The sequence below is a fragment of the Staurois parvus genome, unplaced genomic scaffold (assembly GCF_062004578.1).
Source record: "Staurois parvus isolate SC_StPar_1 unplaced genomic scaffold, SC_StPar_1.0 ptg000136l, whole genome shotgun sequence".
In the NCBI taxonomy this organism is placed as follows: Eukaryota; Metazoa; Chordata; class Amphibia; order Anura; family Ranidae; genus Staurois; species Staurois parvus.
The window spans coordinates 13394417-13466505 of record NW_028317932.1 but is presented as its reverse complement, the minus strand read 5'-3'; the positions used below and the strand labels follow the sequence as shown (position 1 = coordinate 13466505).

General features: G+C 43.6%; 1 protein-coding gene and 2 long non-coding RNA genes across 6 annotated transcripts in view; 1 reads left to right on the top strand and 2 right to left on the bottom strand.

Annotated features, from left to right (window-relative positions):
• The window catches only part of TRA2A (transformer 2 alpha homolog), a 21908-nt gene extending 9672 nt beyond the window's left edge, over positions 1 to 12236 (top strand). The window contains exons 3-8 of one of the 4 annotated variants that reach the window (XM_089673202.1): positions 45 to 210; positions 311 to 499; positions 7835 to 7950; positions 8069 to 8194; positions 9893 to 9960; positions 11879 to 12236. In XM_089673202.1, the coding sequence (XP_089529328.1) occupies positions 45 to 210; positions 311 to 499; positions 7835 to 7950; positions 8069 to 8194; positions 9893 to 9960; positions 11879 to 11889 (676 nt within the window). In that variant the 3' untranslated portion in view covers positions 11890 to 12236. Of the gene's footprint in view, positions 1 to 44; positions 211 to 310; positions 500 to 7834; positions 7951 to 8068; positions 8201 to 9889; positions 9961 to 11878 lie in introns of all 4 variants that reach the window. The other 3 variants (XM_089673201.1, XM_089673200.1, XM_089673199.1) reach the window with 3 other exon arrangements.
• A 21695-nt stretch (positions 12237 to 33931) lies between these two features.
• LOC149465966 (uncharacterized) lies at positions 33932 to 34862 on the bottom strand. The gene is made up of 2 exons (XR_016312197.1): positions 34317 to 34862; positions 33932 to 34203 (listed from the first exon to the last, which is right to left on the bottom strand). It is a non-coding gene; the product is annotated as an uncharacterized LOC149465966 (long non-coding RNA).
• Positions 34863 to 39294: 4432 nt separating this feature from the next.
• LOC149465965 (uncharacterized) lies at positions 39295 to 40053 on the bottom strand. The gene is made up of 2 exons (XR_016312196.1): positions 39680 to 40053; positions 39295 to 39566 (listed from the first exon to the last, which is right to left on the bottom strand). It is a non-coding gene; the product is annotated as an uncharacterized LOC149465965 (long non-coding RNA).
• Positions 40054 to 72089: the final 32036 nt, after the last annotated feature.

The window sequence follows — 72089 nt, the reverse complement described above, 5'->3', positions numbered from 1 at the left end:
GTGGGAAGATGTCTGTAGAGACCTGCATGTTTCTTTATTTTCAGATCACGGTCCAGAAGACGTTCACATAGAAGATATTCCCGCTCCAGGTCTCGCTCCCGTTCACACAGAAGGCGCTCAAAAAGCCGATCATATACTCCAGAATATAGGAGGAGGAGGAGCCGCAGTCACTCGCCAATGTCTAATAGGAGGCGGCATAATGGTAGTCGGGTATGGTTATGTTAAATTTCTGACTGTTAAATCTGTGTGGGGTTTTATTTATTTTTGGTAAACCTTCATTTTCCTTGTACATTTTATTTGCTTTTCTTAGGCAAACCCAGATCCTAACACTTGCGTTGGAGTCTTTGGCTTGAGCTTGTACACAACTGAGAGAGATCTAAGAGAGGTGTTTTCACGTTATGGTCCCCTTGGTGGTGTAAATGTAGTATATGATCAACGAACTGGACGGTCAAGAGGATTTGCATTTGTTTATTTTGAGAGAATTGACGATTCCAGAGCAGTGAGTTTATGGGGTTTTTATTTATTTTTTTGTGCGTGGTTGTCTGTTTTTGTTTGTTTTGTTTGTTGATTCATATAGCACAAACCTATTACATCCATAGACCTATTATGTAGCTTGTCAAGGGTGACAAATACCATAAAATGGTCTCTTCTGTTAACTAGAGACTGTTGCTTATGTGTGTTGCAGATCTAGAGGTCAAACTTTGGTCATGTGGTATCATGACAAGCCTCGGTTCACACTGCACCCCATTCCTGTGCAAGTCACATGCGATTCAGTGCGATGCACTTAAATCCCATCCATTTTGAATGGGCCCAAACTGCTCCAAAGGCATGCATGCATCTTTTGGAGCTGCGCTGCAACCAGATCACATGGTTTTGTATCATGCGATCCACTGCAGGCAAACGCACTGCCTTTTACAACCTGCTTTTGGGGTGTCGCTAACTTTGTGTTTCACTACAGAGGATCGCAAGGGCAGTGCAATTGGAGTGCAGTGCAAGAAACGCACAGGGATTGTGGCTTTTCCTGCATCGCATTACTGTGAACCTAGGCTAAAGCAAGCCTCTCTTGAGAACATGTAGGCTGCCATGGCTGATATTTCCTTTTAACATTGCTATATGTTTATGTATCAACTTTGTTTCAATAATCTGAAGTGAAAATAGACCTAAGGAGTTTTGGTGAATGGCTGTACCATTACTTAATGCTTCTAAAGCCCTAATGTATAAAAAGCATTAAGGTGAAAAACCTGTGTGGCAGCTCGTCGGGCCCCCTTTTTTTTTTTCTTTTTCTTTTCTTTTTTTTTTTTTTGCTCTTTGGCGCTGTGCTATTTCAGCTGGTAATTGCGCGGTCATACAATTCTGTACCCAGACTAAGTTCATGTCCTTTTTTTCACACAAATAGAGCTTTCATGGTATTTGATTACCTGTGCGCTTTTATTTTTTGCGCTATAAACATACTAAAAATTTTGGGGGAAACCCCCGATATGTTCTAATGTCTGTCATAAATATCCAATAAATTCCATTTTCATCATAAATTTAGGCCAAAATGTATTTTGCTACATGTCTGGTTAAAAAAAAAAAATCCCAATAACTGCATATTTTGTGTGAAAGCTATAGAATCTACAAACTATGGTATAGTTTCTGTAACTTACACAGCTTTTACTTTGACTACCTATCACATTTGTTGGGTACCAGGACAGTACAAATAACCCCTCTATGAAAAGTAGACGCCCTAAGCTATCTGAGAGGCATGTTGAGCCTTTTAAATTTTTTGGGTTTGTTTGTTTAACTTTAACCAGATAGTAGGGTGTCTCAATATGCGATAGCCAGTTTCCGGACTACCCAACTTTTCGAGATCCTGTGCAAATATCTGCCCTGAAGTGTGCCATGCTGTACCCTATACAAATGCTCCACTAGTGTGTGGTAGCGACAAAAGCAGTCCTTGAGGCAGAGACCAGGTTGGCTAAGACAGGAGGGACACAAGCTAGTGTTCACACCTAATTCTGTGTCTACTACAGACACAACATCTTTATTTAGAATGTCCTTTTGGGTTGGGGTACTAAAAATGACATTGGGAACATGTCTCTCATGCAGCCAGCTAACTTCACCTGGGTTGGGGGATTTGGGCCATAGCACCTTCTGGATACGCAAGAGCTGTGATCTCTTCCTGGAATTTTAGGAAGGATCCACTATGTCCCAGTTGCTTTCTAAAGCATGAAAGCATTATATAAAGCCAATTGAAATAAACACACTTTTTGTACCAGTCTGGCTTTTCAGGAAACTAAGTATGGCTGCTTCATCTGGTCATTGGAAGTCCACCCCTCCTATGTTAAGAAGGTTATAGTCGTGGACACAGAGGGGTGGCTCAACACCAGCTGCCTTGGCAATTTGGATAGTCGTGTCCTGTGTGGAATGGAAGACCGGATGAAAACATCCCGTGGGGGGGTTTGTCCTTCCACTTCACTGTGAGCAATCTCATTTCTTAAGCAGACTTTCCCCCTTTCGAAGACTGATATTTACAAGCCATTGGGGAAGCACCAGCGATTCGGTCGCACGGTGCCACATATGCCAATTCCAGGATTGTACAAATATCTAGTGGCACGCTTGAATAAAAATTGTCCAAGTATAGGTGGTACCCCATATGGAAAAAGGATGATACGAAGTCCCGAACTATCTTGCCACTACTCCCCATGTAGTCTGGGCATCCAGGGGTCTCCACGTGACTCCTCTTTCCCTCGTAAATCCGAAACTTCTGTGTATAGCCTGTTGACCTCACAGGTCTTATACAACTTGACCCCCATATGTGGCACACTTGCTGGGGAGAAATTGAATGCAAGGTGGCCATAAAAACTGAGCAACTCAACACAGATGTGTTGCTGGGGAGTATAGATATCTGCAAAATTTTGGTTAAGGTGATTTACAAGGGGCTGAATTTTGCGGTGCCGATCAAATTCAGGGTCACCCCCCAAGGATGACGGTGATCTATGCCTGGACATGGCAACAGAGAACACAGGCATATGATGAGTTAGGTCTGTGGACCAATACAACCGCAATATTTTTTTTTTTTTTTTTTTTTTTTTTTTAGGCCCCCCCAAAAAAACTTCACGTTTGGAAACCGTAATGGATTTCCATGCAGATGGTCGGGCAAGGTTTGAATTTCAGTTGGCTATAAACTGTTTTACATATAAATTGCTTTGATCCACAATCCATGCATACAGATCTCCCATGAAAAACTGCTCCAAAAAATCAAGGAGTAGTTAAATTTGCTGATTTCGACCCAATTCCGGGTTGGGAAGTGCGGGTACTTCAGAATTTGTGGGCTGCCAATCGGGATTTGCAAGCACATCCAGAAGGACGCTAGGGGCTCTACAGGCTTGTGTGCAAGTTCTTGGTGGCTGCGGGACACTAATTGTGCTAACCACCGCACCATCTTGTACTGCACTTATGGGACTCCCCACGTCACCAAGTGATACTGCAGTGCTGGTATGAAAGACCAGGATGTACTAGGCTGCTGGTGCTCGCCAGCTCACCAAAAGGTAGAGCGGCACTAGCACTGGCACTGTGCAGCATATGAGTCATGCGGCTGTAACATCTCAAACCTGGGAATGTGGTCTGGTATGCTTGACCTTAGCAGGTACCTCTGCTTCATAGTCTGAGATATTGGTCAGGGTGCCGCTGCTGTCTACAGGATTCTGTCAGTGAGGCTTCCCCTTTCACTCTCATCTGACATGCTCAGAATCCTGTAGGCCTCTTCCCTAGAGTACCTTTTCATTGGACATTTTGGCCACTAAATTTATAAGTACCTAGTGCGACGCACGGGGAAAAAAGAGCACCCAGTTGTCAGGGACTGCTTGAACCGCTACAAAAAAAGTTTACCTGCAAGTGCTAACAGAGATCAGGCCTGATTCTGCAAACACCGGTTTTGTGTGCAATGTATCAAATGACCGTGATCTAATGACACTGCACTTGCTCTGGGGGGGTGTAAGCGTAGGGGCTAAACGCAGGTGCCGGGGCTGATCCCTCTAACGCTGCATTTTTGGGTACGCTAATGTGAACGCTGGTGTAGTGCTGATCTGATCAAAGATATTGATCTGTTCAGACACTATACTAGCAATGGAGGCTTGTGTTCCTGGCAATCAAGGGGTTAGATGTGATTTACTGGTGTAATGACTGGCAATCTGACGCTATCTGGGAGGGGTACTAATGCTATCTGAAGTCACCGGTGAGACGAATAGTGATCAGTGTTAAAAAAAAAAAAAATTAAATCTGTATACTGTACTGAAACTGGTGACAGGGCAGTGAAGGGGTTAACTGGGGGGGGGGGAAGAGAGTCAAGGGGTTAAATGTGTAACTTAAATTTGTAGTGGTTTCTTTTTTTTTGTTTTTTTGTTTTTTCTTTCTCACTCTGTCTTTTTCTTCTCTCTGGGATGGAATGTGCCCAGAGAGATTGCCTAATTTCCTGTACCTGTGTAAGTGTAAACATAGGTACAGGAAGATCCCTGATAAGGTAGGGATCGATCTGATTCAGGCCGAACATCACTGGCCTAAATTGGATGATTGATCCCTTGGGCACCGAATCACGGCACCTGCAGGTCGGTGTGCGTCCCCTGGCCCACGATCACCGCATGTATAAAGAGGTATGTGCTTAGTGCTATGCTGGAGTTAGGACTTGAAGTTAGCAGAGTGCTACACTTCTAAATGTAGACTTGAGGCTGGTCATGTGATCTGTCACATGAGCAGTTAGCAATTTGTGAGGCTCTGCGCTGTTGGGCAGAGAACTTTATTGGGCATTGCAGGCTCTACACCAAGTGGCTGCGATTTATGAATGGGGCATGGTGCCAGTATCATGATATCCACTTTCCATTATAAATCTACCCCTAAAAATTCAGATTGCGCTTTTCTCTGACTGCATGCTTCAAGTCAGTAATTGGACTAAACTGCAAGAATTTCAGATAAGCAGTTTGGGCCACTATTTTTCTTGTGGCTTGTGTTTTTGCAATGACCTGGCAAGCAAAATTTGTGGTGTAGCTTGAGCATTTGTAAGTAAAACACGTAATTAAGTGGGTCATAAAGTGTCCCCTTTGCCAAATAAAGGGGGGGGGGCAGGCAGAGCACTAATACTTGGCCTGTCCCCTGCTCATGCCCCACATGTTTGCTAAAGCCTTTGGTAGATCTTTCAGCTTTTAACACTCGTGAATAAGACTGCTTCACGGTACGCTGTATGAACAGTTGGTAGCTGTCGCTGTACAGTAAAGCATCAGGCAAGTATCTGAAGCATAGGTGACAGTACAGATGATCTAAAGTCAATGTTAAAGTGCATGTCCAGCCAAAACTTTGTTTTAGGTAGAGTTGGATGGATTGGATACTTGCCTGTCCTAAAAGCTATGGTCTCCTACATCCTGCTTTAGCAATGGGCAGTATACAGATGCTGTTTATTAGAACAGAAAACAGCCTCTCTTCTATATGGTGCTAGTTATAACCAATTCGATATGTCTAACTTAGAAGTAGCTGAGAGATCCTGTCACCAAAATGTACACCATGTTGATAAGGTGGTGCTTTATTTGTAACTAACATTGCCCCTTCTGGGTAACCACTTATTACTTCAATTTTAAAGGCGGGGGGGGGGGGGAAACCTGAGGGTCCGAAACATTGGGTGTGTCAGATTCTTTGACACAACGTCTTGGCTACTTGACACATCAAGTGCAGCAGTTCTCATTCAGAGTCTCAGAACGGACAATGAAGTCTCGCCAAACATAAAGGAGTGCTGAAGCTAACGTTAGGAGTAGGTCTTCCTCACACAACCTAATGGAATGCATTGGACAGCTGAGCAGTAAGAACTTCTGACAAAGGCAGCTTCAGCATATGTAAACAGCGTGAGGATGTGTGCAGGAGCGCTGCTCCTGATCACAACCCCAAAGCCATGTGTTAGCATATGCTGTAGCTGTGAATGAAGACTGTTCTTCCACAGGCTCAGCCATAAGCTACATCTAAAGTAACAGCTGTGGAAAGAGCAGCAAACGACAGCTGGAAAGAAGAATCTGGCACAACAGAAATATTGGGGTTCTTATTTCTGCCACTTGTACCTACAGAGAGGGCAGTGTTGCTAATTAAGTGCTGTTAATCTAGAATATTGAATATTTTATTGACAGGTTCAACAGCTATATTGAAAAAATGCACACTTGCGCCTGCACACACTTATGTTTAGTTAGCAGTATAATAGGCATATCCTGTAAAACTCACAAGCACACATTACATTTTACTTGGTAAAAACACATTGTCAGAGTGCAGAATTAATTAAAAATGGGAACAATTTATTGAAAGATCCACATTTAGGAAAGGATAATGCAGCTTGCACGTAGAGGGAGATAGTGTATCAGATGGGCGAGATGACAGGCAACGGCTGACACAGGCATACAAAGCCAGCAACCGTGGAGCTGGCCGCCGCTTGCGGTTGTTCTGGCGGTCTGGCTTCACTATTGCTGGCTTTGTATCCCTGTGTCAGCGGTTGCCTGTCATCTCGCCCATCTGATAACACCATCTCCCTCTCCCCTTTTCCAAGTACAAGTGTCAATATGTTTTTTCATTAAATGGATCTTGCTGCTTAATCCTGCACTCCTAGCAATGTGGGGTTTTTTCGTTTTGTTTTTTTTCTCCATGTGCTGCTACACATCCTCCCTGATCTGGGTGCCTGAAAGTTGTCCCACTTATTTAACCTCCAGCATCCTGATTTAAATAATTCTAAAGCACTTTGCCATCTTCACCTATAGGCCCTTCTGGAGACTGGCTCTATGCAGCTCAGCATCATAAGCTAGTTGGGCTTTTATTTATTGGTTTTCTTTTTTTCATCTTCCTTTTCTATCTCACCAACGAACACCCCCCCCCTCCCCCCTCCACTGACTGAGCGCTGAGATGTTTTTTTTTAAATTTACTTGACAGATCTAAATACAGCAAATTGTAGCTATTTTGACTAAATTTGCACTGCCTTTATCAAGCTTGCGTGTGTTGCTTGAAACCTGTTTTTAGGTACACTTGCTATCATCCCAGATCAGGGTGTCTAACTTTATATAAATTCTGGTTAACACTGTACATCACCCATGCTATGATTAACTGCAATCAATGACTTCTCAATTGGTGAAAGCAACATATCAAAGTTCTGTAGTTGTAATCGGCAGCCTCTAGGTGGCAGATGGTGAATATGCTTGAGGTGTGTGCTCACGGGTTGCTTCTCCCTATGTCATTGTTCCCAGCTGCAACAGTATGCATGCCGAAATGGCGCGCTGCCGGGAAGATTTAATGCTTTGACCAGAAAGCATTACGTCTTTACTTTGTCCCTTCTGGTTGTTAGATTCTTGGTCTCCTGCTGAGCAGTAGTGACTGGTGGGTAGTAAGGGGACAAACCTGAAAGTGTTGGATGCTAAAGTTTTTGTTTTTTTTTTGGCTTCAGGAACAAAGATCTAAGGTAAAGTTCTGTCTCCTTGAGGAGAAAACTGCTATTCTGACTGATTCGCCTCACTCTGGCATAGAAGCTGGGATGCGTTGTCTGTCGAGCACACCCCCATTATCAATAAACCATAATCCACACGTAATTGCTTTGCCAAGGAGCCGTTCACATTACTAGTTTCTTTAGCGGAGGTTAGCCATTAAAATCGAAACAAATTTGCTGGTGCCAAATGCAATGTTGCTGTAAAAGCTGATGAGTTGTTCAGAGCTCATTGCTGTAATGATAAAGGGTAATTGTTCTCTGAAAATTGGCTTGTATTTTAAATGGAGAATGCAAATGTTTTTTTAAATAGATGATGCAGAGTTTACATTTTTCATTTTGGTAACTATTTGTCCCTAGGCAATGGAACATGCTAATGGTATGGAACTGGATGGCCGTAGGATTCGTGTAGACTATTCGATAACAAAGCGAGCGCACACTCCCACCCCAGGCATTTACATGGGACGACCCACACAGTGAGTCTTCTTGCACCGCTAAACTGCTTCATAAGCAGAGGCAGTACACCCCCTGTACCAAGTAGGCTCACATTAATTCCATACAAATTTCGTTTTTTTTAATTCTTTTATTTTTTAGTGGTAGCAGTGGACGTCGTCGAGAGTATTATGACAGAGGAGACCGAGGTGACCGAGGTGACAGAGGAGACAGAGGAGAGAGAGGATATGAACGGGGCTATGAGAGATATGAAGAATATGACTACAGGTACAGGTATGCTTTCAATTAAAGTATGACGAAAGACAGAGGATTGAATTGTGGAGGGGATTCTGTGATCCTCATATCTACTGGCCCAGGTGGATGTTGAATGCTAACCTTATCTGACTTCTGTCAGATGCTCTGAGCTCTTGCAGATCTCCTGCCTCTTCTGTTCCTGGGACTAATTAATTTATCATGTTTCACAATTTTTCTGGTCTTAGCAATATGGCTGCTGAAGCCCAGATTTTGAGACGGTCTCTGGGGTTAATGGCAGTGATGTGGAAGGCTGCTTCTTGCAGGGTCCATATTTGTATGTGGAATCCATACATCAATTGGTGTCTTTTGGGACTTCCACATTAGGAGTTTTATTCCAGCAGTTGGGTCTGCCAATATTTTTGCGTTAACCTCTATCTGGTTCTAGTTTTTTTTTTCTGTTTCAGAGACCATTGGCCTTACTCGACGATTGACACCTTTTTGAGCAAGGGGTCTCCTATTTAGCTCCCACTTGCCATTCCCCTATGCCTTGGTGGTTTTGAGGTACAGAGAATCAGATTGCACAGTTTGATCCCATTAGACATTCACCTCTGTATTGTGACCCACAGGGGTGGTGGTTCTTACAGCCTTTTACCTCCTAAAAGGGAGAGGTTATCTGAACAGGCAAGTGGTGTTGAACCACAGGACTGACTTTCTGCTTGAGGTAGTTTCTGCCTTCCACCTCAACCAGGACCTTGTTCTTTTCCACTGTTTGGCTACAGTTCACTTAGAGCATTTCCCTTCATAGTCCTAGATGGGTTTTGGGCTGTGAGATTATTCTAGCCCCTGTTTTTCAAAACCAATTACCTTTTTTGGAATACAGTGTGGACCCCATAAGGATGCACTCAATCCACAATCTGTTGGTGGCTCAAGCAGACCAGATTTTGTGATTTTAAAGGCTGCCATCTGGTCATCTGTTCTCACTGATGGATGTTTTGGTCCTAGCTTCTAGTGTAAAATCCTTCAGGCAGCTCTTTACACCTCTTGGTCCTGTTGGTTTTTTTCCCACCCCCCAGTTGGACTGGTTTAGTTGTGTCCATTGAATTTTTTTGAGTACATTGGGAAACTTGGGCACCACCCTCTGTATGATCGGGCTTTCAGTACTACTTTGCTGCAAAGCTCAGGCATGCTGGTTGGGGTTAACTTGTATCAGGTTTTTCGCCATGGTCTTTCACCTGTAGGCAGCAAATTTAAAGGGTTAATACACCTTTGCATAGGTTTTTGGCAGAGAAGGGGCATCTGTAGATAAAAACAAGCTGTGCAGGTCTTACTAAAGTTGAATGAATGCCTTTTGCTTTAGGCTTAGTTCACCTTATGGAACCGGACTTGGTTCACCTTATGGAACCGGACTCGAGTACTCCAGGATGTTGCCAAGTGAGGTCTGCATAGGCAGGTTTTTATTGGCAATCCTGAACTAACCCTTTAATCTGTCCTGTGTTCCTCAATGGACTCCAAAAAGGTGTTTTTTTTTGGTGGTTTTTTTGGGGGGTTTTTTTGTGCCGTAACTTTGCATAATTTTAGACTTGGCTGTGGGAGAATTTAATTTTAGTATGTGTTTTCTGCATCAGAGAAGTAATTATCTTATCAGTTAATGTGAGAGACCCATTTGATCATGAACAAAGTTTAAGTTATAGAGAAAAATTGTTTCAAAATCCTCTTCTTTTTTTTTAGCAGGAGACGTTCACCATCTCCATACTACAGCCGATACAGATCTAGATCAAGGTCCCGCTCATACAGTCCAAGTGAGTAGTGTTTTAACAATGTGTTCATGGCTAAAGAATTAGACTACATGCGAGCACAAAAAACACAATTGAATTCATTTTTAATATTCAAAGCAAACTCTCCCATCCATGTCTTCATGCTTTATTTTCCTAAAAAATCACTTTGAAAAACACCCCCTAGGATTTCTGTCAGTGACCATCTTGAGTAAGGGCAGATGATTCATGTATCATTTACTTTCTGAAATCCAACTGCCCTTGGCTCAGGCAGGAGGGTGTGCTTGGCTGAGAGCCCCTCCTGAAGAATCTTGGGATGTATAAGATTTGCCTAGGCCTGGAAATTGGGAGTTAACTGAATTGGGTGCCAGCACATATCAGATGTTTGTTCTAGAGAAGCCAGTCTTACAACTGCCTCAGGTTGAACATGCTGGAAAACAGACAGCTGTAAATCAGACCAAAAGCTGTCTGGTTCCTGCCAAGCTAACTGCTTTCGTGTGGATTTCGGCCAGTGTGTGTACCCATCTTTAGCAGGGTTTCCCATTCTTATGAAAGGCCTGTCTGCAAATGTTGACAGGGTTGCCATGTACAAAGTGGTGGGGTGCTCTGGCCAGGTAAGTAGATTTGAGAGTACCAGTAAAGATCATATTTTTGTTCAGTATATGATGGCAGTTAAATGTTACTGTGGGACTGGGCTTTACCCTCTAACTGAGGTTCTGTAAAGCTTCTATCCTAGAGTGCAATAAGCCTGTTAAGAATAATAAGCCACAAAGCACTGATGATTACTAAGCACATTTTATAGAAGCTGGGTAACCATGGCTTCAAGTTGGTGTGTCTCTATACACTCACCAACCATTTTATTAGGTACGTCTTGCTGGTACCAGGTTAGACATCTTCTCTCTCTTCCCCCCCCCCCCCCCCCCTCTCTCTTTCCTTCAGAACTGCATTAATAATTCATGGCCTAGATTTAATAAGGTGTTGGAAACCTTCCTCAGGTTTTGGTCCATATTGACATGATAGCATCATGCAGTTGCTGCAGATTTGTCGGCTGCACATCCATGATGCGAATCTCTCACTCCACATCCCAAAGGTTCTCTATTGGCTTGAGATCTGGTGACTGTGGAGGCCATTGGAGTACAGTGAACTCCTTGTCTTGTTCAAGAAACCAGTTTGAGATGATTTGAGCTTTGTGACATGATGCATTATCTTTCTGGAGGTAGCCATCAGAAGATGGGTACACTGTAGTATGCCAAGAAAATATCCCTCACACCATTACACCACCACCACTAGCCTGAACTGTTGGATCCATTCATTCATGTTGTTTACACCAAGTTCTAACCCTGCCATCTGAATGTCACAGCTGAAATCGAAACTCAGACTTAATCCAAAAAAAAACCCATTCTCTGTAAACCCTAGAGATGGTTGTGCGTGAAAATCCCAGTAGATCAGCATTTTTTGAAATGCTCAGACCAGCCAGTCTAGCACCAACAACCATGCCACGTTCAAAGTCACTTAAATCCCCTTTCTTCCCTATTCTGATGCTCAGTTTGAACTTCAGTAAGTCATCCTTCACCACATCTACATGCCTAAATGCATTGATTTGCTGCCATGTGATTTTGGCTTATTAGCAGTTTGTGTTGGCAAGCAATGAAACAGGTGTACCTAATAGAGGCCAGTGAGTGTATATCTCACACTTTTTTTATTAAAAAAAACAAACAAATTCCTGCAAGGTAAGAACGCCCCATTGTCTGGAGTGCCAGTTATCAAATATTTAACAATGCAGTTCCTGAATGGGGATAATTTTTTTTTTTATCCTTGCTGTGTGGTGTTTGACGAAAATTTTTCATAGAAACCAATACTTCCTTTTTGAAGGCTGATATCTGTGTAAAAACTGGTGGCGAAAAGATATTGAGGTTGGAATACAAACTTTATTTTTTTCTTCTAGGACGTTACTGAAGGTATGAAGATGTTCAAGGATCTTTAAATATCTGACGCATACATTTGGCCCTACCCTTTTTTTAAGAATTTGTAAGAAATTTTGCAGAGTTCTGTTGTACTGTTTATGTGACTCAAAGCAATGGTATTGCCATAGTATGGTGCAGCCAAACATCTGGAGATGTTGAAACTACAGGTTTTCAAAATAGTTTTTGTTTTGCAAACAGGAATAGATTTGTTTTCTTAATCCTTCTTTTAGGAGGTTTTCATTTTATTTTGTGAACCAGCTGTATTTAATGAGCATTCTACTTACAAGGGAACTATTTTGTGATAGTAACTGCGTGTATAATAAAAGTGGAAAAAATAAAGGCTTGTCATCCTTTCACTTTAACGGACAGTAGTCATTTTAATAAAGCTCTTAATCCAAAGAGCCCATATACATGTACTGGTTAATCTTTCCTTCTGACCTATTCACATCTCCCATTTGGTTATTTTATATAATGCAGAATTCTGAATTTACATATAAATACATGGAGGTAAAATTTCCAGAAATATAAGCCTTTGGAAAACTTTTTTTTTTTTTTCTTTTCACAATATTTTCAGATTGCACGGTGCAAATGTTCAAAAACCTAGATTTTGTCCCCATCTTACTGAGGGGAGGGGGAAAAAAAACAAATTACTGCCCAGGCTATAAGGAAACATTAGGCTGATGGGGATGGTGGAGAACATTAATTGGAAACACTAAAGGTTTTAGAGAAACTAATTTGACAAATTTTAACCTCATGCCTGTTAAGTTTCTGTCCTCAGGCCTTATCTACTGTATCCCAACAATCACCCCAACTGTAGGAGGTACAAGATGGAGCCCACAAGCGAACTGAAATCTTTCCCCTGCAGTGCCCCTAGTGGCAGAAATGCATTTTCTTGTTTGAAAACTGCATTGAGAAAGTTACTTGAATTATATTCCAGGATTTGCTTGTCTTCAGCTGAATGAATTTTAAGACTTTACATGGTCTTAAATCTTTCATTAAGGTCTTCATGTTATATAGTTTGAGTTCCTTGTCAGAAATATTATGTAAAAAAACAGATTATCATTATCCAGGAAAACATTTATTTCTGGAAAAATGGAAAAGGGTACTCAGAAACCCTAATTTTACTTGTCCTGATTTGTTTCCCTTCCCCTTTCCTGGAATGCGGCATCAAGATAAATTTACTGTAAAATGTCAGATTTGATGCAGGTTTTCCATTCAGCACAGGTCACACAGCCCTTACTCTGCAGAATTCTATTAGTATAAGCTGCTCATTGATATTTTCAGAAGAATTGGGTGACTCTCATGTTGATCACACCTTCATTACCTTGACCCTTCATGGCAGCTGTTGATGGGTAGAACAGGCTTTTAAAAAAAAAAAAAAAAAAAAAAATCAAAATTGCTGTTGTGACTTCTTGAGAGGAGCAATTCCAGCAGTGTTTGCTTGCACCAGTTTTTTAATTTTTCTGTCCTTTTTGTACAGGAGTAATCACAACAGACTATGTAGCTCCAGTGGTCAAAGGACTGGGTAGTGCTCACATTGGCCTGTCTGATCCCCTTTCTTGCACCGGGGTTCCTTGTTTTGCAGTTCATTGTGATTGGTAAATCACTTGATTGAGACAGAACTGGTGTACTGCATAACATTGCTGTGCTTGGTAACTAGTGCTCCAGCAGAGTTCCTCTATTTCTTTAAAATTCTCACTAAAGTGGTATTTTTGTTTCAGCTTCTCAGCTTTTGGGGTAATGTGTGTCTTAAGTGGTATTTAAGGCAAAAAACAGACATTTTAATTATAGTGCATGTCTGCAACACCTTTCTTCTAAGAGACTAGTCCCAGCTGGTCAACATTTCCAGATGGTAGCACTTTCCAAAAGCATGACCTGAAGACTTTACCACAGCATTAGATTTTTTATTTTTTTTCCCTTGAGCGCCTGCTGTCTTTGCTCCTGATGAGGCCATTGAATCCGAAGAGATTTATAGCTAGCAAGTAGTAACTGGCCAGAATTGATGAATGCTGAAATAATTGTATCTCTAATCAATAAGGCTCTGAGTTCTAGATGGGACTACACTACAAGACTAGAATTTGGATAGTTCTTTGTCAATCTAATTTTGAAGAGCCACCACCTGCACCTTTTGGGCCCCGTTCACACTTGAGCATTTTTGAGCTTTGAGCTACAAAACGCTCAAGGAAAATTCCATTCATTGTGAATGGCCCTTGTTCACATTTGAGTGTTTTCTCACCTGTAGCTAAAACAGTCGCTCACAAGAGCAACTTTTCAGGCAGAAGCTATTATCCAAACCCCCCCCCACAAAGCTTTTTCAGATCAAAGAGTAGCTCCCCTTTTTAGTATCACTGCACACCTTTTAAACACACCTGGTGTTTAAACTGGTGAGTCTTGGCTACTATCAGCTCAATTTTGATTTGTGGCCACCCCTGAATCTATGATCCCAAGGATCCCCAATTATAAGATTTGGGCAAGAACCACCAGAGCCTGTGAGAAAGTTGGCTGAGCCTTGCCACATTGGAACAGCTTCACTGCTCTCCAGATAAAGGAGAAAGGTACAGCAGCCATGTGCTTGATTCTGGTTTTCCTGATGTATGTGCCTAGGACTTTCTACAGCATTTCTTGTAGGCATGATGTTTCATGGTTTTTAACTTCATATCTTGCTCTTGAACTTTTTATGGAAACTTGCAGCTGTGTTCTTCTTCTCCAGAAGTGTGATCCAGCCATGTGATCAGTCTTCACTCTGTGTAAAACCTGCCTTGAAGTTTTCTGCAACATTTCAGCTGTGTTTTTCAGAAAGCAGAGCAGTGTTTGGTTATATAGATTATATAACACTTGCTCACTGTGTTTATCCTCATCTTGTCACATGTACACCAGTTTTTATTGGACACAGAGTGTATGATTGTAGCCTAGGGTACTAGGCAACCAACCCATTTTTAATGCTTGTGTGGGTGGGTTAAATCTTCCAAAGTTTTGGTGTTGTTTAGTTTCCTAGTGTTTACGTTACAGCTAAATAGAATGGTAGTATTCCAAGAATCCTCCTTTCTGCCTTCAGGCCATCAGGTGCTGAAGCTGAGAATACAAAATGAACACCTGAGTCCCAACTCATTTTGGATCTATCTAATCAAAATTAGGTCTGCTTGGTCCCAGGTGTCTTTCCAGCTCACTAAGGGTGGTAAAGATATGGGGGGGGAGAAGAAGCATAACCCAACCAGAAACCCCCCCCCCCCCCTCCTCTTGCTCCCCTCCCTCCTTTTATAGGCAATTTCAATCTGTCTACCACCTTTTTAGATGTACAATGACTATGTAGAGTCATGGTGTTATTTGTTGGTCTGTAAAAACAGCTGCCAGTAGAATAAGTCTTCACATTTCAGTGTCAGATGTTTTACCCTTCTGTGGGACACAAGGCAAGTTGCATGGTGCTGTGAAGATTAATGTATGACACATGTCTGCAGCTTAAAAACTGACCCCTGTGAAGAAACTAAAAATCTGACAATCCCTGGGATTTCTAGTCTAGTGCAGGTTCAAACTAAATGGTAATTAGAGGAGATCTGATTATGTCATCAGTACTCGACCTGTGACCTCAAAACAGGGAAATGCATGCCTGGACTTGGCAACCTGTTTGTGATTTGGCTTTGCTGTCTCACCATCACAGAGCAGCGAGCTGGCCGCAGAGGGAACAGGAGCCACATAAGCCGATGTGTCCTCTGTAGCCCTGGCTCCTGTCCTAGGTGGAGTGATACCAAGTGCACTCTGCCTCTCGTCCTTTCTAGCAGCCTGGAGACTGATGCCTACAAGAGGGAAAGGTGAGCGAGTTAATACATACACTGGCCATAATAGCGTTTGCAATGGGCATATTGGCACCTTTAAATTAACTATTTGGTGTTTTTCACACTGATCTAAGGTCCTACTCAAAGACATTTTGCTGTATGTGCACTAATAAACTGGCTGAGAAGGAGACATCACAATGAAGAAAGAATGCCTGGCATCCATGAAGGCAGAGATGGTGGCCACTATTAAATCCTTTTGTATGACTGTTAATGTAGGGAACTGTACAGGAAGATTTAGTACCTAGATCTTCCTCACAAGAAAGGGTCACCTCCAGAGGGGGTTAAAGTTTAGTCCTGCCTTCCTTTCCTGTCCCTGCTGGGTTTAACAGGAAACGTATTCCCCTTTTCTGAGGACCTTGAAAACGTGTCCAATCCCGTCCCGAACAAAAGAGAGCCTTCAAAGGGTAGGCTACACAATCTTTCCTTGGATGTGATATCCCTTTCCCACACCACCTGCCTGGCTGAAATGATTAGTGCAGCCATTTTTGCCAATACCCTTAGTGATTCTACCACAGTATCTGCCAAATAAACTATGGCCTTCCCTCTCACTGCCAGGCAGTACTGTCTCAGTTTCCTAATGCGAAGATTTCAGACAATACTTACATCTGGCAGGTGACTAAGAAGGCTACTGCCTAGATTTCTCATCACAACCCCCCACAGACTTCTCACGCACCCTCAAGGGATGAGGGAATTTTGGAGTTGGAACAGGAAGTAATAATCCTGGTACCAAAAGACCAACAGTGCCACTGGTTTCTTAGTATTGGTTTCATTACTTCCACAACTCCCATGTTTACCTAGTCTGCAAACTGTTTGGGAAATATCGACTCATCAATCTCAGGAAGCTAAACGAGATCCTACAGTACAAATAGTTCACCATGGAAAGTATCTATTTGGTCTGCAAGAACCTTCTGAAAGGTTTTTTTTTTTTTCTTCTTCATGACCCTGGGTCTAAGGGATGCCTATGTTTATGTTCCCATATATCTGGAACATCAGGCATTCCTGAGAATGTGATAAGGGAGAGCATTTTCTATTGGCAGTTCAGGAACCTCCCTTTTGGTCTGGTGGTAAGCTGGCAAATCATCACAAAGATCCTTTTGATGGAAGCAGTAGCATTTTTTTTCCACCTCCAGAAAATCGCCCTTGTTCCCTACTTAGATGACCATTTAATTTATGCACACTCATCCAGCCAGGAGAGGGCATATATAAAGACAGTGATATCTACCCTAGGGTGGATAGTGAAGAGATAGAAGTCATCTCTGGAGTCATCACAGGTGAAGTCCTTTCTAGGATACCTTTGGAAACGAGCTCAGAAGCTCTTCCTCAGGAAAAAGTGGAGAAGATAGTTTATGCGGTGAGAGCATTGGCTGAGAGTCCCCTATGCTCCAGGACAGACTTTCTCAGTCAGGTTTCTTTGAGGTTTCTTCAGGGGTGCCTTGGCAAAATGTCTAAAAGTTGCCCAAAACTTGTATAAAAGCCAGCAGGTGGAAGAAGCCTGACTTTTAGTTACACAAAGCCACAGGTCTTCATTGTGTGCCACTACAACCTTCTAGCCACCGACAACCAATGACATCATCAGTTGATAAGGAGGATGTCAATTGCCTGCACGGCATCCCTGTTTGACCCTCACCTGCCCCTTCATCAGTGCTGGGGTCACATTAGCTCAGTACTGGAGAAAAATTGCGAGAAACACTGTAATACTAGTCAGTACCAGTGTGCAAAGTGTATTTGATTTGGAAGAATAAATCGCCCCTAGCATTGGCTGTCCTACATGTGTGGATGCTACTGTGTTATATAAAACTATTAGAATAGTTGTTAACATTTTAGAATGGGGTGCTTCAAGATTTTCAATAATTTTAGAGGTTGCCTTGAAATTTTCCATAATTTTAAAGGGTGCCTTGATTGAAAAAAAATGGTTGAGAAACACTGGTCCAGGAGAGGGGTCATAAGGGTGCTTGGCTTAATGACGGTGAGAATCTCTGCTGTAACACAGGCCCAGCTTCACTCAAAAAACCTCCAATTTGTTTTTAGATGTTAGGAAGTGCGTGCTAACATATTTAGAAAAATCTGGCCTTCAACAGGAAGGCTCTACAGGGAGTGGTTGCACCCGAAGGTAGGCCTGTGTTTCTTGATTCGCCTCTCAAGTGTGCCATCCTGGAAAATAAGAGAAAATCCCCAGTTAGACTTACTGTTAACGGTGTTTCTGGGAATCTTCCAGGACAGCAGCTTTGTGTACTAATGCATGGAGTTACTTTTTTGCAACTGAGGGACAAGGGGGTGGATGGGGGGTATTTAACAGCTGTTTTTGACGGTGTTTCCTGGTAGGGAGGGGCCTATCGCCTCTCTGGAGTTTTTACAACTTGATTTGGTTTTTACAGAGAAGTTTCTCCCCTGGGACTATAAATACAACCACACAATCTATCATAAAATTAAAATTTTATTTATCCAAAACATAAAAGCATGTACATTCTATTCAAGTCAAAAGGAACATCACAGTTCAACAGGGAACCCCTGAGATGACAGAAGAGCACTGTTCACTTCATTGGTTGATCTGTGACAATTGTGATATAACTCTGAGAAGAAAATAGAATAAAAATTTTTTTTTAAAAATATAAAGAATACAATGGTATATAACTAAAATAATAAAGTGTCCCAAACTTAAATGATGAATAATCAAATATATCTGTGAAACATATAAATGTGAAAAGTCCAAATGAATGTCCCAAATAAAACTTGTCTTGGATGTTGTTAATATTAAGCGCTCGCCTCCTTGTTGGCCTATTACTAGGCTAACACAGCTGTATAGTAATAAGGTGTTGGTGGGATCTTTGATGTGAATATAGTAATGCTGGGATCCTTTTAGGGCTCCTCTATAAGTGGCTGGATGGCTCCTGATGGAAACTGGCAGTCTTTGCCTCCTTGCACTGTTGGTGGATATATTTCCTTCTCCCTTAATTCCTTGTTAGTATAGTGGAAATATTTCCTTCTCCCTTAATTCCTTGTTAGTATAGTGGAAAACAGAAATATATATAGTGCTTTAGCGTTTTAAAAAACAAATTTATTGCTCTCCTTTATGCACTCCCATTCAGTTAAAATCAACAAGCATTACTGAGTATAACCGCTCAGTCCGGGTATGACCTGCCCCCTCCGAGGGTCTGCGCTCACTGCCTGCAATCGGCGTGTCAGAAGTCAGGTTGCTGTGGTGACGTCGATGCCCCTCCCCAACGCTTTGCGCCACAGGGTCACCTGGCTTCTTCCGGGGGATGTGATAGGATAATCACCCTGCTTAGACTTCTTATATACTATTTGGGCGCCATTTTCCCAGAGTTTGCATGGGCGCGGCCATCTTTTTGGGGCCATATTTGTATCGGTGTGAACTTGTGAAGCGGTGTTTGTGTTTTATAAAAACAATGTTGCCATTTGGAAAATACTATGTAGGCAATCTTATATCTTAGTTGTAACCTAATAAACAACCCTACTTATGTTGGCTATACAGATCTTGACCGCACCACTGTGGAGGAAGTACAGTGCCATATCAAAAAGAAAATATACTTATTATAAAACATATAAAAATTACTATATCAATCAATAATAAAAAATAAATACGGAAATAGAAATATATACCAATAAAAAATGTATATATATCCACATGCGTATATGCATACACAAATTTTCATAAAAAATTCTATTAGCTTAATTAATTTTTATTCATTAAGACTTCATACTCTTGGGGCTATCCAATATAATGAACTATCTTATAATCTTCAATTATTTAAAAAATAATCATCATTATAACTACTTATCCTCTTTTTATATCCCTGATGTAAAAATCCTCTATACTAAATTTTCTATTTTCTAATGGAATCACAATCAACCACCAGAAATTTCAAACGGAAAACACAAAAAAAGGAGGGACCAGAGGGGGAAGAAAACACAAACAAAAAAAGGAGGAGAGATTAAAGGGGGAAGGGATGTTCAACCTCAGTGGAATCCCTTTAAAGGAGGAAGAAATTCATGTTTTAGACCAAGGTTTAAAATTTGCACCTACCAAAGGACTCAATAAATTTGAAACATATGTAAGTTTGCTAAAACTAGTAAGAAATTTAAAAAAATATTTTGCTCAAAATCCCACACAAATCACACAATACAGCGAACCCAGCATCACACATTACAGTAATTTAAAGAATAAATCAGTGTTCAACTCAAAAAACACAGATAACCATTACATAAATACTTTAAAAAAATTGGTCATTAAAGATCTAGAGGCTTTAAATATATCTAAGTACAAAGAAGATCCCACTCTTAACCACATGCCGTCCAGCCACTGTAGAAATATGTTGGCAGGGCTGCACGGCTGGGCAAAACCACGTTTTAAAAACGTGTGTTTTCAAAACAGGTAGGGGGCGGACGCGAGGCGCGCTGCCGCCCTACCGGTCCCGCCGATCATGGCCGCGGATGTCAGTCACCAGGTCACAGCCGGTCGTTACCGGCTATGTCCCGGCGGTTAGCGGCAATCACTGACAGAGAGCACAGCTGCAGTAGTCTGTCAGTTCCCTGACAGCTCCTGACACGCTGATCGGGACAGAAAAGTTTATCTGTCCGGATCAGTGTGTCTCCGTGCAGTACACACCCCCCCCTAGTAAAACACTCCCCTCACACAGTTAACTCTTTCAGTGAATAATAAAGTTAACCCCTTCCTCCCCAGTGCCATTAGTACAGTGTCAGTGTTTTTTTTTTTGCACTGATCACTGTATTGGTGTCACTGGGGATGTCAGTGACCCCAAGTCAGTTCCCCCCAATGTCAGAATGTCCACCGCAGTCCCGCCATAAGTCGTTGATCACAGCCATAAGTCGTTGATCGCCGCCATTGTTAGTATAAAAAAAAATTAAAAATCCCAGTATCTTTCCCGCCATTTGTAAACGCTATAACTTTTATGTAACAAATAAAGGAATGCGCTAAAACCACAAACTATTCCTAATTTAGTGTAGAAACATTAGTGCAAAAGATATATCTATCTATTCTCAATTAATATAAAAAAAAATCAAAATTATGTGCAAAACTATTTTTTAGTGCATAAGTAATTTAAATAATTAAATTTGTGAATATAAAAATTGTCCAATTTTGAATTTCTTCAAATGTCCAAACAAATCCTTTTCAAATTCAAGTGCTCTCAAAGAAATTGTGCCAAAATCCACCACCAAAGTAAAGTTGGGTAACTCACCAGAGCTCCATGCTGATCAATCTCTAGATCAGCAAAAAACGCTTTTTGCTCTGGGAGCAGATGCAATAAATCAACTTCTCAGGTGTGATGATCAATAGCTACACAATCATCCATAAGGTAGGTATCCACCACTCAATATAACGGTTCCAGGAGCATTATATCACTCTCTCTTTTTATATCTCTCCACCGAGGTCATGTTTGGGAATGAAAGAAAAAATCATGGTGCAGCCAGTTTTTTTATAAAAGTATCCAACAATTTAATAAAGATTCACACTCACAAAAAGGGTGTCTTCACCGACACCAGTATAACAGCATAAAACAGCAAATGGTATAACAGTCTCCTGTTCTCCGCACACTCACTACAGCGCTCGTGACTCAATCATCTCCACAGACATCAGCATCCAGCAAGCCAAGCCCTACTAGTTTCGTCATGAATGACGTCTTCAAGGGGCGGTCATGATGACGTCATTCATGACGAAACTAGTAGGGCTTGGCTTGCTGGATGCTGACGTCTGTGGAGAAAATTGAGTCACGAGCGCTGTAGTGAGTGTGCGGGGAACAGGAGACTGTTATACCATTTGCTGTTTTATGCTGTTATACTGGTGTCGGTGAAGACACCCTTTTTGTGAGTGTGAATCTTTATTAAATTGTTGGATACTTTTATAAAAAAACTGGCTGCACCATGATTTTTTCTTTCATTCCCAAACATGACCTCGGTGGAGAGATATAAAAAGAGAGAGTGATATAATGCTCCTGGAACCATTATATTGATTGGTGGATACCTACCTTATGGATGATTGTGTAGCTATTGATCATCACACCTGAGAAGTTGATTTATTGCATCTGCTCCCAGAGCAAAAAGCGTTTTTTGCTGATCTAGAGATTGATCAGCATGGAGCTCTGGTGAGTTACCCAACTTTACTTTGGTGGTGGATTTTGGCACAATTTCTTTGAGAGCACTTGAATTTGAAAAGGATTTGTTTGAACATTTGAAGAAATTCAAAACTGGACAATTTTTATATTCAAAAATTTAATTATTTAAATTACTTATGCACTAAAAAATAGTTTTGCACATAATTTTGATTTTTTTTTATATTAATTGAGAATAGATAGATATATCTTTTGCACTAATGTTTCTACACTAAATTAAACTTTATTTAAGTTATAGCACTAAGAAATTTATTTGGTTTCTTTGAGGTGGAATTGCTGCTTTAAAGTATTAAGGGTGTAGCGCTTTTATTACATTTGTAACTTTCACGTAAACCAATGAATTTACACGTATTAGGGGGGTTTTTCGCAAAGACATGTCGCAGAATACATTTTGGCAGAAATTTATGACTAAATTTGATTTTTAAATTTTTTTTTACTGGACATATTTTATAGCAAAAAGTCCAAAATATTGTTATTTTTCCTCAAAATTGTCAGCCTTTTTTTTTTATAGCGCAAAAAATAAAAAAACGCACAGGCGATCAAATACCACCGAAAGAAAGCTCAATTTGTGGGGTAAAAAAGAGGTAAATTTCATTTATGTACCATATTGCATGACCGCGCAATTGTCCGTTAAACTAGCGCAGCACTGTATAGCAAACAAATGGCGTAAATTGCAGTATCTATACCATAGTTTGTAGTTTGTAGATGCTATAACTTTCACACAAAGCAATCAATATACACTTATTGAGATTTTTTTTATCAAAAACATGGAGCAGAATACATTTTGGCCTAAATTTATAACTAACTCTGAGTTTACTATATATTTTTTATAGCTGAAAGTAAAAAATATTGTTTTTCTTCAAAATTTTTGGTCTTTTTTTGTTTATAGTGTGAAAAATAAAAAGTGCACAGGTGATCAAATACCACCGAAAGAAAGCTCTATTTGTGTGAAAAGAAGGACGTAAATTTCGTTTGGGTGCAGCATTGCATGACCACGCAATTATCAGTTGAATTAGTGCAGCGCCAAGAAGCAAAAAGAGGCCTGGTCAGTAAGGGGGGTAAATCCTCAGGAGGGCAAGTGGTTAAGAAAGGTATTAAGAGCTTACAAAGCAGAAACAATATTGTAGTTAGACCTGCAGATAAAGGGGGGGCATAGTAGTACTCTCAAAAGAATTTTATGAAAAATCTATGAATGACATGTTGAACGATAGAGACACATACCAAGTACAGTATTTTGAAAAAATCCTACACAAGAATACAAAAAAGAATTAGTCAAAATAATCAATTATGGGAATACAAAACATATTTTAAATGATAAAGAAGCTAAATATTTAGTACCATCCATCTGTCGGTTACCCATTATATACTCTGTACCCAAAATACACAAAGACAACAAAAATCCCCCAATAAGACCAATCATCAATGGTATTAATTCTCTCACAGCAAGGCTAGGAGAATACATAGATCAATATATTCAGCCACTAGTAGAACAAACCAAAGCGTATCTTAAAGGTACTAGAGATATTATACTATTAAATCAAGATCTACACATTAATGAAAACACTCAATTAAGCACAGCCGACGTCTCATCACTATATACGATTATAGATCACAAGGGAGCCATCCAAGCAGCCAAATGGGCTTTGAATAAGTACTCTACCCTACACAATAAACAACAAAAATATTTAATAAAATGCCTCGAATTCTGCTTAAGTCACAATTATTTTTGGTATCAAAATAAATACTACCTACAAGTGAAAGGGGTAACTATGGGCGCTCGTTTCGCCCCCAGCATTGCTAATTTATATATGGCACAATGGGAAGAGGAAAAAATATTAAAAAAACAAAGAAAAGAAATAATGCTATATCATAGATTTATAGATGATCTTATAATCATATGGAATGGGGATGAGACTTCATTATTCAATTATTATGAAGATCTAAATAAGAATAACAAAAATATAACTCTCACCTGGAACATCAGTAATGTTTGTTGATTTTAACTGAATGTGAGTGCATAAAGGAGAGCAATAAATTTATGTTTTTTAAAACGATAAAGCACTATATATTTTTCTGTTTTCCACTATACTAACGAGGAATTAAGGGAGAAGGAAATATTTCCACTATACTAACGAGGAAATAAAGGAGAAGGAAATATATCCACCAACAGTGCAAGGAGGCAAAGACTGCCAGTTTCCATCAGGAGCCATCCAGCCACTTATAGAGGAGCCCTAAAAGGATCCCAGCATTACTATATTCACATCAAAGATCCCACCAACACCTTATTACTATACAGCTGTGTTAGCCTAGTAATAGGCCAACAAGGAGGTGAGCACTTAATATTAACAACATCCAAGACAAGTTGTATTTGGGACATTCATTTGGACTTTTCACATTTATATGTTTCACAGATATATTTGATTATTCATCATTTAAGTTAGGGACACTCTAAGTTTGGACATTTTATTATTTTAGTTATATACCATTGTATTCTTTATATTATTTTAAAAAAATTTTTTATATATATTTTTTTTTTATTCTATTTTCTTCTCAGAGTTATATCACAATTGTCACAGATCAACCAATTATTCTTTGTAAAAGTGCGGCACCATTTACTATATTATATTCTAGTTCACACAAATGAGGATGTGATTAGGAGCCTGCTAGCTTTTATATTAATATTTAGCATATTATCCTAGTGGCTCACAAGTAACCAAATTAAAACTGTTCACTTCATGCTTTCGATAATACCCCAACGCAATTCAATTGGATTAAAAATCTTCATCGGGGGTAACAGGGGTAGTTGTTAAGCGAAAATAATCTGTTTCTAGATGGTGATGTTCCCTCAAGGCTGCCACAAAGCGACCCCCACAGTCAAGAGTATTAATCATCAGGAGTGCCAGCACGTCTACCCCCACAGTGAAAGCCAAGAAAATGGAAATATTTAAGCTTCCAGATGGAGAGGGAAGGCTGATGCAGGATTTAAACGTAAGGCCAGAAAAATTAAACATAATTCAGCCACTTGCTCAGTACATTTCTCCAAGCTGACCCAACCATGTCCGTGGCTGGTCAGGCTTGGAGAGATGTACTGCATGAGGGGGTCAACTTTTGGATACCTAGTGGATCCCTCGCTGATGTGCAAGGGAGGTTTGATATCAGTTGCCATCGGTAGAGCCCTGTGAGTGGGAAGTAATAATAGTCACAGCTATTGAACAAACGTGTCAAATTGCATGGAACTTTAGTCCTTTAAGCATTTTTATAAGGACTATCACAAATACATTGTTTAATGTTTTCCTGCCAATCTACAGCCTTTTTTGGAAGAACTCCCATATGCTATCGATATTTGAATTGCCCCAGTTTCAAATGTATTATTGTGATTCTCACATCTTCATCATATAGAAATAGAAATGTATACAACTACCATTTATATGAATAATGATCTCCACATTATGAGGAAATATAAATGGAGGGCATTATTGTAGGTCATTTTAAGATTGTTTGTCCTTGTCAATGATTTTAATAGACTTTAATTAACTATTTTTATGTGCATCTTTAAGGTAGAGTGCTGAAAATGGAGGTTAAGTTAATTTTTATTACTTTTACTGTTTTCAACACTTTTTCATATGAATTTATGCTGAGAAAGTAGAGTCCAAACCATTTTTTCATTGGGGTATATTTAATTTTACAACCTCCACATTTTTAATAGGCTAGACTACCTTAAAAATATGAGTAGAAAATCATTGCTAAAAGCCCAGCAACATAAAGCAATAATTACAAGATCCTTGGTATAGGCTTACCTTAGGAAGTACACCAAAACAACAGGCTGCTGGAGTGGTCAGAAAACACAAAACAGCTGAGGGGGAGGGAGGAACTTTTTAATCTCTTTCTGGTTTGTGTTTCCTGTTGAAGGTGGAGCCAATCATCTCTCAAGTTGCTATCCTGGAAGATGATTTAGGAAAATATATTTTTGGTTTTGGGATTAATACCACTTTAAGTACGAAAGGGATTCCTGGCTGAAACATTGTCAAAAATTACAAGTGAAATGATGCATGTACTATATCTTCAATGTGTATACCTCCTTTGTTCATCAATTACTCTCAAGGAAGTTAACTGTCACTATATTGAAGAGGAGCTTCATGCAACATGCCTGTTAACATTCAAAAGCTCATTGACTCTCTGCAAAAAAACTTAGCATTGTGAAAATTGACTCTTCTCTATCGCAATGCCCCTGTGGGCACAAAGAGACCTACATACTGTAAGTTTGTAAAACCTTCCCTTCCCAGATAGAATGTGCAGTCAACTGTGTCGTTCCTGTGAGGATTTTTCACTCTCCAAAGATGTTTGCTAAACTCTAGTGGGAAAAGAGTTTGCTAAAACATGGGCTATTCCTGTGGTTGATCCTGCCATTTTTCCTAAAAAGAAAACAAACATCTCAATGTATCTACTGAAGATGTTCCTTCTTTCAAGATTTTGCTGATAGAAATTTTGAGACACTCTTAGTCCTCATGCACACTGGACGTTTTTACAGCTGCTGTTTTTGGCTTTTGACATTTTTTTCTACAGCCAGTAAACTCCCCAGCATGTTATCCATGTGTCCATGCACACACAATGTTTTTTGGCTGGAGCTAGTGGGCTTCTAGAGGAGTTTAGCTGTAAAAACACTCTACCGAAAAATGCAGAAAAACCTGGTAAATCGCAGCAAACCAGTGTTTTTGAACTTTTTTTTTTGTAAAAACAACCTCTAAAAAAGGGCAAATGCGAAAAAATGCATCAAAATGCCGCTAAATGTTAATAAAAAATGCTAAAAAACCACTTAAAAACTCAACTTTTTAATGTGACTTTACACAGCTAACATTACCAGCGTTATTAAAACGCCCAATGTGCATGGAGCCTTAAAAAGCTTTATTTAGCTTGGCAGGCTGAGCCCTGCAACCAGTTCTTGCTGTTCTTTCTGTATGTCAAACTGCAGCTAACTGGACATGGAAACACAGTGATGGCATAAAAAAGACCCAAATGGTCCATTAAATCTGTCCCATTATTTTGTTTATAACTTTTTTTTGTCTGAGTGTTCTAGGACAATGAATAACAAACATGACCCTGTTTTTTCAGGATTGTACTATTACAGAGTAACTACAATTGTCTTCTGCTCTGCTTTTTTTTTTTCGAGTAGATACCCTGAAACATGTCATGAGACAAATATTCAGAATGGCTCTAAATTCCATTCATATTTATTTTATTTATTACCAGTACCTATATAGTGCCATCAATTTATTCACATTCATACATACACATACTAGTGCCCATTTATATGAGCAGAATCCTATGGCTAAAGGCTTGGACAGTGGAGGTTACCTATAAAAAATAGCTATTTTGGTGAGGAGCTTGACCTGCATTCCCAAGATCCTGCATTCACTATATCAGGTCTCCCACATCACACAGAGCATGGAAATGCAATTATTTTAGTACATATAAACTGCTAAATACCTTTTCTCATCAGCAGTATATAGCAGTCTTGTGACTTCTATCAGCGTCGCTTGTAGGAGGAGTTTTCATTCTCCGCTGATTGTCTTATGAGGCTGTAGGACCCCTGATCCTCTGTCTGGACAGCACTGATTTATCCTTATGCTGATCACATGCACTCTCCCAAGGAAAAAAAAAACCTCTCTAGACGTGCATTTGTTTTGAATTTTTTGTTGCTATTCTGTCTTTCAGTGTTACAATATACCTACCATTCGAATTTTAGACTGATCATTCCTTTGTGAGTGGGCAAACATTCAAAATCAGCAGGGGTTCAAATACTTATTTCCTTCACTGTATGTATATTCTGAGAGCAAGGCCCTGTTGATGTCAGAATAAACAAGTCGGTGCTGCAGCTGAAATGACATCCTCATTTCTCAAGCAGGCTTTTTCCTCCTTTCTAAGATGGGTATTTACAAGCTGTTGGGGGGAACCTCAGCGATTAGGCCACTGTCAGGGTCCTGTCCACGGCAGGAGTTCTGGAAGATCTGGCGTTTCTGCCAATACTCTACATGGCCGCAGAAGGACACATGAGCCTCAGTCTGGTGCCAGACGGCCTTTATAAGGAGGCTCATCACTTCCTCTGGTTGCTGGATGATCTCTAGCTTCCCATGGTTTGTTCCTGTTTCCTGTGACCTGTGACTTCCTGTTTCCGACCCGGCTCGTACTTGGACCTGTCTGCTCTACTGAACCCCTGATCTGACCTCGGCTTGGCTAAAGGATACTCTCCCTCTCGCTTCTCCGTGTATGACCTCGGCTATCCCACCTGACCATGTCTGTTCTGTTCCCCACCCGGTACCTGACCTTGGCTCGAACTGACTAACCAACAAACATCCAAATACCAGAAGGCTTGCATATCATGCACAGGCGTCTCTGTGCACCAGCTGTGCTTCTGAGTGGACCACAAACCAGCACTCCTACAGGCGACCTGTGCAACTTTGGGCCTGACTCCTGCTGTCCCACTCTTAGGGGAGTCTGGAACTTAGCCGCAAGGGAAGCCCTCTCTCCATTGGTCTCCATCACCAGGTACGTGATAGTTTCATCCAGCCAGTATGTCCGAGGCCGAGAGAGGCGCTTCCGCACTAGAGGCCCTGTGTCGACAGATGACGGCACTTACCCAAGCAGTGAAGGATCTACAGCAAGGTCACTTCCAGTTAGAAGGGCGTCTTCATTCCCTCTCTACTTCTGCGGACCAGGATCCCTCCGCCAGTTCCAATCCAGTAACCGCACCTGCCAGTCAGTCTCCTGCTACCACTCCTGCTATAGTGTTACCACCTCCGGAACCCAGAGCTGCTACTCCGGAACATTTTCACGGGGATCGACGTAAGTTCAGAGCTTTTAAAAATGCCTGTGAACTATATTTTGCTTTGCAACCCAGGACCTTTTCTCTGGAAGCAGTCAAGGTCGGGTTCATCGTCTCTCTCTTATCTGAAGAACCTCAGTCTTGGGCACATGGTCTTCTGGAACAAAAGAGCCCCGCACTTAATTCAGTGAGTGAATTCTTTGAAGCCATGGCTGCCCTCTATGACGATCCCCAGAAGGCCTCCACTGCTGAGTCTGCCCTCCATGCTCTACTACAGGGTCGGCGGCCTGTGGAGGACTACATAGTGGAGTTCTGTAAATGGTCTGCAGACACCGGTTGGAATGATACAGCATTGAAGTACCAGTTCCGCCTAGGCCTGTCTGAGTCCCTCAAGGACGAGTTAGCTAGGGTGGAAACTCCCTCCTTGGAGAACCTTATCCCGCTCACTACTCAGTTGGATCGGCGTTTACGGGAAAGACGCGAGGAGCGCACTCAGACCATTCAGCCCACTTGGGGTCTGCCAAAAGTTCCAGGACCAACGGTTCCTGCCTTTGCTCCGCAACCCATTAACACTTCGGAAGTAGTACCTATGCAAATCAGCCTTCTCTGACCTGCCCTAACTCCGGAAGAAAGGCTACGCAGACAGCAAGGCAACCTGTGTCTCTACTGTGGGGCCACGGGCCACTTCCTGCGTAACTTCCCAGTACGACCAAGTAAATCCAGCAAGGTCCATCCTTCTGTCAGGGATCCCCTCGATCCCTGCCGCGATGGTCCCGGCGCAGGCGCACTGCTCCGCCCTGTACACGGGCACTAGGTCCGGGCCGGCCGCGGCGTTCGAGTTCGCGCATGCGCAGTAGAAGCCGCGGCCGCCCGCTGGGCACCAATGGCAGCGCAGGGCGGGATATTTAAAGGTCCCTGAGCTGTCATTTCGTTGCCTTCTGGTCTTACCTGCTTCCTGTGATTCTGTACCTGTGCCTTGTAAGTTTATTGACCCGGATTGTTCTTGACCTGCTGATTTCTCCTGCCCAGACCCTTGCTTGCCTGACCTCTCTCCCTGGATGCCCCTCATTAGATCTGACCTCCTGTTGCTGACCTGGCGTGTGACCCGACAATTCTCTGCCTGCTCCCTTGTACCTTACCGTCCTCTACGTTACCAACTCGGCCTGTCTGACTTCACACTTGCTCAGCCATCCATCCCATCGGGGTCACCCGACCTCCTCACATCTGGCTCTCCCTGGTTGGAGCCCCTGGCGAACACCCCTACCACTGACAGGTGTGCTCAGTAGTGGCGACCTGGTCTCGGGGTACTACAAGTCCATCCCCACCATCAGGGGCCCTGGTGAACAAGTACCCTGGGGCTTAGACTCCGCGCTCTGGGCACGCCTGACCAGTGGAGTGCTAGTGGTGCCGCTCGGCGGTCCCTCACAGTACCAGAAGGCCATGACTGAGCCTCGAGGAGGACCCTCCCCGTTGGACGAGGTTTGCAGGCACCTGGCTACCCTGACGCAAGCAGTAAACACATTACAGGACAAATGTTTGCAGATCGAGAATCGGTTTCAGGCCTGCACCATATCTGCTCCTGTTTCACAGGCCCCGGCTCCTGCACCGCCGGTCGCAGCAGCCCACGGGCCGGCTCCTGGGCCTTCCACATCACTCCCTATGGCGGAACCCCGAGTACCCTTACCCGAGCACTTCCATGGGGATCGCACACGCTTTCGGTCATTCCGTGACTCCTGTCTGCTCTACTTTGAACTGCAACCACGGACCTTTTTGACAGAATCGGTGAAAGTGGGGTTTGTTATTTCCCTGTTGCAGGGTGAACCCCAAGACTGGGCCCACCGACTAAGGGGAAATAATGATCCTCATCTGGTTACGATTGACAACTTCTTTAACGCTATGGCCATCTTATACGATGACCCACAACGGGCGGCCTCGGCCGAGGCCACATTATACGCACTCCGACAAGGTCGGCGGGCAGCTGAGGAATACGCCTCTGACTTTAGGCGCTAGATGGGTGACACTCGTTGGAACGAGTTCGCACTTTTGCACCAGTTCCGTATGGGCCTTTCTGAGGCTCTGAAAGACGAGCTCGCCCGGGTGGAGGTGCCCGAGACATTAGAGGACTTGATTGCACTCACCATTAAAATTGACCGTAGGCTACGGGAGCGCAGATTGGAGAGGTCTGGTCAGGGTCGCGGAAATACCTGGGGGTCTTTCCAAGGATCCAGTCAACATACTAGGCCAAACATCCAGAACCTGCCGCCTGAAGATGCTCCCGAACCCATGCAGCTAGGCCTGGCACGGCCTAAACTATCGCCAGAGGAACGCCAGCGCAGACGCTCCCAGAATCTGTGTCTCTACTGCGGTGAAGCGGGTCACATGGTACGTTCCTGCCCGCAGAAACTGAGTAAGTTCACCTCATCTTCTTTATCTATTGGCAATATGAATCCGTCCCAATACTTAGTTGTTCCCCTCTCCTTTCAGCTTTCAGAAAGGACCGTGGAGGTGACGGCCATAGTTGATTCGGGGGCATGCAGCTGTTTTGTGGATATCAATTTTGCTCACCAGCAGGGTATCCCCCTCCGCCCAAAGGAGAAGGGGTTTCACATCTTTTTGGCTGATGGCTCCCGGATAAAGTCAGGGGTGGTTAACCAGGAGACCCCTTCCATTGTGACTTCTATTGCCGGTCAGCACCGGGAACTCCTCCGCCTGGATGCTATTGCATCACCCCTTTTCCCAGTCATTCTGGGGCTCCCATGGCTGCGGGCCCATAACCCCCAAATTGACTGGGAAACTGGGGTTGTCTCGTTCCCTTCCCCATACTGTTGGGAACTGTGTCGAACTTCGGGCCCGGAGGTCCCCCAGGTCCTCCTGTGCTCTGAAGGGGATGCCAGCCTAAAACAAGTGATTCCTGCAGCCTATCATAAGTTTCTTGATGTGTTCAGTGAACGGGGAGCAGATGCTCTACCCCCCCACCGCCCATATGACTGTCCTATTGATCTGTTACCCGGTTCTGAAATTCCTTTCGGGCGAATTTTTCCCCTTTCTGAGCTAGAATTAGGGGCCCTGAAGGATTATATTGAGGACAGCCTCCGGAAGGGATTCATCCGTCCCTCCACTTCCCCAGCAGGTGCAGGGATCTTCTTTGTAGAAAAGAAGGACAAGACTTTGAGGCCATGTATTGACTATCGGGAGCTGAATAGGGTCACAATTAAAAATCGTTACCCATTACCACTGGTACCTGAATTATTCCAGAGCTTAAAAGCTGCAGTAGTATTTACCAAGCTGGACTTAAGGGGAGCCTACAACTTGGTTCGCATAAGGAAGGGGGATGAGTGGAAACGGCCTTCCGCACCCGTTTCGGCCATTTCGAATACCTGGTCATGCCTTTCGGGTTGTGCAATGCGCCGGCCACCTTCCAGCACTTTGTAAACGACATCTTTAGGGACTTCCTGGACATCTTTGTCATCGTCTACTTAGACGACATTTTGATTTTCTCATCCTCCCTGGGGGAGCACAGGGTACATGTAACAAAGGTGTTGGGGCGGTTGCGGCAGCACGGGTTGTACGCTAAAGCAGAGAAATGTTGCTTTGAACAGGCTAGTGTTACATTTCTGGGTCTGATTATCTCCACCACGGGGGTCGCAATGGACCCTCAGAAGGTCTCTGCGATCCTTGATTGGCCTGAACCCACGGACAGACGAACCTTCGCTCCGAGATCCTGAGAGCGTCCACAGCGATGTCTACCTCCGATGGGGCGCCCCTCCGGAACAAGGAGGGACTCCTATGGAGGGAGGACCGGATTGTGGTGCCGGAGGATGCCCAAACCTTAGTCTTGGGACATTGCCATGACCACCCAATGGCAGGACATTTTGGCCCGGTCAAGACCCTGGAACTTCTCCGACGTTCCTTCTGGTGGCCGGACATGGCCAAGGATTGTAAAAGTTACGTGGGCTCCTGTGCCATCTGCCAGCGGAACAAGCCTTCAAGAAATAAGGCATGGGGCCTGCTACGTCCATTACCCATCCCTGAACGGCCCTGGCAGAAAATCTCTATGGACTTTATAGTCGAGCTTCCACCTTCACTGGACCACACAGCAATTCTCGTGGTCGTGGACCGCTTATCCAAGATGGCCCATTTCATTCCTTTACGGAAGACTCCATCAGCAGCCGAGACGGCGCAAGTTTTTATTCGAGAGGTCGTTAGACTGCATGGGGTTCCCGAAGACATCGTCTCGGACCGAGGGGTGCAGTTTACCTCGAGATTTTGGAGGGCATTGTGCAAAGCCCTGGATATCAAGCTATCCCTTTCCTCGACATTTCACCCTCAGACTAATGGTCAGACCGAAAGGACCAATCAGACCCTAGAGCAATACCTGCGATGCTACACATCATTATCTCAGGACGACTGGGTGCCACTTCTCCCTTTGGCGGAATTCGCGTACAACAACGCTTGCCATTCAGCAACTGGGCAGTCCCCGTTCTTCTCCAACTATGGGTTTCATCCTGTCTTCCTCCCGGATTTAGTCCCGGAATGCCCAATTCCAGCGACACAGGATGCACTAGCCTTCTTCACTTCAAACAATAAAAAACTACAGGAAGCCATCTGTCAAGCCCAAGAAGACTACAAGAGGGCTTTTAATAGGAAGCGAAGAGGGGATCTGGTGTTGCAGCCCGGAGAGAAGGTTTGGCTGGCTACGTCGAACTTGAAGATGCTCTGCCCATCAAAAAAGTTGGGACCTAAATTTATAGGCCCTTTTTGCATCAAAAGGATGGTCAATGAAGTGGCCTATGAACTTGTTCTACCTGAGACACTCAAGATCCACCCTGTCTTCCACGTGTCCCTGTTGAAGCCGGTAGTCCCTGATGCCTTCCCGGAACGGGAATCCAGGCCCCCGGAGGCCGTAACGGTTGAAGAGGAAGAAGAATTCGAGGTGGAGGCAATCCTGAAGTGCCGACGAAGGGGGGGCCAGACCCAATTTCTCATCAAGTGGAAGGGCTACGGCCCTGAGGACAATTCGTGGGAACCAGCCCATAATGTCCATGCACCTAGACTTGTCCGGAGGTTTCTTTGTGATCACCCGTGGTGGAGAGATCGGGTGGGCATCCGGAGGTTGCCCGTAGGGGGGGGGCAATGTCAGGGATCACTAAGCAAAATGGTAGTGTGACAAGAACACCCCTACCTGGAAAAAGAAGGTTATTAGGTGATCCACGCGGAGTAATATGAATTCAAAAATATTCCAAACAATTCTTTATTTGATCACATAGATCATAAGGAGGTTAAACATGAGCATGGTGTACATATGAAAAAAATAAAATCATGTTAAAAAGCACTAGGCGTCTTCAGTTTAGGGTCATCTTAACAAATAGAGTACCACAAGGCAGAGTTATAAAGTGGTGATATAGTTATCCTGGGTTTCCATGGGTTTTCGGCTTGTATTCGAGTAGACCATGTATGCAGCAAATGTGTTCCCAATGTATGTCAGGTATCTCCTGATGTGAAAAAAGCTGGAATACAAAAATATATAGTATATATATGGAAATATGAAAACCGAAAAACCATATCACATCCAATATTCACCAGGCCTCCCTCTAAAATGGTCAGTGGATACTACTATTACCTTCTCAAAGGTGAGGTTGACAGGCCAGCTTCTCAAGTGTAGGGACTTCCTGGATAGCCACCCCAAATAAAATAAAGTCCACAGTACCAAATGATTCTGAGGATATATATAGAAAAATAGTGAAAAATGTAAAAATCATGGGCATCAGGTCACCCTGAAAATAAAACACACACAGAGTGGGTATATTACCATCAATGAAGATCAAGAAGACATCTGTCGACTTGAAATAGGATCAGGTCCTTGATGCTTTTCCAAGATGCATATGGGGGTGAGGAGCCAGGTAGTCACAATACATAGATTCCAAACACATATACTGTGTATATAGCATATAACAGGCTATACGGGCCTGAATTCTGATACCCAATAAAGGGTTTCCAAAAATTGCTCAAAATGAGAAGATTATTATTCCATATACTGTGTATATAGCATATAGCAGGCTTTGCAAACCTGAATTTTTATACCCAATAAAGGGTTTCCAAAAATTGCTCAAAATGAGAAGGTTATTGCGGTTTCATGAGGATATGGCTATGTCACAGCACAACCCCTAGATAGGATAGCGTATATATATATATATATATGTAGATCGTCCTCCAAAGAGGAGTTGCAAAGATTCCCCGAATATACAGGGTAATTTAGGCCCAAATAACATGCCCTTATTGACACCATAAAAGCTCTATCAATCTCAACAGCCGTAAGCTAAATTAACTTGCCACCGGTGGAAGATAAATTTCCCTGAAAGATAGCCGTTTGCGAGCCGCTGCAACAGTAGCCTTATGGTAGTTTTCAGAGGGTCAAGGGCCTTCCTAGCAGGGAGCTGTGACACCGCCGTTCCTTCCCGCCTCGTGGGCGCCGCACCCAGTGAAGACGCCGAGCGTAGTGACGTCAATACGTTGACGCGTTTCGTCCGCCAATCACCGCAGACTTCGTCAGAACTGGGAGGGGACTTCAATACTTCGCCTTATATGGTGCTCTAATTGCATACCAAAGAGTCTCCACCTCGCCATCTTGTGTTGAAAGAGTATCACTACATTGGAATAATCCAAAGTGAATTAAAACACATATATTGAATTTAAAATGGTTGCTGGATATAGAAGAAAGGAGCCTAAATATTATTATAAATCAGATCCTCTTCAAAGAAAAATTAAATTAAAGATAAAGAGGAAATCTAAATTAGCACAATACTTGTTCCAGTGGGGAAGACATCAAGACCAGATTCCGCTACCCAGGCTTTCAATATTAATCCAGTTATTTGAATTTATTTTAATTATCTAGAAAAAATAGAATCAGATACAAAATTAAGATTCATATTTTGTCCAAATATATCCATATTTAGTTCACATAAAGGATATCATAATATGGATTATGGCTTAGGATATGTAGAAGGCTCCAAGAGGCTCATTTCAAAAAAACCCCAAAGTTAAGTTCTGTATTAAGTCCATATGGGGCAAGTGCTCCCAGGGTGTAAATCCAGAATTTTTCCTTTTGTAGGAGGACTTTATCAAAGTCACCCCGACGGGCTGAAATATTCAGCATGAAAATCCCTTTTACTTTTAGACCATCTGTTTTGCCCCCATGGACTTCTTTAAAATGTTGGGCCAATGGGTTTTCTTTTTCTCCCTTTCTTACATTCCTATTTTCATTTCTGATGTCTCTCAGATGTTCACCAATCCTAGTCCTAAGGTTCCTTTTGGTTTTACCTATATACATCTTCTTACATGGGCATTCTATCATATACACTATTTTGCTACTTGAGCAATTAATGAAGCTGCGTATTTGGAATATCTTAGAATTATCATTATTAAAGAACTGATTAGACTTATGCACAAATGGGCATATCTGACAGTGACCACAAGGGAACATTCCATAAATACCGGTCCTCCTAGTTAACCAGTTTCTCTGTGGTGCCCTCTGGAATTCTGATTGTACTAGTATATCATTTAGATTCCGAGTTCGTTTTGCTACCATTTGAGGGCTCTCTCCCACTACTTTGGCTATCTGCGGGTTTTGAGTTAATAAGTACCAATGGGAGTCCAGGGCCTTCCTAACTTCCCCCCACTGTTGTCCAAATTTAGTTATAAATCTTACCGGTTGGTTTTCAAGGTTCTCAGCTAGCTTTAATTTTGGTTTGTTTATCAGTTCCTCTCTTGTTTTACCGAGGGCTCTTCTTTTTGCTCTTCTAAGAGTTCTATGTGAATAGCCTCTCTCTCTGAACCTCTTATAAAGCTGAATAGATTCATATCTATACTCCAGATCTTCTGTACAATTTCTTTTTATTCTCTGAAACTGACCAATAGGAATTCCTTGTTTTAAACTCCTTGGATGATAGCTATTGGCATGGAGAAGTGTATTAGCCGCTGTTTCCTTTCTGAATGTTTTAGTAACCAGATCGTTTCCGTAGACAGAGATTGACAAATCTAAAAAAGTTATCACCTCTCTATCTACTGTATAAGTAAGTTTAATATTCCTATCATTGTCATTTAGAAATTCCATAAACCTTTTAAGCTCATCAATACTACCATCCCAAACCATCAGGACATCATCAATATATCGCAACCAAGTTATTGCGTATTGGTTATAGGGAATAGAGGGATATACCAACTCCTCTTCCCATAGACCTAGATGTAGACATGCATATGCCGGGGCCCAAGGTGCTCCCATGGAGGTACCACATATTTGTTGGTAAAAGGAACCTAAAAACTGGAAACAGTTATGAGTCAACATAAATTCCAACAAATCCAATATAAATTCATTTTGAGCCTCCATTTCAGGAAAATGTGTCTCCAAAAAGTGGGCCACAGCTTTTTGTCCCCAGGTATGTGGGATAGAGGTGTAGAGGGATTCCACATCAATGCCGACCAGGAGTGCACCCTTTGGTACTTTTACATTTAGGATCTTTTTAAGTACATCTCCAGTGTCTTTTACATAAGATCTGAGTTCTAAAACCAGATCCTTAATTAAATCATCTACAAATTTACCTATTGGTTCCAAAGGGCCACCAATGGCCGATACTATAGGGCGTCCCGGTGGTTGAGAGGGATTTTTGTGTATTTTTGGAATTACATAGAAGGTGGGGATATTATATACATCAACTGTCAACATATCACATTCCCGTTTGGTTAATAGATTTGCTTCATATGCCAATCTCACTTTTTTATTTAAATCAACTACAAGTTTTGGAAACGGGTTATTAGACAGTTTATGATATGTATCCTGAGTCTTCAACTGTCTAAGTACCTCCTTCTCATACTCCACACTCTCCAATAATACTACATTTCCCCCTTTATCACTCTTTTTGATCACAATGTTTTTAGCATTCTTAAGTTCCCTAAGGGCTATTCTTTCGCTCTTAGTGAGGTTATCACCGTTCCTCATTGTCCAGTCTATTTTCCCCAGGTCATTGTGTACTAGATCTAGGAAAGTACTTAACCATTTGTTTTCCCTGATATTGGGCATTCTTCTAGACGGAGTTTTAAGTCTAGTGTGTCTTTTCCACTTATTAGAGACATCCACCTCCCCGAGCTCACTTTCTATGGAGGTTTCCTCAGAGAGGCTAATAAGGTCTCTCAAAGCCTGTTGTTCCCTCTCTGAGTTGAGGTCATAGGGATTTTGTTCTTCTCTAGATAAATATGGAATTCTCAGAAGGATCTTTCTCAGGAACAGGTTTAGGTCTTTATAGACCTCAAATAGGTCCATTTTATCCGTAGGGGAGAAGGTTAAACCTTTCCGTAGTAAATCATTATGTCTTTTTTTCAATACAAATTTGGAAAGATTTATTACCTTAAGATCATTCACTCCCCCCTCTACGTTGGTCTTTATCTCTTGTGGCTTCGGGTGCGATTTTGATTGGGTGGTTTTAGGGTAACTAGAGTGCTTCTTTCTTCCTTTGTCCCATTGATTTGTTTGTTTGTTTGTTTTAGTATCCCCTGGTTCTCGCCCGCTGTCTTTTCTTCTAAAAAACTAACCGATCTCTTATAGCTTTCCTCATCATCTTCACTCATTGATGAATAGCCTCTATTATTCCTAGAGAAATGTTTTTTACGTTTTGATCGACTTCTTCCTCTGCTATTTGTTAGATCGAATATCTCACCTTTCTCCCAGTCCTCAAGATCTCTTCTAAATTTTTGTTGTTTCGTAACTTTCAGATTTTTTTGTATTTTTTCTATCTCTTTTCTAAGGAAGTCATTGTGTTTATCAAACTCAGCATCGTTCTTCAGGGGATCAAGTGATTTTGCACTCTCATTGATTTCATTAGAAAGTTCATTCAATTGGACTTTCTCTTCTTCCACAATTAATCGCATGATCTCTATGCCGTGCTTTATACAGACCTCTTTCCACTTTTCCAGAAATCTGGAGGTGTGAAGGTGTTCTGCTGGAATTACCCTTTCTCTTAATCCCCTGGGAACAATCCCTCTCTCTATATAAGATTCAAGGGATATAATATCCCACTTTCTATTCAAATATTTAGTGGTTAATTTCTTATGTAGCTTAAACTTGGTCTTGATGTCACCCTCATTTCCCTCTATTTGGGGATCTAGATTCTTTGTAAACGCAGACCTAATTTCTGCATCCATCTCCTCGTTGATCTGATAGGCCATTATCTCCTTAAGTATTTTGCCTTCTATAAAAAGAGGGAGAATTACAACCTTTCTTATAAATTTAGTCAAAAAAATATATATCAATAGTCCAGCAAACAATGTACACCATGCTGATGTTTAGACTAAGTCCAAACCCCCCGGGGTGGCGGAACAGGTTATAAGAACCTTTAAGGAAGCATATCACAACAATAAAGCACCAACAAGCCACCCAATAATGACACGTATAACTAGTGTCATTAACTTATCTCCGACTCACTAGTATAAGTGTGGATCCATAAACCCAAAAGGTACATACTAAGCAAAATGGTAGTGTGACAAGAACACCCCTACCTGGAAAAAGAAGGTTATTAGGTGATCCACGCGGAGTAATATGAATTCAAAAATATTCCAAACAATTCTTTATTTGATCACATAGATCATAAGGAGGTTAAACATGAGCATGGTGTACATATGAAAAAAATAAAATCATGTTAAAAAGCACTAGGCGTCTTCAGTTTAGGGTCATCTTAACAAATAGAGTACCACAAGGCAGAGTTATAAAGTGGTGATATAGTTATCCTGGGTTTCCATGGGTTTTCGGCTTGTATTCGAGTAGACCATGTATGCAGCAAATGTGTTCCCAATGTATGTCAGGTATCTCCTGATGTGAAAAAAGCTGGAATACAAAAATATATAGTATATATATGGAAATATGAAAACCGAAAAACCATATCACATCCAATATTCACCAGGCCTCCCTCTAAAATGGTCAGTGGATACTACTATTACCTTCTCAAAGGTGAGGTTGACAGGCCAGCTTCTCAAGTGTAGGGACTTCCTGGATAGCCACCCCAAATAAAATAAAGTCCACAGTACCAAATGATTCTGAGGATATATATAGAAAAATAGTGAAAAATGTAAAAATCATGGGCATCAGGTCACCCTGAAAATAAAACACACACAGAGTGGGTATATTACCATCAATGAAGATCAAGAAGACATCTGTCGACTTGAAATAGGATCAGGTCCTTGATGCTTTTCCAAGATGCATATGGGGGTGAGGAGCCAGGTAGTCACAATACATAGATTCCAAACACATATACTGTGTATATAGCATATAACAGGCTATACGGGCCTGAATTCTGATACCCAATAAAGGGTTTCCAAAAATTGCAGGGATCCCCTCGATCCCCGCCGCGATGGTCCCGGAGCAGGCGCACTGCTCCGCCCTGTACACGGGCACTAGGTCCGGGCCGGCCGCGGCGTTCGAGTTCGCGCATGCGCAGTAGAAGCCGAGGCCGCCCGCTGGGCACCAATGGCAGCGCAGGGCGGGATATTTAAAGGTCCCTGAGCTGTCATTTCATTGCCTTCTGGTCTTACCTGCTTCCTGTGATTCTGTACCTGTGCCTTGTAAGTTTATTGACCCGAATTGTTCTTGACCTGCTGATTTCTCCTGCCCAGACCCTTGCTTGCCTGACCTCTCTCCCTGGATGCCCCTCATTAGATCTGACCTCCTGTTGCTGACCTGGCGTGTGACCCGACAATTCTCTGCCTGCTCCCTTGTACCTTACCGTCCTCTACGTTACCAACTCGGCCTGTCTGACTTCACACTTGCTCAGCCATCCATCCATCCATCCCATCGGGGTCACCCGACCTCCTCACATCTGGCTCTCCCTGGTTGGAGCCCCTGGCGAACACCCCTACCACTGACAGGTGTGCTCAGTAGTGGCGACCTGGTCTCGGGGTACTACAAGTCCATCCCCACCATCAGGGGCCCTGGTGAACAAGTACCCTGGGGCTTAGACTCCGCGCTCTGGGCACGCCTGACCAGTGGAGTGCTAGTGGTGCTGCTCGGCGGTCCCTCACACCATCATACCTTCAGCTATCCGGGACTTTGACCACCCATGTTATTCTCCCCATGTCATTGCAGGAGGCTGGAAGGGATGTCAAGTTGCGGGCAGTTGTTGACTCAGGAGCTTGTAGCTGTTTTTTAGACATCCAATTGGCCAAGGACTTACACATCCCTCTTCTGCCTAAGAAACAGACTTGACAGCTTACTTGCGGATGGCACTACTCCGAGTTCCGGACCTGTTACCCAGGAAACCGTTCCTATCCTTGCAACCACCGGCCATCAGGAGTTTATTATTTTTGACGTGATCAGATCCCCCATGTTCCCAGCTATCCTAGGAATGCCCTGGTTGCACGCCCACAATCCACAGATCGATTGGCCCAAGAAAAAAATCATCTTCTTTTTAGAATATTGTCTACAACACTGTGGTGCCCCTACACCCACCAATTCTTCCGTATGTCTCTCAGTCCAACATTCACCAGAGGCCAGTCAACTCGTTCCCTCTACCTACCATGACTTCCTCAATGTGTTCGATAAAAAGAAGGCCGATACATTGCCTCCTCATCGGTCTTACGATTGCCCAATTGAATTCCTCCCAGGAGCAGAAATACCATTTGGGCGAATTCTCCCATTATCCGAGCTTGAACTGGAAGCTCTCTGGCACTATCTAGACGAGAATCTCGCTAAAGGATTCATCCGCCTCTCTTCCTCTCCTGCTGGGGCTGGTATTTTCTTTGTAGAAAAAAAGATCGGTCTCTTAGACCGTGCATCGACTACATAGAACTCAATAAAATCACCATCAAAAACCGGTATCCTCTTCCTCTAGTGCCCGAGTTATTCCAGAGATTTCGAACAACCCGAGTGTTCACTAAATTGGACTTACAGGGGGCCTACAATTTAGTCCGTATGAGAGAGGGAGATGAGGGGAAGACTGCCTTCAGAACACGATTCTGACATTTTGAATATTTAGTGATGCCGTTTGGGCTATGTAATGCCCCTGCCACATTCCAACATTTTATGAACGACATCTTTAGAGAATACCTAGACCTTTTTGTGATCGTCTACCTGGACGATATCCTAATTTTCTCTGCCTCAGTGGAAATCCATCGTGATCACGTTAGGAAAGTGCTAAACACTCTAAGGATGCATGGCTTGTATGCCAAGGTGGAGAAGTGTGAGTTCGAGAAGCAGTCTATCCAGTCCTGGGGCTCATAATTTCCACCGAGGGGATATCCATGGACCCTCAGAAAGTATCTGCTATCCTGGATTGGCCTGCACCTTCAGACAGGAAAGGGGTCCAAAGATTTGTGGGTTTCGCAAACTTTTACCTGAAATTTATTAAGGGCTTTTCCACAGTCATTGCCCCTATCACTCAACACACCCGCCAGCATACACGATTTTGCTGGAACCAGGAAGCTCAAAAAGCATTCGAGCAATTAAAGGATCAATTTACCTTTGCTCCTGTGTTACAGCATCCAGATCCAACACTCCCCTTTATCCTGGAGGTAGACGCATCTGAAGTTGCTACAGGAGCTGTACTCTCCCAGCGTCAGGGACCAAAGGCTCTGCTTCACCCAATAGCCTTTTGTTCCAGAAAACTGAGCCAAGCCGAGAGAAACTACGATGTGGGAGATATTGAACTGTTGGCGATTAAAATAGCCTTCGAAGGAAGGAGACAGCCACCCCATTATGATTTTCACAGATCATAAAAATCTGGAGTATCTAAGGTCCGCCAAGCACCTAAGACCTCAACAGACTAGATGGGCTTTATACTTCTCCAGGTTTAACTTCCATATTACCTACCGCCCAGGATCCAAGAACGGGAAGGCAGATGCCCTTTCCCGCATGTTCCCAGACCCAGAGGAGCTGTAACGGACCGCCTAACAGCACCTCTATCAATCCCCTGGCAGAGCCTCCCCAGAGTGCGGAGTCTAAGCACCGGAGCACTTGTTCACCAGGGCCCCTGATGGTGGGGATGGACTTGGAGCGCTCCCGTACCAGGTCGCAGCTGCTAGGTATCTCCAACAGGGGTAGAGGAGTCTGACAGGAGCCCCAGGGGGCTAAGAGTCTGATGTGAGGGAGCCTAGTGATCCCTGCGGGATGGATGGATGACCTAAATCAGAGTCATACAGGCCGGGTCGGTAACTAGCGGGTCGGGGAGGTACAAAACGGTAGGCAAAGGATAGTCGGGTCACACGCAGGGTCAATACCAAAAGATCAGATTTAAAGGGGAACATCCAGGAGCAGAGTCAGGCAGGCCAAGGGTCAGGACAGGAGAAGGCAGCAAGGTCAAACAATCCAGATCAAGATACTCACAACACAGGTAACAGCATACTAAGACCATTTGGCAACAAGTGTTTGTGCAGAGCTGGTTTAAATAGCCCGCCCTGCACCTGACGGGCGCAGCCTAGGTCCTAGTGCCTGCCTAGTACTGTCAAGACGACGGGTGCGCCTGGGTCCTAGTGCCCTGCCACCTACACATCTTGGCAGACACCTACGCCTGTGTAGACCCATGCGTCTCGATGGTCCTTCTCCCCCAACACCATTTTGTCAGCCCAATATTTTATGCTGATCCAACCCAGTCTAAAGTCTTTAATCAAGCAAGCCTCTACACTAAGCCATGAACCAGAACAAAATTCACTTATAAGGCAGGATGGTCTTCTGTGGCACAAGGAAAAAATCTTTGTACCCCAAGAAGTGAGGTCTCAAGTGTTAAGGGCTTTTCATGACCATCAACTGGCTGGACACTTTGGAGCCCGTAAGACAATGGAACTAATCCAGCGATCCTTCTGTTGGCCCAACCTGAATCATGACTGTAGAGCTTATGTGAAGTCGTGCACAGTGTGTCTGTGGAACAAGGGAGACAAAGCCAAGGCCTGGGGGTTGCTGAGGCCCCTGCCCATTCCTAATCGTCCCTGGGTGATGGTCGCAATGGATTTCATTGTGGATTTCGTAGTGGATCAGCTATCCAAGATGGCCCACTTTTTACCAATGGTGGGTACGCCATCTGCACCAGAGACTGCACTAACCTTCATTAAAGAGATTGTCAGGTTACATGGTCTGCCCAGTAATATCGTATCAGACCGAGGGGTGCAGTTTACGTCCAGGTTCTGGAGAGCCCTCTGCAAGGCCCTGAAGGTGGAACTCTGCTTATCGTCCGCCTACCATCCCCAGAGTAACGGGCAAATGGAGCAAACGAACCAGACTTTGGAGCAATATTTACGATGCTTCTCTACTTTTTCACAGCATGATTGGGCATCCCTACTCCCATTGGCAGAATTTGCCTACAACAATTCAGTCCATTCTGCTACAAACCAGTCACCAGTACCCGCAGTACAGGACAGACTCTCCATGCTACAGAACAACTGTAAAATCCTCCGAGAGTCTATACTAAAATTCCAGGCTGATTATAAAAAACACTACGACAGGAAACGGAGAGGAAACCCTCCTCTAAAGATTGGAGACAAAGTTCGGCTATCAGCTGCCAATCTAAAACTCCCGTGCCCATCACGTAAGTTGGGTCCAAGGTACATTGGCCCTTTCCGGATCAAGAGGGAAATCAATCCAGTGGCGTTTGAGCTGTGCCTTCCGGAATCATACAAAATCCACCCAGTTTTCCACATCTCCCTACTCAAGCCAGCTGTTCCTGACCCTTTTCCAGGGAGAGTAGAACCACCTCCTCCGCCGATAACAGTTGGGGAGGAGCTGGAATACGAGGTTGAAGCAGTTATGGACTGCAGAAGGCGGGGAAGACAAATCCAGTACCTGGTCAGATGGAAGGTGTACCCACCTGAAGAAAGTTCCTGGGAACCAAAAGGGAACGTACATGCCCCCAGGCTTCTCCGAGAATTCCATTCCAAGTTTCCTGAAAAGATGGCCCAGGTGGGCATCCGGAGGCTGCCCTTTGGGGGGGGGCACTGTCAGGGTCCTGTCCACAGCAGGAGTTCTGGAAGATCTGGCGTTTCTGCCAATACTCTACATGGCCGCAGAAGAACACATCAGCCTCAGTCTGGTGCCAGACGGCCTTTATAAGGAGGCTCATCACTTCCTCTGGTTGCTGGATGATCTCTAGCTCCCCATGGTTTGTTCCTGTTTCCTGTGACTTCCTGTTTCCGACCCGGCTTGTACTTGGACCTGTCTGCTCCTCCGTGTATGACCTCGGCTATCCCACCTGACCACGTCTGTTCTGTTCCCCAGCCGTTACCTGACCTTGGCTCGAACTGACTAACCAACAAACATCCAAATCCCGGAAGGCTTACATATCACGCACAGGCGTCTCCATGCACCAGCTGTGCTTCTGAGTGGACCACCAACCAGCACTCCTACAGGCGACCTGTGCAACTTTGGGCCTGACTCCCGCTGTCCCACTCTCAGGGGAGTCTGGAACTTAGCTGCAAGGGAAGCCCTCTCTCCATTGGTCTCCATCACCAGGTGCATGATAGCCACATGGTGCAAGATGTGCCAATTCCGAGATTGTACAAATGTCTAAATAGTGGCACGCTTGAATAAAAATTATCCATGTATAAGTGGTACTCCATATGGAAAAAGGATGACACCAATTCCCAAACTACCACTGCTGGGGAGAAATTGTTTGAATGCAAGGCGGCCAGAAAAATTAATGAGGGACTCATCAACGCAGATGTTTTGCTGGGGAGTATAGACATCTGCAAATTTTTGGTTAAGGTGATTTACGAGGGGTCGAATTTTGTGGAGCCGGTCAAATTCAGGGTCACCCTGAGGACGACAGAGTGTGTTGTTGTTGAAATGCATAAAACACATTATACTCTCATATCTATGCCTGGCCATGGCAGCAGAGAACACGGCCATATGATGAATTGGGTGTGTGGACCAATACAACCGCAATTCATTTTTTTTTGGTAATGCCATTGTTAAGGGTTATGCCCAAAAAAACTTTAAATTCAGAAACCGTAATGGGTTTCCATGCGAATGATCTGGCAAGGTTTGAATTTGAGTTGCCAGCGATAAACTGTTGTGCATATAAATTGCTTTGATCCATAATCAATGCATACAGACCTTCCGTGAAAAACAGCTCCAAAAAATCAAGGGGTGTGTTCAATTTGCTGTTTCCACCTGAATTCCTGGTTGGGCAGTGAATGGGAGAAGTACGGGTGCTGCAGAGTTTTTGAGCTGCCAATCGGGATTTGCAAGCACATCTGGGGGCTTGTAGAGGGGCTCTATGGGCCTGTGTGCAAATTCTTGGTGGCTGCGGGACAATACCTGTGCTAGCCACCGCACCAGCTTGTACTGCACTTATGGGACTCGCCATGTCACCAAGTGATGCTGCAGTATTGGTATGTGAAAGACCAGGATGTACTAGGCGCTGGTGCTCACCAGATCCTGCTCTTCTCCATGCAGCCAAGGAGAAGCATGTCTCTGCCCCCCCTCCCATCTCAGCAGCCGACAGCAGAGAGGAGGACAAAAGTCCTCCTGCAGATCCTGTGCTTCTCTTTGCAGTTGCAGTTCTCCATCATCTTCACCTCCCCTGACTCTGGCAGCTGACTCCAGCCCTCCTCTGGTCCTCCAGACCCTGCACTTTCTGCTTTTATACTTCCCAGTTCCCCCCCCAAATTCTTCCCAGCAGCAGCACGGGGGGAGGGGTCACTGCACTGTAGGAGAGGGTGGGGGACTCTTGACTTCTCTTGAATTGATGTAAGAGGGGGTGGGGTGCTCTGGTCATCTAGTCTTACTTACACCACCGGGTCCTTTGAGGGCAACAATAATGCTGATGCAGCCCACAATAAAATTGAGTTTAACACCATTGCCTACCATAACAAAACTTCACTTTTAAGTTCAGTTCCACTATAAGATGGCAAAAATCAGTATGTGGTGGGTGCCCCCCCCGTCCGTTAAATAAAGCTGAACTCTGGAGTTTCTGTCAGTGTGCCTTTTCGTGCTTGTGCTGTGTTCACTTTTATATACCTTTTATATGACAGTTGTGCTTGCTGTGGTATGGGTGCATGTAAATGTGCTTAATCCCTCATTTAATCAGAAACGCTTTTGGCAGAATCCATGGAACAGCTTTGAAAAGGGAAGAAGAGAATGCCATCATACCCTCAATTAGCCAAAAACTGTCTCATGAAGGAAGGTGCACACTGTGCATGTCTGCTAAAGAATAGCTCAAATCCTACAGCAGATGAATGTCTGTCAGTACAGTTTTAGTATCTGCTTTGGTAGTTTGTTGCTGCATGTTCATAATTAAAAAAGGTTCTATATATAGAAGTTTTGATCCAGCAACTCTGGTAGTTGAGATTCACGGAATATTGCACCAGCTGCATTTATTTATGAGAGTTACAGCTCCCCCTGTATGATATGTAGAAAAGTCTTCTAGTAAGATTTCCATCAGCATCAGCAGGAGCAAAACTTGTAATCTGAGAATTTGCAGTCATGTCCCTAAAGTCCAAAAAACAGGTTCAAATTGCTAAAACCCAGGCCAAAATATCAGTTTTGGGTCAAACAGCAGGATTAATTATAATGCTCAAATCCAAAATATTTCTGAAAGTGTGTTGTGAAGGTTGTATTTTAATAGCGCAAACTGTTTGTTATCCCAACCAAATATTGGCAGAGTGGGTTCACTAGCATAATGGTATGCATAATGCAACACAGTGTATGTGGGAAGACTCTGGCAACACAAAACTATTCCTTCTGCTGGGAAGAAATAATGGTAAAGTAAAAGGATGTATTCTTATTTAACCCCTACAATACTGTCATGCAGGTCTGCCTTCCTTTTAATGTATGGAAGAAAAGTAAAAATGATTAAACAGGATTGTTTAAGAATACAGTATAAAGGGTAGTTAACATCTATATTTTTGTATGGAGATTAGATGAAGAGACATGGCCCCTTAGGCAAGGGTTATGGACCAAAGCCACCAAACTGGGAGTCATGCACTGAGTCTAGAATTCATGAAGCATGGAGTAACCAAGTAGATTCAGCTGCTTATTCTGTATTTTATTCCCCGATAATGAAACACATTGTTTATCTATAAGATACAGAATTCTATTGCTCTAATCATAATTTGTACAAAGAAATAGGAACATTGTAGGTGCTTCAGTTGCCATTTTTAAAGATGGCAGGGTTAAAATAAATTAGTGGATTTCTCATCAAGAATACGTTATGAAAAGTCTGTTTCCTCAAGCATTTTGCATGCTGCTCACTCCCCTAGGATTGGAGACTTTTATTGGCCACATCTCATTGCACCCATTTGTTGCCATTAAAGCTCAAATCATTCACCATTGCTTGTCTCTATCAGTCTGCCAGCCTCAGACAGTAAAAGTAAACTTTTTTTGTCCATTAAGGAAGAGAGAAATTATTCCGATACTTCCAGGTTATACCACCATCTACAGAAGGAATGGACACTGGCCACCAAAAAAATTGTGGGCTAGCCCAGGGTAACCCCTCTTCCTGTCAGCATGCCTCAGTTTTTTTTTGTTAGTGTTCTCAAGAAAAGTATTTTTTTCTCATTTTTGGGAGTTTTTTCCTTAGTGACTCAAGATTCCTCATGACTTTGCTGCTCCAACTGGTCTCTATATCACAGCTATATGAGTCATTGTTTCCTCAGTACTAGCTTTGAAGGTCTTACCAGGCCTCGCAGACTGGAAGCTGCAGGGCTAGAATTGAACATGACTCCAGGCCCTGGGCTCTGCATTGTGGCACTTTGTGCGTAAGACTAGGTGAGCTGAAGCACAAGGAACTACCTCGCTATAGCACTGCTGGGTACCTTTCACATTTCCTGCCATGCATCTGACTGCTTCCAAACTTAGAAACCCATCCCTAACCACAGATATCCTCTTGGTGTGCAGCCATACCCAAACAGCGACAGCTGCTGTTAGTCTATCAATAGTTTGTGCAGGCTGAGCAGCCATCACTATTCGCATGTAGCTTTCATTCCAGCTGCAAGAATCCTCTGATTCTTGCCAATGGAATTGAGTGTATGCAGCTAAACGCCCATATGACGCCCTTCAAGAGGGTATTTGTTAAGTGGTTGCCTACAACAACTGCTGATTAGTAGAATGGATGCATACATGGATCTGCCAGTGACTCATCTTAACAGAAACACCCCTTGGCAGCTGGAGGGCGTGGTCTACTAATCAGCAGTTGGCATCCCTCCTGAAAGTGTATTTACAATTTTATAGTCAAATTTGTGAAAACCCCATTATATGTTTAATATTTGTTACAGCATGCCTAAAAACAGCATGCCTAAAAAATGTTTTGAAAAAATATTTCTTTCCTATTTCATGTTTCTCAGAAGTTTTCATGACTGACTGCGTGGTTTTTTGAACAACGTGAGAGTCTGTCCTAACTCTGTCTTTGTTACCATACAAAATGCCTAGGTTTTAAACCCATTCCTTGTGTTAGGACAGGCAGTGTTCAAATCTTGGTACAACTTATAATGAAGATCTACCTGCACAGTAATGACAGGGTTAATTATGGCAACTACATCTGTTCAGCCCTCTCATAAACAAAGAGAACTATGTAGGATTTTTTCCTTGCTGGAGGGTCCCAGAATAGAGCATCTAAAAATGCTGCCATGTTTAAATTTTTTTTTTCTTTGGGTCCTTGGGCTAGTTCCTGGTCTCTGATACTCTCTCACACTGATTGCTGCACATCTGCTGATTCCCTTGTTCCTAGAACTCTCTCACACTGATTGCTGCACCTCCCCTGATTCCTCTCACTCCTGGAACCCTGCTCCAGACCCTAGGTTAGCTAGGGTTCTGGAGCAGGGCCCTGTCCAGACCACCTCTCTCTATCTCAGACTGATTCCCTTTCCCCGTAACCTACTAGTTTGCAAGTGATAAACAGTACCCTTCAGTGTCTCCTCTCTCCACAGGAACCTTCTATCTCATTAAATTGTCAGGGACCAGCCATGACTGTCCCTCACCCAATCAGGGATCTGTATCATTGGTGTTGTACAGGTATACCTGATATTTTCAGAGCCTGAACTCTGAGTTAGGCCTAGTGCTTTTGCTGGCATCACCACTGTGGGATATTCCTTGAGAAGAGGGTAAGCTTCAGGGATTCTAGTGGACAGCATTTTCCTGAAAGGCTCAGTGCCTGTAAAATCCATCCGGGTCTTGGCTTGTCAGGTTTTAGCTCTAGAATCTACTTGTCCCTCGTTGGTAAGGGCATCCACTCTAGACCCTGGCTACATAGGTCCAGAGTAAGTGGTTCTATAAGGCCTTTGCCATTAGACAATGTGTCTCCCTTTCCTCCTATCTTGCATGAGTGTAGGGTGTTGAAGGACCCTTCTCCCAGAGACATCTCCTTTTCCACCTCTTCTTCTCAGCTTACCTCAGTCATTTCCTCTGCTGTTGTGAAATTATTTCCTAAGCAGCCTAGCTGCTTTTATGAACTATGTAGCCTCTAATGTGTCTACACAGCCTCACCTTCAAGAGGCTAATAAGAAGTCTGCCCCCCATATCCAGGGGTTTCTTCACATCATTGAGATACTACTGTGTCCTCATCACCAAGAACGGATGGGAGTCCTTCTTGCCTCAGAAAAAACTTTTGGTCAATACACTAGATAATACTGTAAGTATCAGCCTCAAGCATATTAACCCCCCTAGATGCGGTTCACTGGTCTCCGGTTTCTCTCACCCAAGTGGCCTTTGATAATAGAAGAGACGTTCTCACTTCTACATATTTCTTAAACTGTGCACAGCAGAGAAAGCTTTCTCTTTAGCGGGTATTTCTCATTTATTTTGTTTATTACAGGTACTTATATAGCACTGTCAAATTACGCAGCACTTTACATACAGTATATATTGCACATTCACATCAGTCCTTAACCCTCAAGGAGCGTACAATCTAAGGTCCCTCACTTCATACACACATACTAGGGCCAATTAACCTACCAGCATGTCTTTGGAGTGTGGGAGGAAACTGAAGTACCCGGAGGAAACCCATGCAGGCACAGGGAGAACATGCAAACTCCATGCAGGTAGTGCTTGGGATTTGCATGTGCCCGGGAGGATATTTTCTGCTAACCTCAGCCCTTGTGGTCATTTCCAACTCACCTGTCTGGTACAAAAATCTCTATCCCTTGCCTTGTCTACCTTTCCAGAGGTGCTTCCTTGCAAACTACCCCTTCAGTCCTCTCTGATAGACGCAAAAGTCACTGTACTATATTTACAGACTGTTGTGTTCTAGCTATTTCAGGATTCTCCTTGATCAGCCTCACCTAGCAAGAGTAGTTTTCTGACAAGACACTCTGGTAGACTTATGGCGCTCTCATCCATTGATCCTAGGAGATCAGGGGTATTAAGGCCTAGGCCTTTTGTCAGTCCCTGTGTTTTTTAGGCTTCTTCTGAGAACCTGTTCTGTCTGCAGGTTTTGAACCCGTTCCTTGATGACCACATCAGGTTGTGGGTCCTTCCTTCTCATCAGTAGAATTTGTTAACTTTCCCCGAGTTATGGTGGGTTCTGGTTGGTCAGTGGTTCTCTTGATTCAGTTTGTCAGTTTTCGTCCACGTGGAGTTATCCCCCTCTGCTGGTGATCCTTCTCTTCCTAGCCCTAAGCATCAGGTTGGTTCTCTGGTTCCTTCCTTTGGTTGTTTCCTGCTCCCCCTTCAGGTCAATGACTCAATATCATCAGATCTCAGGTTCAGGTGGTAGTTCTTTAGGCAGCCCTTATGCTGCTCACAGTATTGCTTTACAACAAAACTGAGGCATGATGAGAGTATGAGGGGTTATCCTGAACTGGTTCACAACCTATTGGTTTTGTCAGTGTCTATTTTATTCGTAGATGACAGTATGATCCAACAGTATTATTGTTCCCCCAATGGACTCTGAGAAAATGATTTTACGGTGAATACAAAGATCTCTAGTGCTGGAAGTTCATCATTTACTGTACTCTTGAGGCTCAAAGTAACCTTTTTAAGTAACAAAGCAGCATGGTTCTCTTTAAATTGGAACTATGGTATTCTGACCCCCAGGAGCCCTTGCCATAATGTGTAAGTATACACAGCATATTTGCATATAATGGCGCACCTAGCAAAATGCCCTTTTCCAATGAGGGTGATGTCCTTGCTCATACTCAGGGCTCTGCTGCTGTCATCTTTTTCATCAACATTCTCTTCTCTATTGGTTGGGCCAGGATGATGTAATTTCTGCACATGTGCACAAATGTTACTTTGTCCCAGCACTCTGCATGTATGGCTGGAGGGAGACATACATATTATCTTCTACCATTAAAAACCCACCTGCTAGCAATTTTCTTCATATAAACTTTAGTTCAAACATAGCAAGCACGGGCTTGCTTTAAAAACTTTAATCCATTTTTTGTGATTGGGAAAGAGATTTGAACTGCTGTCAGATTTTAGATATTGTCCTTCCTGTCCTGACACCTATCAGCTTGACAGGTGAGGGAAGGCAGAGGAAACGCCAGTAGGTGACCTTCACAGCTGATGTTAACATGTGCATAGCTGACCTCCCTGAGTCTTGATGCACCTTGGAATCTCTTTGAGGGCCCGTGTTGATGAGCTTTGATGAGATAATGTAGTGTACTGTTGACATCAGCTTGAGATGATTCTAAAATCATTCAGAATTAATTGTAGGTGTAATTAACCACCATATGACCTGCTTCAGGTGCTTTTACATTTCCATAGACTTGTATGGGGTGAGAAGCAGTTCTGAACTGAACAAAGGCTCGTTGCCCCAAAGATATGCACAAATGTTACCAGTTTACTAACAAGTGCCTTTAGCGTGCTCATTGAAATTATTATAAAATGCTGACATTTTTAAAAGCAGATTTGTATACACTATAATGTACCATATGTGGTACATCAATTATAATTTCTTAAGCCATATCTGTGGCCAAATTCAGTACACTAAACATGTCTACTGTCAGTGTACAATGTGAGCAATACATAGTGAAAAGGGTAACAGACTAAGAAACAAATGTCCATCCAGTTCAACCATTAAAAGAAAAAAAAATAATCCTACACCCACAGTTGATCCAGAGGAAGGCAAAAAAAACAGCAAAGCATGATCCAATTTGCTCCTGCAGGGAAAAAAAATCCTTCCTAATCCCCTGAGAGGCAATTGGATATTTTACCTATAAATGTTAGTATTCATTTATATTATGTGTATCGAAGAAAGAATTCCACATTTTCACAGCGCTTACTGTGAAGAAACCTTTCCAAGTTTGGAGACTAAATTTATTTTCTTTCAGACATAAAGAGTGCCCCCTTGTCCTCTATGATGACCTCAGGGTGAATAACTCTACACCAAGTTCAGTATATGAACCACTTATGTATTTATACATGTTGATCATATCCCCCCTTAATCTCCTCTTCTCAAGAGAGAATAAATTCATTTCCTCTAATCTTTCCTCATAGCTGAGCTCCTCCATGCCTCTTATCAGTTTGGTTGCCCTTCTTTATACTTTCTCCAGTTCCCAATGTTCTTTTAGTGAATTGGTGCCCAAAACTGAACTGCATATTCCAGATGAGGTCTTACTAATGATTTGTACAGGGGTAATATGATATCTCTCTCTCTGGAGTCTATACCTCTTTTAATACAAGAGAGGATTTTGCTCGCTTTAGAAACCGCAGCTTGGCATTGCATGCCATTATTCAGCTTGTGATCTACCAGAACTCCCAGATCCTTCTCCACCATTAATTCCCCCAGTTGTACCCCCCTAGTATGTATGATGAATGCATATTCTTAGCCCCCAAGTGCATAACCTTACATTTATCAACATTTGCCACATAGTTGCCCAATTAAACAGTGCATTGAGGTCGGCTTGTAAATTGGAGACATCCTGTAAGGACGTTATTCCACTGCACAGCTTGGTGTCATCTGCAAAGACTGAAATGGGATTTATAATCCCAGGCCCTGTATCGTTTATAAATATATTAAAAAGTAAGGGTCCCAACACTAAACCTTGGGGTACACCACTGACAACCCTAGACCATTCAGAGTATGAATCATTAACCACTACTCTCTTAATATGATCTTTTAGCCAGTTTTCTGCCCATTTACATACAGATTTTTCCAAGCCCGTAGACTTTACCTTACACACTAGCTGTCTGTGGGGAACTGTGTCAAACGCTTTTGCAAAATCCAAGTATACCACGTCCACCGCCACCCCTTTGTCCAAGATTTTGCTCACCTCTTCATAAAAAGAAATCAGATTTGTTTGACAACTTCTGTCTTTCATGAATCCATGCGGTCTGTTGCTTAAAATATATTTTTTCAGCAAGAACTCATCTATGTGGAATTTTATTAAACTCTTCAGTATGTTCCCAACTATAGAAGTTAAACTAACAGGTCTATAATTACTTGGTAAAGATTTTGACCCCTTTTTAAATATTGGCACCACATTGACCTTATGCCAATCCAGTGGTACTATGCCAGTCATTAAAGAGTCCCTAAAAATTAGAAACAATGGCTTTGAAATGACAGAGCTCAATTCTTTAAGGACACATGGGTGTATGCCATCCAATCCAGGTGCTTTATTCACCTTTATTCTGTCTAAATATTTTTGGATCATATCAATTGTGAGCCAATGTGGATCATGTGGAGCTGTGTCAATACCTTGGCCATTATGGACAAGAGCTCCCACATGCTCCTTTGTATACACAGAGCTGAAGAAGGTATTTAATACCAAGTGGAGCAGTCTATGCACCAGAGGGATTATTAAATGCTCATTCATTGATTGTATCATGGAGAGCATCTTCCTTCTTTTTGTTCAAATGCTACATTCATGAAACCCTTCTGGTTTATGTTTTTGAGAGCAGTTTTCTGGCAGAAAAAAACGGTAAATGTGCCTAAACACTAGTACAATAAAAACGTTCAAAATTAGTGTTTTTTTCTGCCAAAGGCACTGGCAACTTTTTCAGCCAATGTGCATGGACCCTAACTGATGTAGAAAATAAGCTTCTCCTTAACACTAATTAACCTGATTTGTAAATATGAATGTATTTGGTGATACAGGAAGTAGCACCAGATAGGATGCTATCCTAAAGCATAGATTTTAGGAAGTACACACCCAGTGAACTTGTTAGTGGCTTTCTGGATTCTGGCTGCAATGGTTTACAGAGAATGCTAAATAGTAATTACGTGGAATTGCCCTCTAAGGAATCCATAGACATGAGATGATGGTTTCCTTATTCAGCAGATTAGATTCAGTCAGACTAGGAAACCAGCATATTTTTATACGTTTATATACGAAAACAAGCACCATCATCGTACAGCATGCACCTACAAGTGCCTACACATCAATTTAGCCAGCTGATCAAGTGCTCTATGAGTCCGAAAACCTGGGACATTAATTCTGACTTATGGTCAGTAAGGCCATTCATCATTTCAAGAGACCAATAGGGAAGTGGACAAGGGCACAAACCACAGCTCACTCTTTACTGCCTCTTATGTGCTGGCTGTGATTACTGACCTCTCTCTGAAAGTGTTAATTGCCGGGCTGTCTCTGGCTTCTCTGGTTTGAGTTCCTGACAGGAAACAGTTGTGCAGTAAAGTAAATTCCAGATAAGTTTTCCAGATAAGAAGGTGTTGAAGCTTTTGGATCAGCATCACATCCAGGTAACTCAGGTTTTCTGAAGATGAGGTCAGTAATGGCTGTGACGATCGCAACGTCAGACCCCAGACCTTCTCAACAAACTCGTGACCGAAAGGACTAGCCAATCTAAAACCGCGATGTCACGTGCATAACAATGCCACTCCCAACTGCACCCTGCACAACGATTTTCCAGCTAATGGACCACAAATCAATATACCGGCAGCCTGAGCACGATTGTTACTGGGTCAGGTTAATTACGCAATTAACCCTTCACACTGCCGCCACCTCCTTTTTGTACAGAGAAAGAGGAAACTTGGCAATATCAGCAATAACACTAGGATGATTAGATAATCGTCTGTATACCACTATCACCGCAGACAGGTTATACAGAGGGTTAAACACACATAGTAGCGCTCTTCAGCGGCAGGAACTTGTAAGTTGCATTAAAGAGCTATAGAAACAGTTCAACACTTTCAGAAAGTAAGATTTATTACTAAAAGATCAAAAGGATATAATAAAAATATTACAGAAAAGAGATGTAACCAGGGGTGGACTGACCATTTGGAAACTCAGGCACTGCCCGAAGGCCCGGGGTCAGTAGGAGGCCCCATGAGATGCCCCTGGTACCTTTTTCATAGGCTTTTTTGAGTTTGGGCAAGGACACGGGGGCCCCATGATCCCCTATTGCCCAGGGGCCCCATGAGTTTTCAGTCCACCCCTGGATGTAACCAATATATATATATATATATATATATATATATATATATATATATATATATAAATACAGAGAGCAATAACACAGGAAAAAGGTAACAGAAAGAAGTTTAGAGAGGTAGAGTACTTGCCAAAAGTCCTGGGTTAAGCAGATCAAGTTTCAGAGCAAAAGGGCACCGTCTCCCAAGTTGGTTTTGATGTTAAAAGGGAGATTTTTTCAACTTCCACTCTTAGGCCTGACAGCCTATTTTGTAGTCCCCAAGCAGGGGGTGTCTCTGAAGCCAAGGACCAATGCCTCATTTGGGGAGGGGTGCCTAGATGGAGACCCAAGCTAGAACTAAAATCTCTCCTGGCTTATATTTTGGCTCATAACTTTTCTTAGGCACAAGTAACATTCCACCCGCGGGTAGATTAATATGCAGATGCATCTGCGGAACGGTTCGATATGAAATACATACTTGAATGCTTCAAGAGATGTAATTTTCTGCTTTCCTATATTTTCCAGCCAAGGAGTGTGACATATCAAACGATTTGTCTGATCGTGAGCAATCTGAAGATATGCCTGGTTTTTGTGTAAGTCTCTCATATTCCAAGATATGAGACATAGGGGGAAAATGGATTTTAACAGTGGTATCTAGTTTTATTACTCCTCTGGAATGTCTTTGAACTCAGGGGAAGGCTTGGGTTATCCTTTTACGAGGTGCCAGATTGCACAGTTTCTTAGACCGCCCGACACCCAGCTCAGAGAGGTTTTATATCTCGGAGCTCCCTGCTGTGCTCTGGCCTGCCTGTGACACTTCCAACACACAGGGAGATGAGGAAAGATATATTTGTACAAGATGGATGATCTTTTGCCAAGATGGAGGTTGGAGCAAAATGGTTGAACTGCGTCCATCTCTGTGGGTACGATTGCTACACCTCCCCTCTTAGGTGGTTGCATGGGAGGGGACTGCAATTTCCCTCCTGACGCAACCGACTTCTGCCGCGGGTTTGCCTGACCAGGGCACAGAGCCACTGTGCCCAGGGGTTCACCTTGGGGTGATATGCACTGCGGGAGAACCAAGTTCCTTCTGAGAAGGAAGCTGTTCTCCCCAGCAACATTGCTGTGCCAACCAAGTGAGTTGTCATGGGTGAGCACCAGTCAGCTGTGACTATTCAGATATCGTGGCAACTGCCGGGGTGCCCACCTGTTCACAAAACACTTCTGTTCAGGGGTGTCATCTGCTAACATATGGAGATGTAGCTTCTTGTCGAGGTAGAGAAGGAGATTTCCCTCTCCCATCTTCTTCCTCAGGCCTAGGACGACATCTGACCCAAAGGTAGTGGCACCTGTGGGTACCGGAATCGGACAGGCAAATTCTGGAACTCGCTGCCCGGATGGGTCCACAGATACCTTCATCCAAGATGAACAGTCCTCTGTACCTGCTAGCATCCAGGACACCAGTTCCATCAGTTTCCTGTCTGCTAGGTCAGTCACGGGTCCAGCTGAGCCATGATAGTTGCACCCAGGCGTCTTACCGTAGCCAGCTGCACCCAAGACTGACGTAACCTGCTTTTTGGCCTGGGGAGTAGGCCAGGCCATAACTGCCTCCATCTCCCCATTCCCAGACCTCTGGGGGTCTCTTCCTACTGGTGGTTCCCAAAGCCGAACCACTGACATGCCCCTCTGACAGTTACCATTCTCGACTGTCAGACTAGGCACGGGCAGTTTGCTCCTGACTAGTGACAGGGACCTAAGTTGCTCTTCCCAGACAGGGCCGAACACCGCAAGGCCCCTAAAGCGGGCAACTGCACACAGTTCCACTCCACATTGTAGGTCATTCCTGACCCCTGGGGAGGTGGTTGGTGAGTTCCCAACCCCAACTAGCTTTCCCGTGAATTCAGGCAAGTCACATGGGGTGGTGAAGGCTGACTCATCCTGAGCCTCTTGGGTTAGAGATGGTGGCCCATACCCTCTGCTCAGGTCCATGATGGTTAGACAGCAGGCACCTTCCGGATGCTTCATTACCTCATGGCTCCTGGGCATTGGGTAGGCCACAACCATTGGGCTGGCGCTCAGTTTTCCAAGGTCCTCAAAAAGCCTGGTCATCTGATCCTGTTTGGGGATCGAGACTAGCGGGGATGCCCAGACTCTAGCTGACCCCTGGATTCCTGACTGCGCTATTCCCTCTGTCTCTTTGGCCTATTCAGTCTGCACCTCCTGAGAGATGAGGTTGGCTGAAGGCATGAGGATAGGATACACCCTGCCGTCCAACTCATGACCAGCACGGTGAGCTCTCCCCGGTCTCCCTGAACTCTGACACCATCTCTCATAGGCCTTGCCACCAGCTTCTGTACCTGAATGGAAAGGAAAGGTGATTAGAGCTGAAGGCCGCAGCCCTCTCTCTGTGATCTGATGATCAACTCCAAGGAGGCCCCTCGTATTCCCAATCCGGGTGTGCTGTCACTGCCTAGGACACATGTTTTTCTGCCTGGTGAAACACCAGGACAGGTCAGATACAATGACATGCTTTCAGTCTCCAAGTCCCCTGCTGGTAGACCATTCATTCCATCCTCCCTGACAGGCCTTTGTTTACCCATCTCAACAGGGAAGCTCACAGCTAGCTGGTGGCTGAAGTCCATGTGGTGATTGCTTTTCAGTGCTGCCCTGCACGTGGAACTACAAGTACTAGCCAGCTGTTGTTTACCTGTTTCAGCAGGGAAGCTCACAGCTAGCTGGCTGCTGAAGTCCATGTGTGGATTGCTTTTCAGTGCTGCCTTACACGTGGAACTACAAGTCCCAGCCGCCTGTCCAGTACCATGCAAGGACAATGGCTGGGCACTTATCAAGGTAGAATCCTCTGGACCTGGGCAAGGAACAGGTCTATCCAGACCATCCCTTTGCTCAGCCCCCAGAGATTTTACCTCTGCCCCCTTCACAGCACTGTGGGTGACCCCCAACAATGAAAATGCATTATTTGTATCATCATGACCATCATCATCATCATTAGCATTATCAACATTACCATCAACATTACTGACATTATCAATATCAGCATCATCGTCATCATTATTGGCATCATTATCAACAGTTACGTTTATAATATCAATGACACATGAGTTCGATACCTCCCCAGGCAAGGGGATTTCTTCTCGTTCTCCAGCTAATGGAGAACCTTACAAACCCACTCCATTCCCAGCCCCCTCCCTCTGTCCATCCACAGGGTGCCCAGACATTACCTCAACATCTGCACACAGTACCTTGGCATGTCCAGAGAGTTCCAGGGGGGCCTTCTGGGTATTCTCGGCAGGGGCGTAATAGGACACAAGAGTACCCAAATCGGCACCCAACAAAACAGGTGTGGGAATTTCATCCGAGACCTCCACCTCCCTCACCCCCCTTCCTGCACCCCAATCTATGAATACCTTTGTACAGGGTATGCGTGACCGATTGCCCCAACTCCCGTGAGGGTAAGGAACTTTCCTGGGATGAGGTTCCTTTGCTCAGTCATCTCTGGTCGGATCAAGGTGACTTCTGCCCCGGTGTCACGGAAACCAGTTACAGACCGGTTGCCCACAGTGACTGGCTACAAGTTTGCAGTGGTTACCCGCATCTTCCTGCAGACAACAGCACTTAAGAAGAGTTGCTGGCCGACTGGCCAGGTGATGTCATCTGCTTCTGCTCAGGACACTGCGTCCTTAGATGTCCGGATTTCCCACAGGTGTAATATCTGCGGTGGTCAGGCAGGGATGGCTTGGCTCCAAGTACTGCAGGTGTTGGGTGAGGGGGAGCGTGACTCACCAGCATAGGAGGGATTGCTATGGGTGATTGCCCTCCTTTCCAGCCATTTGGAGGAGCCTTGCGAGGGTCAGACACCCGCGTGTGGACATAGGTATCTACCAGATCGGCTGCAGCTTTAAGAGATGCTGGTTCTCTCTCCAAGACAAACTGTCTGACGTCTGCCAGGCAGATATGCAGGAGCTGATCTCGTATCATAAGATCCTCCAAAGACTCGTAGGAGTCAGCTTTCAGTCCTTTAGTCCACTGCTGGAATGTGGTGCATAAGCGACTCGCCACATCCGTGTAAGAGTCCCCAGGTCCCTTTTGCAAGGACCTAAACCGCTTGCGGTACACTTCCGGGGTCATCTGGTACTTCCGGATGATGGCATCTTTTAGAGCTTTGTAATCATCGTCCTGCCCCTCTGGCAATTCGACATACGCATCCAGGGCCTTGCCTCGTAGCCCTGGTGTCAGGTACCGAGCCCATTGTGCTTGGGGCAGATAATACTGACGGCACGTTTTTTCAAATGACAGTAAATACATGTCAATGTCGCTATCTTTTTCCATCACTGGAAATTTGGCTGCTGTGCCCACGGCCAGAGAGGCGTCCCTATGCTCTAAGGACCCGAGGTTCTGAACCTGTCGCTGCTGCTGGAGTCTGATCATCTCCAGCTTGTGCTGACGATCAGCTTCTCTCTCAGCCTGGCGTTCCTCTCTGGCAGCCGCTGCCTGGCGTTCCTCTCTCTCAACCTGACGTTCCGCAGCTTCTCTGTCAGCCTGGCATTCAAGGAACAGCAGGTATGCCATAGGATCCACCTCCTTGATGCGTTCCATGGCTACCTGCATCCGAGGAGAGTCTCTGCTGGTTACAGGCACTCAGATGCTGGCCTGCTCGGGCGGTGGTGTGAAGATAACATTCGGTAATCCTTCAGTGTCAGTCTCTGTATGCCCATCCTGCGAGACCGTCTCTGAGCCACTGGGATCGGAAGTAGCGGGAACCCCTTCATGGTCAAGTTCCCCGAGTTCTGGTCTGCTCGGCTATCATGCTCCTGTTGGTCACGAATCAAATCTTCACGAGATTTGCGACCGACGTCAGTTCCTCGTGAGGTACATTCTGTACTCAAATCACTTTCGCTCATTTTCCTGTATTCTGCGTCACCAGGCATAATTGCAAGCAAAGATAGAATAGAAAGTAGAAAAAGGAAGAAGCTGTTGCTATATGTCTCTCTTTCTATATATATATATAAAATATGCACCGCTTGTTTCTAAGGACTGTTTCCACAAAGGTTACAATCCTTCAGTGCAGAGCTAATTCCTAACAATGCACTGAAGCTCTACTTCAAACTATCCCATGTACGCTGCCAGCCAATATGTGACGATCGCGGTGTCAGACTCCAGCCCTTTTCACCAAACTCGTGACCGAAGGACTATCCAATCTAAAACCGTGCTGTCACATGTGTAACAATGCCACGCCCAGCTGCACCCTGCACAAACATTTTCCAGCTAATGGACCACAACCTGTGTGCCTGCAGCCTGAGAGCGATTGTTACTGGGTCAGGTTAATTACGCAATTAACCCTTCACACTGCCACCACATCCTTTTTGTACAGAGAAAGAGGAAACTCGGCAATATCAGCAATAACACTATGATGTTTGAATAATAGTCGGTATACCACTGTCACCGCAGGCAGAGATATACTGAAGTTTAAAACACACACTGTAGCGCTCTTCAGAGGCAGGGGTGCTTAGTTTGCATTAAAGAGCTTTAGAAACAGTTCAACACTTTCAGAAAGTAAGATTTATTACTAAAAAGTCAAAAGGGTGCAATAAACAATATTTACAGAAAAATATGTAGCCAATATATATAAATATACAGAGAACAATAGCACAGAAAAGAGATATGTGAGATGGGGAAACAGCTCTCATTGTTTGAACACTGTTTGTGTGGAAGTAAATTATTGTGTGGAGTAAATTAAATGTTTTGACTGACATTCTACAGTTTAGCCACAAGATGTCACTGTTTTTCTAACACAGCCTCAGGCTGCATAGATATTTGTATATTCATGAAGAGGGTTTTCACACAGAGTGGAGAGAGAACAGGAAGGAGAGGGAGAAGCCATGTTTTGGAGCATGGTGAATAAGGGGCCGTGTGAGCTGAGAATCTGATGACATCCAGGTGTGAAAGCATCCCTCAGTAACCAGAGCTGCAGCTAAGTGAAGCTGATTGTGTCCAAGACCCTGATCCTGTTCAGAGAAAGGAAGATTGCTGCCAGGAATGCGGATGAGAGCAGAGGAACTAAGCAGCATATACTGCGATACCGCATGCTTGTTGGAGAGACATTTGTTCTGTTCAGAGTCACCAGCGGATGCAAAGCAGACCCGGGTCGGTAAGATCGTGCACTCACCTCATTTCAGTGTTGGCGCCTAGAGACTGAGGCCAGGCCTATAGTTAGTTAGTCAGGGTCTCTGTTTGTGTCAGGCCACAAGTGTTGTTACTGATTATTGGAAGGACTCCACAACTTAAAGTGACATTTCACATTGGAGAGCTGATAAAATCCCACCAACTCAAGCCAGACTGGCGTTTTGCTCAGAAGGAATACTCAGGCACGTGCTACAGGACCAGTTATGGGAGGGGGAATACTGTAGATTTGTGTAAGATTGTAAGCTGTTGTGCTGCACCGCAAGCTAGCCCATACCATACACCCATACACTGATTCTTGCTCTTTTAGGGTAATAACAGGTAAGGTGTGGCAGCTTAGTTGTGCCCGCCAGTAGGTAAATTACTTCACTTTCTACCTTCATCCATCAGAGGGCACCGTGCTGTGCAGCACAAGGGTCTCAGCCTTTGGGCTGGGTGTATGTAAATTTATTGTATGTTTCCAGCATTTGTGGTTGTGTTTATTTGCCACATCTAAGTAAAATTCTGTTGAGGCAAAGGCTGGTGTTGGGGTTGCTTTCCTCGTTTGTGACTTCACTGTATCCTGGGGAGCCCACCCCGGTACACGGCTTACAGATAACAGAAAGGAATTTAGATAGATAAAGTACTTGCCATCAGCCTGGGTTGAGCAGATCAGGTTTCAGAGCAAAAGGGCCGTCTCCCAAGTGGGTTCCAATGTTAAAAAGGGAGAATTCTTCAACTTCAACTCAGCTTAATTTAACTTCAAGCATCACAGCCTTTATCTAGGAACTCAGCAGGGTGTCTCCCTGAAGCAGAGAACCAATCTCCTCATTTGGGCGGGTGTGCCAGGCGGAGACCCAAGCTATGACCAAAAATCCCTCCTAGCTTATATTATGGTTCATAATTTACCCTGGATATATATAACATTCTATCCACGAGTAGATTAATACACATAATCTTCTGCTGAACGTCTACATATGAAATATGAGATACCTGCTTGGATGGTTAAGGAGATATAATTTTCTGCTCTCCTGTATATGCCAGCTAGGGGGTGTAATTTACCAGGTGACTAGTCTTAAAGTGAGCCGTCCGAATATGTGCTCCATGTTTATGTAATTATGTCCTATTTGAAGATATAGAATTATATGGAAAAGTGAGTTTTTAAATTTTAGTCTGTTTTTACGACTACCTGGAATATCTTTGAAGCTTCCTGAGGGCTGGGTTTATGGTTTTACGATCCCTTCTCCAGCAAGAGTCTCGCAGACATAGGGGCACCAGCTAGTGAGGTTTATAGCCATGACGCTCTCCCAATGAGTTTGCTGCCTGTGATCTCTGTCATCATCCAGACTGCATGCAACTCAACAGAGAGGGAGGGGGGATATCGGAGGTATCTGATTTGGGAGAGAGAGATACAAAATGGAGGGGTTTGGAGCAAAATGGATGACCGTGTCTATCTCTGTGTGCATGATTGCTACAGGGAGACCCCTGTATCATCTCCCCATGCTCCTCTTATGTGTAAGGCACCTGTGCCTTTTAGGGGTACAGGGTGAAATGTTCTAATATTGGTGTGGGGATTGTTCATTGTTCTCTGCCATGCAGCTGCATCCCATTGTTCTAGCAAACTATTATGGGATGTAATGTTTGTGTATTGGTGTGGGGGTTGTCCATTGTTCACTGCCATGTGGTTGTCCATTGTTTACTGCCATGCGCTGCATCCCATTGTTCTATTGTGTGTCTTGGTTTGGTGGGGGGTGTTTCTGGCAGCCCTTCCCCCCTGATGGGACGGCCTGCTGATGTCTTTCCTGTTATTGGTTGTATTTCCCCGCCCTGTGTATATATCTTGTGTTTGTGTTAAAATAAAGCAGTTCTACTTCCTGTCTTAAGAAGAGTCTGGTGCTGTCTCTTCCTGTATGATCAGCGGTGGTGTCTGTGGATCGGACAGGGAAGCGGGAGTCTAATGGAAATACCCTAGCGCAGTCGGGGTCCGGTTTCGTTACAGGTAGGCTCAAATAAAGTGTTAGCTCTCCATTTTCAGTGTGAACAAAATGATACATCATAGAAAAGTCTTCTTTTTTGTATTGTGCTGAGGTTTATATGTGTCTGGGGGACTCTTGCTTGTGCAGCAGCAATCAAAGCACATTATATAGGTACAGGTAAGCCTGGGTTTTGTTTAATGATGCCCCATAATCCCCTCCCTTCTGTAAATGAAATTTAACCACACCCACTGTTCACTGCAGTGCACATAGGTGCCCGAGGTCTTTAACAATCCTTTAGTTTATACTACAAAATGCACCAATAAAGTGTGCAGATTTGGGGGGACACAGGGGGCCCCATGATCTCCTATTGACCGGGGGCCCCATGAGTTGTCAGTCCGCCCCTGATGACGAACTGACATTTGTATCTACTGAAGCCGAAGCAGTCAGTCTCCTGCAGAGTACTAGGGAGATGATTGTAGGATCCAGTCTTAAGCTACACAAGGTGGTATCCAATAGATGCTCAGTAATGGAAGCGTTTCCTGCAGATGACAGAGCTAAAGAGTTAAAAGACCTTGTTGTAGGTGTCAATCCTCTGCCCCTTCAATGGAATTTAGGAGTAAGTTGTAATCTCCAGACTGACAGCTTTACCTTTCAAGTGTCCAGAGAGGTGAAGCCATACACACAGAGAGGTATCCTACTAGTCACAATAAACAGTCTTTACAACCCACACAGGTTTGCAGCCCCAATCATTATGTAAGGCAAAGCCTTAGTTAGAGAGCTCTCAATAGATCAATGTGGCTGGGACTCCCCACTCTCGCCAGAAAGAGAAAGATCTCATTATTCCCAGACCCTATGTGCCAGTGTCGCTAACATCTACAGTGCAAAGAGAAGTATATTTCTTTTCTGATGCTTCTAGTGTGCTGTTAGCAGCTGTAGAATATCTCAAGGTCATAGACAGTAATGGTTAATGTCATGTAGGCTTTATTATGGGGAAATGTAAACTAGCTCTGAGACCAGCCCACACAGTTCCACACTTAGAGTTATGTGCAGCCGCTTTGTCAGTTGAGCTAGCAGAACTGATTCTTGAAGAAATGGACTTTGAGTCTGATACTGCAGACATGGCTAAGAATTAGAAACACCCTCTTGTAATTCCAGCCAACCATCACTCTGTTAGCCAGACGCTACCATGAGGAAGTAGCACATCAACTCTGTCATTTTACCAAAGGTGTACTACACTCAGCAGGGTTATGGTTCATTGGAGCTAAAAAAATGAATTTCTAGTGTTGTCCATAAGTGTACCATCTGCAGGAAGTTCAGAGGAAAGATGCAGGAACAGAAAATGTCAGATTTCCCACCAGACGGACTTACCGTAGCTCCTCCATTCTCATATGTAGGACTTGATATATTTGGGCCTTGGAACCAGGGGTGGACTGACAACTCATGGGGCCCCTGGGCAATAGGGGATCATGGGGCCCCTGTGTCCTTGCCCAAACTCAAAAAAGCCTATGAAAAAGGTACCAGGGGCATCTTATGGGGCCCCCTACTGACCCCGGGCCCTCGGGCAGTGCCCGAGTTTCCAAATGATCAGTCCGCTCCTGCTTGGAACATAACATCTGATTATACTAGGGCACCCTCTACAGACAGTAAAAGATGGGCTGTGATTTTCACTTGTTTAAATACTAGAGCAATTCATTTGGAAGTGTTTGAATCAATGTCATCTTCAAGCTTTATTAATGCATGGAGAAGATTCCAGTCTAGGGTTGCCTTCTCATCCCTTTAAAAGCAAATACATATTAATTATACAGGTTCTGAAGCTAATTTAATGCAAATAAGGTACTAGGTGAGTATAATTACCACCTTAATCAGCCACAGAACCTGTGTAATTATTATGTGTTTGGTTTTAAAGGGGTGAGGTGGCAACCTTATTCCTGTCCCTCCTTGAACCAGACAAGCAATTATGAACTGACAAAAGAACACACCTTCGTAGGAGCCTGCAAGGATATCCAAATACACTCATACTGGATCCTGAGATCCAGAATTACCTTCTAGGTCAGAGATGCGCTTGGACCTTCAATACCCCGCACTCATTTCATATGGGAGAAGTGTAGGAGAGAGAATGATTGGCATAGCTAGACCATTTCTAGACTCAATGTTGATGCAAAACAAAAACAATCGATTGTCGCATGAAGTCCTCACTACATTGTTGGCTGATGTTACACCCATAATGAATGCTAGGCCATTGGTTTCCATTTCAACAGACCCAGAAATTCTTACACCACAAATGCTCTTGACACAGAAGGCGTGTGCAGTATTAGCTCCACCTGGTGAGTTTACCTTAAAAGATCTTTATAAGTGCCAGTGGATGCAGGTTCAGAACCTTGCTGATACCTTTTAGAAATGCTGGAGGCATGAGTATTTGTCATCCTTCAAAACAAAAGGAAAGTGGAAAGAGGAGAAACCAAATGTTCAAGTAGGAGACCATATTTTATTGAAAGACTCTCAAGTGAAGAGCAATGTATGGCCAAAGAGTCTTATTATGAAAGTAATTCCCAGTGGTGATGGTAAAATTCACAAAGTAGAGGTTAAAATCATCAGTCAGGGAACTGCTATAGTATACCTCCGACCTGTATACCTGCAGGTTAAATATACTGTAAATGCTAAGACAAAGTGAACATTTGTTTTTAGGAACATGTTGGCAAAGTAAGGGGCCTGAGGGCAGTTGGATCATCTCTAAGTGTCTGACCACCCACTGGTGTCTGTCTGCACTTTTAGGCATTAACACTGAGATTACCTGCTACATACAACTAAACATCCAGTCTGGACCTGTTTTTGGTGTAAAGTAATATTAAAACTCAGGTTTTGTAAGAACTTTTTAGCAGCTCATTTAATAACTTAGAGAGTATGCAGCTTCTTTATTTTGCATCCTTGTCTGTGTTCTTTTTTAAGCTGGTGCCACAACCACTTCATATTTCAGGGTGACACCTTTTTCTTGCATCATCCTATGGAGCCACTTTTGTATGTAAGGACTAGAGATGTATTTCCCTGTACATCAATAGAAACACACAGTCCATGGCCTAGGATGGCAAGACATTCCCCTGCTTCTTCCTCCTCCTCCCAACTAAAAGACTGCCTTCAGAGTGCACTGTCCACTGTTAACTCTTTCCTGTGAAGACCAGATGATCAGGGAAGTAGCAATGAGAGAGCAGGAGCCAGCAGCATTGAAAGTTGTAAACTGCAAGGGCTGGTGTAAGAATTGTAACTGATACTGGGTTTACTGGGTCATGGTTATTTTATTGTGCTCAATACAGAGGTGCTGATAGGGGGTATCACCAGCCCTCCTGTAGCGGGCCTGGCCCTGCCAGCTCAGCAGGAAGAGGGGTGGAAGTAGACCTGGTAGGGATACCCAGATTTTGTCTCACCAGAGTGTTAACCCTTGCTGTGCAGCTATTTAAAAAAAAAAACCTTTTCGAGGCTCAATGTGTTCAGTTGGGACTGGGGGACAGAAAGCAGACTAATCACTTTCGGGCTTAGACGGATCAATCCGCAGCAGTGCTTCCGGCCGGCCCCAGTGTATTGATACAGAAGAGGCCAGGCTTCAATGTAATTGTTTAGAGCACTGCGGATTAATCTGCCTAAACCCCTGCATTCTATGCATTCCCCACTCGTGCCCCTGAACTATGTACATTACTTAGTCATGACCCCTGAACTATGGATCTTACCCACTCCTGACCACTGAACCATGTACATTACCCACTCCTGACCTCTGTACTCTGTATAGTAAACACTCCTGACCCCTGCACTATGTATATCCCCGACCCCTGTACTCTTGACAACTGCATTTTGTAAATTATATACATACACCTGATACCTACCCTCCCAATTTTAGTGCAGTTTTGCTGCACCCACATTTCTCCAAGGCATACAGTCCACACTGCTGCCTTCGTCTCCACTTGCTGCCTGTGGGCTATGGGGAGGGATGGTCGGGCTCAGGCCCCCAGCCCTGTTAGGCTGTACGGGGACTTATTTCTAGCAGCGGCCCTGGTTTAATGTGTTAAGCTAAAAGGCACTGAAAGTTTAATCCTGGCTCCCTGTCTTGAGCAATTATGCTTAGCACTTTTTTTTTATTGAACAGTCACACTAACCCAACATAAATATGCAGATCAAGAAATTCAGAAAAATGTCTTTATCTGCACACCTGCATGTTTGTTCCAGGTCACTGATTCAGGGCTACTTCAAACCACAATCTCTACATTCAGTGTGTGTTTCCACATGCACGTTTATACATTTTAATGCGTTTGTAATGTGTTCCAATGCATTTTTTCTTTCCTTTTTTTTTAATTTGAAAAAGGTGTTTATGTGCGTTCCAGTGTATTTGCCTAGGTTCACACCTAAGTGTTTTCCACAGCACAGTACAGTCCATTTAACATGATTTCCTATGGGACACATTCACATCTCCGTGTTTTCACCCAGTGCGTTTTTTAGAAAGGGTCATGGACTTTTTTTAACGCAAAAAGTTGCATTTTTGGTTCTATAGACTTCAGTGGAAATGCTGCAGAAATCATGTAGTGCATTTTTGCCTCAATTTTGATGTGTTTAGCATTTTACATCTGCCTAGAAATCAGAAAAATGTAAGAAAAAAAAGCTAAACGCATCAAAAATGCAAGTGCAAAACGCAACGCAAAATGCAGAAACGGCTCAAACATAAACTGCATAGGTGTGAACCTAGCCTTATTGCGTTTACATGTGCTTACACATGTTCTGGTGTAAAAAAAAAAATGCATTTAAAAATACATTTTTTTAAAAGCGCTGGAACTGAACACAGTGGTGTGAACTAGGGTAACTGGAAAACATTTTACTGTGTATGTGTTCAGGTTGCATTTAAAAAAACACACCTGAAAGCATCTGGCATGAACAAGCCTTCAAAGTAATCAAGCAAGAAAGCATAGCAGCCAGATGACTAGCCTTCATATTTCATTTTCTAATGACAGTTTTATTTTAGGAGTTTAAAGTGTTACTAAACCCACACCAGTAAAATCAGACTGGTATAACATGCTTGTTATACTCACTGTGAAACCTAAGGGGTTAATCCTCTGCATTGTGTAAAAAGGCTGTTTGATCCTTTCTTCCCTGCCCCTCCTCTTGTTGAAATGACCACCTGATACAGACTGAACCCGTGGTCACATGCACATGCTCAGTTTGGTGTGCATTGCTAGAGAGGTTTTTTTTGTTTTTTGTTTTTTTTTGGGAGGGTGCATGTGATCAGCACAGGGCCAATCAGCACTGTCCAGACAGAGGGTCAGAGGTTTCACATCCTCCTAGAGCAGAAAGAAAACTCCTCCTACAAGCTTTAACCAGTGCTCTACTGAAGTCACAAAACTGCTCTAACTGCTGATGAGAAAGGGTATTTCGCCGTTTATATTTGCTAAAATAATTGCACTTCCATGTCCTGTGTACTGTGGGAGACCAGATATAGTAGATGCAGGGTCCTGGGTTTAGTAACACTTTAACTACACACAAGTATTCATCATTACCGTACTTGTTTGTTAACCCCATCACTACAATACCTACATATCACTAGCAGTGTTGGCCATGTTGTGTACACACAGTCGGGCTTTGGAAATGCATAATGAATAATAAATTTCTTAGTAATTTTGCAGCATCTGTACAAAGGAGGAATTATTTGTGCTACATTTGATATGAATGGACACTGCATGTGCAGTGCAATAAAGGAGTGCAGAACGGATGGCAGTAAGACATTTCTCTGCCATGACTCTCACTATGACATGTCCCCTGCAGTGTTCAACATACAATATTTGCTACGCCAAGCCAAAAAAATTCTCTGCATCTCATGGATAGTGGAACTGTTAGCAACTGGAACAAAGGCATAGAGAGCACAGCCTAAAATGTTTTTGTTGTCTTACTTATTGTAAGGATTCGCTGTCACACAGAAAAAGGCAGAGACTTTTAGAAATATACAGTCTGGGGGGTTCATATAGAGTGTCATAGATACTCATAGATACTCTTTAGAATTTCCTCGCTACCCTGCGCGGCAAACACCGGTGAAAGGTGTTGGGAACGGGCACATGAATCTCTCACACGGAGGGGTGCGGCGCTGTGGCCTGTGGTGTATTTACCACAAGGCAAACAAGGCACTTGCCTAGGGCGGCATTTTTTAGGGGGGCAGCACCTCCTCCCAGAAGAAAGGATGAAAAGGGATACGCGCACCATGGGAACCAGGTGAGATCTGAGAGAGGCTGTGGGCTGCTTGATGGTTTATGTAGAGCTTGACTCTCGTTCCCGGGGATGTCAGGGCTGTGAAGATAAGGGGGAGGAGGGGGTGTTGGTCAGTGTCCATAGGGACAGACGATTTTTGTGGTGCCTAGGGCAGCACAAAACCTAAACAGACCACTGGCTGTGGCCGGATTGTCCATACTGTGAACATTCTGTTCTCTGTGCAAGTTCTGTCCTTTGCTAGCTAGGACACTGTCAGCTAGAAATTTGGAAGGATGTATAGCAGTGTTGAATGCTAAGTTCACCTTTGGAACACGTTACATGTTCCACCTGTATTTAGAGTGGTATATGTAACATGTTCCAGCTCCTACTTCCTCTCCCCACTGCCTGTGACAGCGGGCGGGGGATCTTCCTGAGAGTCTGCAGGAGCCTGGCAGTGCACCCACAATCTGCTGGTCGTGGGTGCAATACTTTACAGGTTCCAGTGTAAAAAAAATAATAAATACATATTTTTTTAACTGGCAAAAAGATGTCCACTTATTATCTTTTTTTTATAAAAGATGAACTTATCCTTTAATTCAGAATGTTCAAAATTCAAGCAATATCCCTGCTGACATAGGCTAATTAGCTGGATGGATTTGGCTGCTTGCAGGCACTCTCTCGCTGACTCCACTCCACAGCCATTAATGTCTAAACCGCTGGCAACAGAAGTGAGTACACTCCTAAGTGAAAATGTCCAAATTGGGCCCAATTAGCCATTTTCCCTCCCCGTTGTCATGTGACTCGTTAATGTTACAAGGTCTCAGGTGTGAATGGGTAGCAGTTGTGTTAAATTTGGTGTTATCGCTCTCATACTGGTCACTGGAAGTTCATCATGGCACCTCATGGCAAAGTACTCTCTGAGGATCTGAAAAAAAGAATTGTTGCTCTACATAAAGATGGCCCCTAGGCTATAAGAAGATTGCCAAGACCATGAAATTGAGCTGCAGCACGGTGGCCAAGACCATACAGCGGTTTAACAGGACAGGTTCCACTCAGAACAGGCCTCGCCATGGTCAACCATAGACGTTGAGTGCACATGCTCAGCGTCAGATCCAGAGGTTGTTTTTGGGAAATAGACGCTTGAGTGCTGCCAGCATTGCTGCAGAGGTTGAAGGGGTGGGGGGTCAGCCTGTCAGTGATCAGACCATACACTGCACACTGCATCAAATTGGTCTGCATGATTATCATCCCAGAAGAAAGCCTCTTCTAAAGATGATGCACAAGAAAGCCCGCAAACAGTTTGCTGAAGACAAGCAGACTAAGGACATGGATTACGGGAACCATGTCCTGTGGTCTGATGAGACCAAGATCAACTGATTTGGTTCAGATGGTGTCAAGCGTGTGTGGCGGCAACCAGGTGAAGAGTACAAAGACAAGTGTGTCTTGCCTACATTCAAGCATGGTGGTGGGAGTGTCATGGTCTGGGCCTGCATGAGTGCTGCCGCCACTGGGGAGCTGCAGTTCATTGAGGGAACCATGAATGCCAGCATGCACTGTGACATACTGAAGCAGAGCATGATCCCCTCCCTTTGGAGACTGGGCCACAGGGCAGTATTCCAACATGATAATGACCCCAAACACACCTCCAAGATGACCACTGCCTTCCTAAAGAAGCTGAGGGTAAAGTTGATGGACTGACAAAGCATGTCTCCAGACCTAAACCCTATTGAGCATCTGTGGGGCATCCTCAAATGGA